This window comes from Lissotriton helveticus, chromosome 12 (assembly GCF_964261635.1).
Source record: "Lissotriton helveticus chromosome 12, aLisHel1.1, whole genome shotgun sequence".
Lineage (NCBI taxonomy): Eukaryota > Metazoa > Chordata > Amphibia > Caudata > Salamandridae > Lissotriton > Lissotriton helveticus.
Window position 1 is genome coordinate 4,629,442 of NC_136073.1, and position 72,089 is coordinate 4,701,530.

A 72,089-nucleotide genomic window follows, 5' to 3' on the forward strand; every position below is an offset into this window, starting at 1 on the left:
ACTCTCGGACCTACTCGACTCAACCTCCCCAGACGTCGCCTTCTGACGGAGACCTGGCTGAACCCCGCCTCGGCACCCGACATAGCCATAGCCGTCCCGGAAGGCTACAAGATCACTCGCAGGGACTATACCAATGGCATCAGAGGAGGAATCGCCATCATCCACAGGAACACTCTCAGAGTCTCGACCAACACCGACGACACCCTCAGCACCGCCGTACACCTGCACTTCCAGATCCACACCGACCCCAACACCACCCTCAGAGGAACCCTCATCTACAGACCCCCAAAACCCCGACCACAGTTCAGCGACTCCATCACCGACTTCGTCAGCACACATGCCCTCGCCTCCAGGGACTACACCCTCCTCCTGGACTTCCACCTCGAGAACAACAACGACACCAACTCCACCACCCTGATCGACAACCTAGCCAACCTCGGACTCAGACAACTCGGCACAACACCCACACACTCCGCCGGTCACACGCTTGACCCCATCTTCTCCGCAAGCCCCCACGTCTCCTTCAACCATACCACGAACTCCACTGGACCGACCACAGCTGCATCCACTTCACCTTCAAGAAACCCACCACGCACCACCGCACCCAACAGATGCCTCACCGCTGCTGGACCAAAGTCACCGAAGACCAGCTAACCACCACCCTCGCCCACAGCCCACCCGCCGACCATACCGACCCCGCTGCCCGCAACCTCAGACAGTGGATCAACGACTGCGCCAACACCCTCACCCCGATCAAGAAACCCTCCAACAATCATACCAACAAGAAGGCCAGCTGGTTTACCGAAGACCTCTGGGCCTCCAAGCAAACTTGCAGAAAGCTGGGGAAGATCTGGCTCCGTGAACAAACACAGGACAGCCACGCCGCCCACAAGCATGCCACCCGCAGACACCATCACCTCATCAGATCCGCCAAAAGGGCCTCCTTCAGAGACCGCCTAGACAAAATCGCGCACAACAGCAAAGAGCTCTTCAACATCGTGAAGGAACTCGCCAACCCCAGCTCCAACACCAACGACGTCCCACCCTCGCAAGACCTGTGCGACTCGCTGGCCACCTTCTTCCACGGCAAGATCACAGACATCCACGACATTTTCAACGCCATGACCGTCCTGACAACCACTGAGACCTCCGCCCCCACGACCACCATCCGCACCAACCGCCTGCTCTACTGGACCAACATCAACGACAATGACACCATCAAGATCATGAACATCATCCACTCCGGATCTCCGTCAGATCCATGCCCACAACACATCTTCAACAAAGCCAGCACATCCATCGAACCCCATCTCTGGAAAGTCATCAACACCTCCTTCGAGACAGCAACCTTCCCGGAGAGCTGGAAGCACGCCAAGATCAACGCCTTACTCAAGAAACCCAAGGCGGACCCTAAGGACCTCAAGAACTTCCGGCCCATCTTCCTGCTCCCGGCAAAGGTCATTGAGAAGACCGTCAACGTACAACTGACCCGCTACCTTGAGGAGAACAACATCCTGGACCCTTCCCAGTCCAGGTTCCACAGCAACCACAGCACCGAGACTGCCCTCATCGCCGCCACTGATGACATCAAGTCCCTGCTGGACAACGGAGAAACGGCGGCCCTCATCCTCCTGGACCGGTCAGCCGCCTTCGACACGGTCTGTCACCACACACTACGAACACGCCTCCACAACGCTGGGATCCAAGTGAAGGCCCTGGACTGGACCACCTTCTTCCTCTCCGGCAGAACACAGAGCATCCGCCTCCCCCCTTCCACTCCGAAGCCACCGAGATCATCTGCGACGTACCCCAGGGCTCATCCCTCAGCCCAACTCTGTTTAACATCTACATTGCACCGCTCGCCCACGTCGCCCGTCGGCATGACTTCAACATCCTCTCCTATGCCGATGACACCCAGCTGATACTCTCACTCATCAAGGAACCCCACACCGCCAACAACAACCTTCACCAAGGAATGAAGGCCGTTGCTGAATGGATGAGGAACAGCCGACTGAAGCTGAACTCCGACAAGACGGAAGTCCTCATCCTCTGATCCAACCCTTCGGCCTGGGCCGACTCCTGGTGGCCAACCGCACTGGGAAGCGCTCCAACACCCACCGACCACGCACGCAACCTAGGAGTCATCCTCGACTCAACCCTCTCCATGACTAAACAGGTCAACGCTGTCTCCTCCTCCTGCTTCAACACCCTCCGCATGCTCCGTAGGATCTACAAGTGGATCCCCACTGAAACGAGAAGAACAGTCACCGAAGGCCCTTGTCAGCAGCAGGTTGGACTATAGAAACGCACTCTACGCAGGAGCCTCGGCCAAACTCCTGAGATGGCTCCAACGCATCCAGAACATCTCTGCACGCCTGATCCTCGACATCCCTCGCCACAGCCACATCACACCCCACCTGAGAGACCTGCACTGGCTGCCGGTCAACAAGAGGATAACCTTTAAGCTCCTCACCCACGCACACAAGGCACTCCACAACACCGGACCAACGTACCTCAACAGATGACTCAGCTTCTACACCCCCACCCGCCAGCTCCGCTCCGCCAACCTCGCCCTCGCTACAGTCCCCCGCTTCCGAAGAGTGACCTCAGGCGGCAGATCGTTCTCCCACCTCGCCGCCAAGACCTGGAACACCCTCCCCATCCACCTACGGCAGACCCACGACCTGCTGACCTTCAGAAAACTCCTCAAGACCTGGCTTTTTGAGCAGTAGCAGCATTCCCCACCCCAGCACCTTGAGACCCTCACGGGTGAGTAGTGCGCTTTACAAATGATATGATTGATTGATTGATTGACAGAGTCAGTGGGTCTCGTGCACTTCTGTACCCTTAGATGTGTCTCTGCTGTGAAGGCCACTAACAATAGGTACTTTCTGATGAACAAGTACTTGAGCCCCTGTCCTCTGCATGCACATCTTACTGTACATCGAGATCATGATAAGTTAAACAGGAAACATCTGTCATCTAGAAGAACTTGATGGGTTAAGAGTAGAGGTGGGGGCTAACTACAACTTCTCACCTGGGGCCAGATGTAGGTCGGCAAATACCGGTCGGCAACGGCCGATTTCGGCCGTTACCGACCGGTATTTGCAAATGGAGATGTAGGGGGCATTTTATTTACAGAATCGGTATATTTACCGATTCGGTAAATTTACAGAATCGGTAAAATGCCGAATCGGTAAATATACCGATTCTGTAAATCAATATGTAGATGGCACTCCAAAGAGTGCCACAGGCCCTTTAGGAGTCGGTATTTACCACCCAATCCTATTGGGTGGTAAAATATCGAATTCCAGTGTACATGCACATCTGTGCATGTACACCATGCCATGTGACACACAGACATGCCCTTAGGGCATGTATGTGTGCCACATGGCACACAAGTCTGCAATTGGGGTGCTACAGGGTGTCAAAGTGACACCCCGTTCCCCCTGCCAGGATTCGGTATTTACCGATTCGGTAAATACCGAATCGGTATTTCCCATTGATTCCTAAGGGCTTCAAGGCCCATAGGAATCAATGGGAAATACCGATTCGGTATTTACCGAATCGGTAAATACCGAATCTTACAGAATCGGTAATTGTAAAAGAAAAATTACCTACATCTGCCTACTTCCAATTTACCTACTCTTAAATACCGAATCGGTATGATTCGGTATTTAAGAGTAGGTAAATCGGAATTACCTACATCTGGCCCCTGATGTTTTCCTAGCTTTCGAAACTATGACAGCAACATGGCTCAAAAATAAACTATAACCTTTTGATATACTTTGTACCCGTCTGTAAGTTCTGCTTTCTTAATTTTCCGAGAAGTGACGCAAATTGTTTACAATAAAATGTCCAGTTTTTGTCATGTTCTGCGATCAAACACCTGCTAATGTTTAGATTTTGCTCTCAGCAGTTCCTCATTAAAACTGTATAAAAGGACTGTCCACTGACCAGCTTACTGATCACCTCACACAGTGTAATTCACAAAGAGGTGCTCCCAGCTAGCTAGCTAACATTAGATAAGGCATAATTGTATTTTGGAATTCAATTATTTCTCTTCTCTTTGAATTGCCGTGATTTTAAACTTGCCAAGACTGCATGTTTTTTACCCTCGATTACTGATGTGTCTTTGACACTTGTTAATTGCTAGAGTGTGTGCTGTTATTTTTGATTAATGATCTTTGACACTTATCGTTTGCTTGTTTAAATGAAGTGCCACTCCTGACTCTATTCCTGCTTTTCAGAAGTGTATCTTGTTAATTCAGATAACACATTGTGTTCTTTCCTGTAGGTAAAAAAAACACTTTTTAACAGTAACCCCAAGTGGGACGGGGATGCCCAGACATTATATCCCGTGCTCGCCATTCCACTGGATTCAAGCTATCCTGGCTGATGACGGGTGATACCCCAAAACTGGTCCTGGGATGCTTGTTGTGGTCTAGGGGGAGCCTGGCATCACAGTTCGACCTGCACTGTTTCCATGGGAATCAGGGTCAAGACTGATTTGCATATGGCTGGGTCCAAACTGGAATGGCGTGATGAGCAAAAAATACAATGGATTAAGGAACAGATCTCTGTACTGGGGTTGCCTGTTTAGACATTGTTCAGCATTCCTTCCATCATTCTTCATTTTTTCATGCGTCGCCTAATTGGGATGGATATGCCCAGAGATGGGTCCTGTGCTCACCATGTCATTGGAGTCAAGCTATTCTGGCTGATGAGCAGTGGTACCCCAAATTTGGTCCTAGGATGCTTGTTTCTGGTCCACGGAGTACCTGACCTGGCAGTTCAGGCTGGACTGTTCCCAGTGAGCGCAGGCTCAAGACTGATTTGCATATGGTTGGGTCTAAACTGGGGTGGCATGGTGAGCAAAAACCAATGGATTTAGGCCCAAATCTCTGCACTGGGGTGATTGTATGACATTGTTTTGCATTTTGTCCATCAATTGTTCTTTTTGCATTTGTCACCCCAAGTGGGACGGGTATTCCCAGACGTGGGTCCCGTGCTCTCTATGCCACTGGAGTCTAGCTATCCTGGCTGATGAGGACTGAAAGCCCGAAACCGGTCCTAGGATGCTTGTTTCCAGTCCAGGGAGCGGAACAAGTGACCACTCTAAAGCTTCCAGTGTTCAGAGCATGCCTAACAGGCTCCTGTCCTGCAGCTAAACACAGAAGTAAGACATCATGATAAGTGAAGATGCCAAGAAGCAGAACACAGAATGTTAAAAAACACAAAACACACCACAAAGCAGAACGAGCCCATCCATTTAGAGTGTGTACTGCGTTCAGTCACAACATCACCTTTATGGCAGGGTCCTTTGCTGCTCGTAGTTGCCTGCATGTTGTGTATTTGGATCTGTGGCTTTGACACTAAATCACTGCTGCAGAGGTCACTGGGCTCTAAAGGCAGCATCACACATTGTGCTATACGCAATCCTAGAGCCACCCACCCACCCCAAACCTCTCACTCCAAACAGGCGCGATACGGATTGCTCACAAGCCCTTACTAGCTGGGTAGAGAAGCTAGTGCTAGCAGTTTCAGCTAGTGCACCAAGTTCGATGAACCCCAGTTGGGATCGCGGTTTCCAGTAGGATTTAAGCGTATGGAAAATGAAGGGTAAAGCAAACTTCCAGGATTGGCCTCTAAGAAGGGCGAATGCTAAACCGGTGTTGTAAGCAGCTTGACCGAGTCAAAGACATTAAGGCATCTGCCAAACCTTCCCAGTCAAGTACTTACTAAGTGCTTCCAGGCATGTTACTAGCAGTCAGTTACCCGCCAGAGGCAGGGCTGGTTAAGAATCCCCATGAAGATGGGCACATTAAACAAACAGCACAGTTTCAAAGTTAACAATAAAAAGTAAGGCATACAAGACTGCACACTGTGTCACCACCCGCAAACAAATCACATACTGAAGTCCAAAAAGCTGGTGAGGCTGAGCAACAAATGATACCAATGTTGCTGCCCTTAACCCCTCCCCTGCTGATGACGGAACCGCTCCGTCATCAGCCGCGGTCGCGCTGTGCTGATGACGGAGCGGTTCCGTCACGGCCCGCTCGGCACGCCTGCGCGGCGCGGATTCCGCGCCTGCGCTGAGCGTTCTATTGAGCGGGCGGGGCTGTGACGGAACCGCTCCGTCATAAGCACAGTGCAACCGACGCTGGTGACGGAGCGGTTCCGTCACCAGCATGCACCCGCCGCTCTTCCGCCCCGCCCCCTTAGCACTGCGGCGGAATAGCCGCCGCAGTGAAGGGGTTAAAGCTACCTGTCTGCATCTTGTTGAAATATATTACGCAACAACGGTTTGAAGGTGCGCTCCTGAGCTCCCCTAATCTTCATCGAAAAACCTTGCAGGTGATATGCAACAAAGCCGTCGAGCAGAGTTCATTTGAAACATATTTTAATGAGGCTTCAGAAAATTAAGCAATTTCTTTTTGAAAAATACAAAACAGTACAGGTTACTTTGATCACTTCCAATACAATTTGATAATTTGCACCTATTTAAAAAAAATGATATTGTGATAAACACTTCGGGGTGGCTATTTTAAAACAAAAATGAGCATTGAAAAATAAAAATCTGTTTAGATATACCAAGGAGGTTGTCCTTTCTTATGTAGAGGATTTCATCCTTTAAGTTTCTATTTTTGGTAAATTCTGGTAGGGGGTTTCCAGTGTTTTCAAGTGATTTCAATACCTTTAAAAAACAGTGGTTACACATTGTCACACCATTAAAAACAACAGAAACAGTGTTTTTCCAGTGTTTATGGAACATTTCGATTTTATTATTGCGTGCTTTCTGCTCTGATAGTGCATGGTATATAGACAGTGTATACGAGGTCCAAATACATATTTGCAAATCAAACTTATTGTAATACACCATAGAATACTTCTTCAGTGAGTCTTTGGTCAAACTTTTTTCTGTGAAAAGGCCCTCTCAACATTGGCACTTGAAACAGCAACGCCAGAACAGCCAGTACACACTCTGTTAACTCTGGCCACTGACCTAGCTTTCGATGACAATACTGGTGTACTTGAAGATTCGAATCTCTGGGCAAGTTCAGCAACATCTGCCTTAAAAATGAAGCAGCACTTTTGAAACTACAGAGAAGATTCCCTTTACGGAAGGGATCTAGAACTTGTGCAGAGTACCACAGTGAGATTTCATTAACTTCAAATGCCATGGTTGGCGAAGGGACATTTCTATGCATCATTACAAGCCATTTCTCATACATTGTAAAATAAAAGTTTGTGAATTTCTCTTCAACATTGCTTTGCTTACCAAGTGGCAAGCACTCTAACATGGAACATGTTACAGTGCCAAATTCACTAAATGTGTCACCCAGCCTACTCTCAATGAGATGTTTCACATCTACACCAATTATGCTGAACAATTGTCAGACAAGGGAGTTTTCAGTAGGGGTGAGCGGAATTTCCGAAGTTGCCTTACGCAAAATTCTGCGAAACGGCAAGAAATCTCTGCAAACACGCGGAATTTTGCATGCTCGCGGAGATTTTGTTGCGCCCGTTGTAATCTATGCAGGGTCACTCTCAGGGAGTTAGGGGCAGACGAGCATCGTGCCAGAATGAATCCTGCCCTGCATATTTATCAAAGAAGATGCCACCGTTTTGTGCAATACCTCTACTCAGCTGGAGTACTTTCTACTGGCTAATCAGTAAGTGCTACCTCGTTGGGTAGATGTATAGTGCTTTTTCCTACACTGCAGCTGTGTAAAGGGACAGAGGAGTTGTCTCCAGTGACCATGTGTGTCTGTAACTTTGCCACCACGCCGAATGGCGCCAAAGTCCCTTGAGTGAACTGTCCATCATAGTGGGGAAATGGCGGGAAGACGTTGCATACCGATAGTGTGTGTGGGGCGTTTCCAAACGGGCGGGGCTTCAATGCGAGTTCACATGCCTCTTGTTTATAAAGGGATGGAGGCCGATCAGAGCAACAGATGAGGAGAAAGCAGTCTCCTGGCCACAGGAACTACACAGGTATTGCGCTCGAGAAACTCATGGATACAAAAACCTACATCAAGGCTTGCAGCTAATTTTGGACTGTAGATATGTGGAGACAGCACACCTGCCCAGCCTCAACCGAGCTCACGATTTTTTGGGGCTGATTATTAATGCGATACGGAATTTGAGCTTCAACCCGGGCACTTGCTTTATTTATATCTGTAAGTGCTTCCTGTTGAGGTTGAATTTTTGTGACAGGAGCATCGTGCCAGAATGAATCTTGCCCTGCATAATATCCAAGAAGATGCCACCGTTTTGTGCAATACCTCTACTTAACTGAAGTACTTTCTACTGGCTAATCAGTAAGTGCTACCTCGTTGGGTAAATGTATAGTGCTTTTCCTACACTACAGCTGCGTAAAGGGACAAAAGAGGTGTCTCCAGGGACCATGTGTCTGTAACTTTATCACTGTACCGAATGGGGCCAAGGTCCCTTGATTGAGCTGTGGGGCGTTTCCAAAAGGACGGGGCTTCAATGCGAGTTCACATGCCTCTTGTTTATAAGGGTCAGAGGACGATCCGAGCAGCAGATGAGGAGTAAGCAGCCTCCTGGTCACACTTCCTGGTGAGGTTCAATTACCTCATGCCCCCGAATTCCGTTCTGCCGTGGATCGCAGAAGTTTCGACATTTCCGCGCAGAACGCGGAAATGCCGAAATTTTGCAAGTTCCGCGAGCGGAACGGAATTTGCCGCCCACCCTTAGTTATCAGACTCTAGTTGTTTTATTATGTCCACTACAGCAGTTATTTTGTTCCTGTAAATATCTAAGTATGCAGTAGAGGTTTTTTTTCATATCACTATCAATATGCGGCCAAAGATCATCACATTCTTGCCTTTGGCATCATCTCTCAGCAAAAATTCTGTAAACGGTTGCAACATGGATAATATAGCATTCACAGCCCCTTCCTTTGGAAAGAGAACCATCAACTAAGTGACACCGTTGGGATGACTCTTTGATGCCACACAAAGTACAAAATGACAAATATTTGCGTTTTAGTTCCCACGCATAACAAAACAGTGCATCAAAATGGACTAAAAAGTCGATAGTATTCTTCATTAAGTCATAAGATTGTAAAGATGCTTTCAGCATACCATCTAACAAGTCGCAAGGATCTCTTACAGGGAAGCACTTCAGCTAGGGTGCCAATTTTGACAGGTCATCGCAACCTTTTCATATACACAGCTGAATCACAGCAAATATAAACAATATCACTCCAATCTTTGTTGACCTTGGAAAGGACCTTTTTGCAGCAGCATTTCAAGTGACACTGCGTTCCATGTTTTCCAAAAGTCTGGTGTCATGTTTTCACCACTATCCCAGATGCTTGGTGATAGCGCTCTTTTCACATATACTTGTCACTCTACCTTGCATTGAATGTTTAAAGCCTGAGGTGTTGGCAATTCACCTTCCATCAATACTGACTCACTAGAAACTGAGAGCTGGTGTATCAAGGGTTTTTACCCATTCTCTGTGGGTAAATGTGATGGCACGTATTGGGAAAGATTGTTATGAAACCAGCCATTTTAAAAATCGTTGAAAGAATCAAACACCACCAAAATATCAAATATGATTTGATATTTCCTGATTCTTTACAGTTTACAAAATATAAACAAGACCTAAAACATGCTTCTATATCCTGCATCTTTAGACCAAAGGCCACAAATCTGAAAGAAGCAAAAGAAAGAAAATACAATTGTGAGAAGTTGGCCTGATAGGTGATATTTCCAATTCTGGAACCACCTATTATCAGACCAAACAATCCCTTGTGGTGTCTGGTTGTAAGTCAACCTTATTAGACAAGCTATCCTAGGGGTAGCATGGACTAAGCAGCCTAAAGGCTTAACTTAAGAGGTCGTGTTAAGCGAGCTGTTTTACCACATACAATCCTGTAATATCAAATGAAAGGACACCACACAAGTATATATTATAAAAAATATATGTATTTATTACTAAAAACAATCCCCAGTATTCTTTATGAATAAAGGGGCACAAGCGTTAAATCAAAAGCACTGTTTAAACATACAAGTTGCACAATTATGGATGAGGGCAGGGGGCCACTCAAACCATATACTAAACAAGTGGTATAAGAGATGCCACTGGAGCAGTGGTTAGGCCTAGGGCCAAGGGAATCGCTGGGAGCAGTCAGGACAAGCAATGCTGAAGTCGGGAATGGCCCTCGGGATTCGGGAGCAGTGCGGAAAGCGCACGCCTGCACCAATGTTAACCAATGGTGCGTAAAAAGTGTAAAGTTAGAGTTTAAGGACACTTCCGCTGAACCTAGAGGAACAAAACTTTAGACACAGACCCTAGAGATGTGCACCAGTGTGGGAACACCGGCGGAGCAAAGTTACCTCACCCACAGGAAGTGGGTGCACAGGGTCGAAGTGGCGTCGGGTTTTGACACGCAGGCTCTTGGTGCTTGAAGCTGAAAGGGCTGCAGGCGGGTTGAAGGTGAAGTGTCCGGTGGAGTCCAAGGGTGGACTCAAGTCAAAGGGTACCTGAAAGCAGAGGGGACAGAGTCTGGGTCACTCAGCAGTGACCAGGGTGGAACCAGGACGGAACCAGGCAATGTCGGGCGCAATCAGGTGGTCGTCGAGGAGCTTCTCTCCGCTGTCACGTGGGCTCTGGGGCATCTGCGACGTCCAGGAGCAGGTCACGATCTGTCTCACGCAGGCTCTCGCCGTCGGCGCTGTCGGCTTCAAGTTTGGAGCAAACAACACTTGGCAAGAGCAATCCACGCGGAACCGGGAGATTGCTTCTCACTCGAACCAGGAAGGTCAGAGTGGGGGCTCCTTTTCAGGGGAGCTGGTGTGGATCAGGAGCAACCAGATTCACGAGTCTTCTTCGTAGTTTCGTCGGCACAGGGACCACTAGCCGGCTGGCAAGTGACCGGGCCAACGCGTTGAGCCAAATGGAGCAGAAGGGCCCCACGCAGCACTCGTCGAGTGTGGAGGGCTGAACTTCGTTTCAAGAGTGCCTCAGGGTGGGGGCTTCTCAAACCCCGGTGCACAGCTTCGAGGGTCACTCGTGGGCTGCACGGTCAGCGTCTCGTGGTCAATTCAAGATGGCGTGGCCCACGCTTCCGGTCGCCTCCACGGGTCTCAGCTCTGCAGGGACTGTGGATCGGGCTGTTGGAAGGCAGGCAAGCTTGATCTCGTCGATCTCTGTCGCTCGAGTTCCGGCGGGAACTGCAACAAAGTAGACGTCGAGGGCTGGATGGTGCCTGCTGCTGCAGGGTGGTCACTCCTTGACCACAAGGGAGATTCTTCGGGCTTCCACGTTGAGTTGGAGGTCCAAGGGTCCAGAGTTTTGTTTCTAATGTTTCTTCCAGGAAATCTGATGTGCATTGGCACTGCTCCCACTCTTATTAGAATCTGGGGGGCGTGATTACCTGCTAGGTCCCCCCCTATGGGTGGGACCCAGGAAGTGGGTGGATACACCCCCTTCCTTTGATCCAGGCCGCCCTGGCACGAGGGCTGGAGTGCCCCAGAACCGGTTTGGCCGGATTATGCAAGGGGCAGCCTTGTGCGCCCCAAGCAGTGTCTGGTTTCTTTCAAACCTCCCTGCTACAATCCACTATCTCCTGTCTGGAGGGCGGTGACACCCTCCTGTGACAGGAAACCCTTTGTCCAGGCCCCATTTGGCTGAGTTTCGGTCAGCTACAGGGGTCCAGACATTTGTCTGTGGCAGAGGCATCCATTTTGTGGATCTAAGGTCTTTGGAGAAATTAACCGCATTTAAGCAAAGCAACATGTCCTACCCCTCTAGAGGGGTGGAATGCTATCCCCGTCGCCAGAACTGGCGAGGGGATAGTATTCCAAATCGTATGACACCTTACACGACATGTTTTGATAAAGCCAAACCAAAGTTGCTATATAACCGCGAGGATTATAAGGCACTTAAGAGTATATGGTATGGCATTATCCTGAAACAGCTTAGGGAGTTGTTCCCGACAGCTGCAGACAGGCTCAGCTCATGCTAGAGCTCCATCTCACATTAAACCACGCACTCTGCCTCCAGGATTGATGAGGCCTTCCATAGGAGTGGCTCACAGGTTTATATGTGTCCAGATATAGGTTTAGATATAGGTATACTATATCCAAGTAAGGGGTGATTACACCACCTTACCCCAGCTGAGTGATCAGCCAGTTGTGTCAATTTAAGACCCAGTCAGGGGTGGCAAAAGTTATGCTGCAGCCCCTGGTAGGCCTTGGTGGCCCCTATGCCCTGGGCACCTATAGTGCATTATACAGGGGCTGACAAGGAGTCCATTTCCAATTGTGGTATGTACCTAGGGTACATGGAATCCATTTTACAGAGAGAGCAGATGGCCTGGGGCCCTGATTAGCAGGGAACCAGGTCAACTAAGTCAAAAAACCAGCTAAACACAGGCAAAAAATCCGGGGTAACCATAGTCAGGTAGCCACCTTCCTACATAACCCCCCCCCAAACGAAAGGAGATAAGGCTATCCTTGGCCAGGTAAGCCTATATTGCCTGAGTGGCCATATAAGGAAGTACCTGCACTAGCATGGGTACCCCCTGTCTCATGGTCCACTAAGCAGTCCCTCACCCTTGGGGTATTAGAGGGTCTCCACCATAGGGAATCACTACCTTGGGTGTGTTTATGCAAAGTTAAAGGCTAGTTTGGATATGGAGTATTGAAGTGAGGCTCTACTAATTTAGGGCTTAGCTTCCTCCAATTATCTTCCACCATGTGTGCCTTTCTTTCTTTAACTGAGTTGCACTGTGCTCTCAGGGTCAACCTCTGGCTACCTAAAGCTGGAGGCTGGGTCCCTCTGTTTGGCTTGCTGGAGGGACAGTTCAGGTTTGGGCCCTTTGGGTCCCAGGTTTGGCTGTGCCCAACAGAATCCATCTGTGGGAGGTCCCTAACTGTTTTTAAGGGGGCTCCCTCAGGAGTTTTTAAAGTTTTCACCTCACTAGGGCTACTAGTTTTGGTGCCCCTAATCTGTTGATGGGGGTGCTTTATTTGACAGGGGGGCCTCTGGGTCTCACTGTCCTTCTTGTCCTCTGCAGCCCTGGGCTGGCTAAGGCAAGGTAGAGAGGGGCAGGTTACCTGCTCCAGACTGGGTCCCACCTGAGAAGGGTCCACTGACATCAGAGGTTCTGTCAGGCTAGGCCCAACCACCTCTGGGGCAGCTCCTTCATCAGGGGTAAGATCAGTTCCCTGAGGAGGCTGATCCTGTCCTAAAGTCTGGTGAGGGGGAGATGTCTCTTCCTCCTCCATGCTCTCAGTTTGTGTGGAGTTATCCATCATTTCAGGCTTCACAACACACATATCAGTTTGAGTTTGGGCTGTGGCCATCACAGCCCCACCAACCTTTTCAGGAGGAGACTCAGTTTGGGTTTCTGCTGTTATCATAACAGCTTTGCTATTCTGTTCAGGAAGAGCTTTTGCTAAAGATGGGGCAGAGAGTTTCTCAGCCCTACCAACCTTTTCAGGAAGGACATTTTGGATTGGGGCTGTAGCCATTACAGCCCCACCAACCTTTCCATTGGAATTTACCATTCTAGAATGGATTTCCTGTTCAACCTCAGCCCAGGCTGAGATTTCCAAATCATTACAAAGTAGGCAGTCTACAGGCAAGTTTGATGACACTGCCACTCTCTTTGGGCCAATGACACCTCCCCAGCTGAGACTTACTACTGCCATGGGATGATTTGTTTGGATGCCATCAATGTTTGTTACCTGGTATGTGGCACCAGGTAAAAGTTGCTTAGAGGGGACTATACAGTCAGCCACCATGGTGATGCTAGCCCCTGTGTCTCTAAAAGCTTCAACTTTCAAACCATTGATGGTGGGTTCTTGTCTATACTTGCTCAAAGTATTTGGGCAATCAGAGAAGTTGGCAAACCCCCTGCCAGTCTCATAAACAAGATCATTTGGGGAGGGGGACCTGGATAGGCCAGGGTCCTCCTGGGCTCCAAAAGTAAACCCACCCAGATTCCTGGGTGTGCTCCCACTTCCTGGGGGATTACTGCTGACAGTAACAGGAGGTGTTGGAGCTGGCTTTGGAGGTATATTTTCTTTATTGTTATTCTTGGGACAACAGTTGTCTGTTTTGTAATGCCCAACCTGTTTACAGGCATAACAATAAGGCTTTTTCTCTGTTGAAGAAGTGTCTTGGGACCCACCCCCATTCTTGGAGTTTTGGGGCCCTGGGGAAGTCTTTTCTTTATTTTTATCCCCACCCTTATCTTGAGGCTTGGTAGACTCCTTCTTCTGGTTACTGTCCTGATTCTTAGGCCTAATCCTGGTTCTGACCCACTTGTCTGCCTTCTTTCCCAATTCTTGGGGAGAGGTCAGATCAGAGTCCACCAGGTGCTGGTGTAAGAGCTGGTTCTGACAATTACTTAGGATCTGCTCCCTCATAATCAAATTATACAATCCTGTAAAGTCATGTACTTTGCTGCCATGTAGCCAACCCTCCAGAGCCTTAGTTGCACAATCAACAAAATCAGTCCAGTCCTGAGTCTGTGTCTTCTGGGTGTCTCTGAACTTCAACCTGTACTGTTCAGTGGTTAAGCCAAACCCATCTATTAGGACACTCTTCAGGACTTTGTAATTGTTTGCATCCTCATGTCTGACAGTGAGGAGCTTATCTCTCCCTTTCTCTGAAAAGGAGTACCATAAGATTGCTGCCCACTGTTCCTCAGGAACCTGCTGTACCATGCAGGCTCTCTCAAGAGCAGTTATCCACTTGTGGATGTCATCCCCTTCCTTGTAGGGGGGCACAATCTTTGTCTGGTTTCTACTATCATAGGACCTGGGTTTCTCTTTTTTTTTTTTTTTTTTTTTTTTGAGTTGTATATAGCGCGAACTAGAACCGAACCGAATCAGTTATCAGAGCGCTTTACATTGCACAAGTTACGTTTTTACATGAGGACACACACTTTCATGTTTTTTTTTTAGGCACGGGGGATTAAGTGATTTGCCCAGAATCACAGGAGGTTTTGGCGTCGTTACCGAGACTCGAACCCAGATCCCCAGGTCCGAAGTCGAGCGCCTTAGCCGTTAGGCCAACTCCCCTCTCTTTAGGAATATTGCTGCCACCAGTGGCATCTAAGCCACACAATTTTGGCTCTCTTGCCAAGGCAAGTCTAGCTTGAGCCAAGGCTACCTCCTCCCTCTCTATCTGGAGTTTGACCGCCCTCATTCTGGCCCTATGCTCTAGCTTTTGAGAAGCAGTCATTCCTCTCTGTGATTCTCTGGAGGCACTAGAAACATGAGAGTCCCCTGAGGGAGATCTCACTCTTCTGTTGCCTGGGAGAATGACATGGTGGGATCTGGGGAGGTGCTGGCCCTCTCCATTTCCCAGTAGGTCTAAGTTGACCTGGTTAAGCCTGGCAACTTGGACCTGGCTACCCCTCTGATCCTGATCTTCTGGGTCCTCTACTTCTGGGTCCTCCTCCTCCTCTTCTTCTTCCTCTTCTCCTTCCTCCTGAGGGGGATCAGTTACAGGGGGGTTCACTCCATCTCCTGACTCTAGGGAAGCTTCCTTCGCCCTCTCTAAGTCATCCTGTTCTAGGATGTCTATCAGGATTTGGCAGGTGGGACTTCTGCCCCTTTTTAACCCTCTTGAAATGCACAAGGCAACCAAGTCCTTTCGGGTTAACTTGTCATAGCTGGAAGTTGCCTTGGTAAGGTCAACTGTCACAGGAGCAGACCCTGAGGCTTTTCCTGTGTCAGACATGACTGCTAGTGAGGTGTAAGTGGTGCACTTACCTACACTAAGTGTTTTCCTACTGTACCTTGCTAGTGAGTTGTAGTCAGGGTGTGCTAATCCCTTTAATCTACAACTACTAAGTTCAGTAGAACTTAATATGCTAAGCTTTTGATTTATATGTACCTAGAGGTACTTGATGTGATCTTTCAATTTGATACAAAGATTGCAATGGTAAAACAACAGCAAGCTCAAATCCGCACCGCTGCTCACAAATGTGAGAAGTTGGCCTGATAGGTGATGTTTCCAATTCTGGAACCACCTATTATCAGACCAAACAATCCCTTATGGTGTCTGGTTGTAAGTCAACCTTATTAGACAAGCTATCCTAGGGGTAGCATGGACTAAGCAGCCTAAAGGCTTAACTTAAGAGGTCGTGTTAAGCGAGCTGTTTTACCACATACAATCCTGTAATATCAAATGAAAGGACACCACACAAGTATATATTATAAAAATATATGTATTTATTACTAAAAACAATCCCCAGTATTCTTTATGAATAAAGGGGCACAAGCGTTAAATCAAAAGCACTGTTTAAACATACAAGTTGCACAATTATGGATGAGGGCAGGGGGCCACTCAAACCATATACTAAACAAGTGGTATAAGAGATGCCACTCGAGCAGTGGTTAGGCCTAGGGCCTAGGGAATCGCTGGGAGCAGTCAGGACAAGCAATGCTGAAGTCGGGAATGGCCCTCGGGATTCGGGAGCAGTGCGGAAAGCGCACGCCTGCACCAATGTTAACCAATGGTGCGTAAAAAGTGTAAAGTTAGAGTTTAAGGACACTTCCGCTGAACCTAGAGGAACAAAACTTTAGACACAGACCCTAGAGATGTGCACCAGTGTGGGAACACCGGCGGAGCAAAGTTACCTCACCCACAGGAAGTGGGTGCACAGGGTCGAAGTGGCGTCGGGTTTTGACACGCAGGCTCTTGGTGCTTGAAGCTGAAAGGGCTGCAGGCGGGTTGAAGGTGAAGTGTCCGGTGGAGTCCAAGGGTGGACTCAAGTCGAAGGGTACCTGAAAGCAGAGGGGACAGAGTCTGGGTCACTCAGCAGTGACCAGGGTGGAACCAGGCAATGTCGGGCGCAATCAGGTGGTCGTCGAGGAGCTTCTCTCCGCTGTCACGTGGGCTCTGGGGCATCTGCGACGTCCAGGAGCAGGTCACGATCTGTCCCACGCAGGCTCTCGCCGTCGGCGCTGTCGGCTTCAAGTTTGGAGCAAACAACACTTGGCAAGAGCAATCCACGCGGAACCGGGAGATTGCTTCTCACTCGAACCAGGAAGGTCAGAGTGGGGGCTCCTTTTCAGGGGAGCTGGTGTGGATCTGGAGCAACCAGATTCACGAGTCTTCTTCGTAGTTTCGTCGGCACAGGGACCACTAGCCGGCTGGCAAGTGACCGGGCCAACGCGTTGAGCCAAATGGAGCAGAAGGGCCCCACGCAGCACTCGTCGAGTGTGGAGGGCTGAACTTCGTTTCAAGAGTGGCTCAGGGTGGGGGCTTCTCAAACCCCGGTGCACAGCTTCGAGGGTCACTCGTGGGCTGCACGGTCAGCGTCTCGTGGTCAATTCAAGATGGCGTGCCCCACGCTTCCGGTCGCCTCCACGGGTCTCAGCTCTGCAGGGACTGTGGATCGGGCTGTTGGAAGGCAGGCAAGCTTGATCTCGTCGATCTCTGTCGCTCGAGTTCCGGCGGGAACTGCAACAAAGTAGACGTCGAGGGCTGGATGGTGCCTGCTGCTGCAGGGTGGTCACTCCTTGACCACAAGGGAGATTCTTCGGGCTTCCACGTTGAGTTGGAGGTCCAAGGGTCCAGAGTTTCGTTTCTAATGTTTCTTCCAGGAAATCTGATGTGCATTGGCACTGCTCCCACTCTTATTCGAATCTGGGGGGCGCGATTACCTGCTAGGTCCCCCCCTATGGGTGGGACCCAGGAAGTGGGTGGATACACCCCCTTCCTTTGATCCAGGCCGCCCTGGCACGAAGGCTGGAGTGCCCCAGAACCGGTTTGGCCGGATTATGCAAGGGGCAGCCTTGTGCGCCCCAAGCAGTGTCTGGTTTCTTTCAAACCTCCCTGCTACAATCCACTATCTCCTGTCTGGAGGGCGGTGACACCCTCCTGTGACAGGAAACCCTTTGTCCAGGCCCCATTTGGCTGAGTTTCGGTCAGCTGCAGGGGTCCAGACATTTGTCTGTGGCAGAGGCATCCATTTTGTGGATCTAAGGTCTTTGGAGAAATTAACCGCATTTAAGCAAAGCAACATGTCCTACCCCTCTAGAGGGGTGGAATGCTATCCCCGTCGCCAGAACTGGCGAGGGGATAGTATTCCAAATCGTATGACACCTTACACGACATGTTTTGATAAAGCCAAACCAAAGTTGCTATATAACCGCGAGGATTATAAGGCACTTAAGAGTATATGGTATGGCATTATCCTGAAACAGCTTAGGGAGTTGTTCCCGACAGCTGCAGACAGGCTCAGCTCATGCTAGAGCTCCATCTCACATTAAACCACGCACTCTGCCTCCAGGATTGATGAGGCCTTCCATAGGAGTGGCTCACAGGTTTATATGTGTCCAGATATAGGTTTAGATATAGGTATACTATATCCAAGTAAGGGGTGATTACACCACCTTACCCCAGCTGAGTGATCAGCCAGTTGTGTCAATTTAAGAACCAGCCAGGGGTGGCAAAAGTTATGCTGCAGCCCCTGGTAGGCCTTGGTGGCCCCTATGCCCTGGGCACCTATAGTGCATTATACAGGGGCTGACAAGGAGTCCATTTCCAATTGTGGTATGTACCTAGGGTACATGGAATCCATTTTACAGAGAGAGCAGATGGCCTGGGGCCCTGATTAGCAGGGAACCAGGTCAACTAAGTCAAAAAACCAGCTAAACACAGGCAAAAAATCCGGGGTAACCATAGTCAGGTAGCCACCTTCCTATAACAATATTTTAGTGACATCCCTAAACAACAAAACTCGAGCAGAATAATGTTAGCCAGTATTTCTTGCTGCAAGCTTGTATAACAAAGTTACATTGTATTGGCCCCTTCAGGAAGAAAAAAATGACTCTTTCACTCTCCGTTTCCTTTCTTTGAAATGAGATTTAGTTTGTGGTTGTGCAGGTGTTTTTTCAGTGTTTATATATTAACACTGGTGAGGGCTATTTCCCGTTCACTGGGGTTTTTATCAGTTATCAGAAGTTTAAACCTAAAACCGGACAGCCTACTTATCTACAAGCACCCAGGACTCCCTCCTGCATTAGTACACTAAAGCATGGTTACAAAAAATATTTTCCACTGAAAAGGTAAAAAGGCAAAATGAATCTGGGAAACAGAGTGTTCATTAATAAACAAAGTTATACGCTACCTACTGCAAACAGGACAAATTCATATTAAAGGCCAGCCTGTTTTACAAGCTTTTACACAACCATGTTAAAAGTATTCGGTGGACTACTCGGCGCTGCTCCAAGAATCTTTCTAAATTCAGCCATTGAAAGGATGATCTTGAGTCGAGAAGGACTGCAACTCGTGAAGTGATCTGAGGACAAGAAGCAGGCAACATATTGTAAAGGCACTTGAGAAAACAGATCGGTCAAGTATTCAGTCCTAATATGTCGTTGGGAAGAATACCCCAGTGGGAAAGCCTTGCAGCGCAGCACTATCTAACAGCATTCACTCTTAGTAAGGTGTAAAACAGCGGGCTGTACGGTGCATCATTGTCCAATAGCATTCATTCCTATTAGGGTGTTGGGCAGGAGGCCCACAGGACATTAGGTGTTGGCTGCACCAATATCCAATAGCATTCACTCCTAGTAAGGCAAGAGTAGAAGGCCCCCAGTGCACTGGCAGAGAGGTGCACCAGTATCTTTCACTCTTAGTAAGGGGAGGGGCAATAGGCCACCAGTGCTCTGGTTGTACAGCGCACCATTCTCCGATATCATTCGCTTCAAGTAAGGCGTAGGTCAGAAAGCTCACAGCGCGCTGGCTGTATGGTGCACCAATATCATTCACTCCTAGTAAAGCGCAGGGCAGAGGGCCAAAGTGCTGTGGCTGTACGATGCACCAGTAATCAATAACATTTACTCCTAGTAAAGGGTAGTGTAGTAGGTCCACAGTGCGCTGGCTGTACGGTGCACCAATATCATTCACTCCTAGTAAGGCATGGGGCAGAAGGCCCAATGTGCGCTCGTTGTACCGTGTATAAATATCAATGGCTCCACGTAAAGCATAGGACAGAAGGCCCACAGTGCACCGTCTGTTCACCAGCATTCCCTCTTGGTAATGCTCAAGGCCCTCTATGAGCCAGGCTAAGTGAACCACTATCTATTAGCATTCAATCGTGGTAAAGTGTAAAGCAAAAGGCCTACTGTGCACTGCACAGTGCACCAGTACATAGCACTCACTTCCAGTAAGGTGTAGGGCAATAACTACAGCATGCAGGTCGTACGCTGGAAAAAGACCCCATTAGTGTTTAATGCTTGTAAGCTGAAGGGTAGAAAGTCAAGAGTGTGCAGGTTTTCGGGCCCACCAACAGCGTTTACCTATGGCATGGCCGTAGCATGCATATTTTAGGGTGCACTAAGGGTTGGAAGGTTTCACTTCTGGTTAGAGGAAGGTGGAAAGCACACAGTATGTGGGTTGTGCATAGCACCAAAACGATTCACACAGAGTACGGTGCAGGCAAGACCTACAGTACACCGGTTGTGAAAAGCCCCAAAACCAAATAATTTTTGGTTCAAGTGAGGGGCAAGGTAGGAGCTGGAGGCCCACTGTACCAGTTTGTGGGCAGCACTAACATCCATGAAGGTGTTCACTGCACAGGGCACCAGTACCCTTCTAATAAGGTATAGAGCAGAAAGGACGCGATGTGTAATGCATGTAATGCGTGTGAATAGCATTAATTCCTGGTGAGGTTTAGAGCAGGATGCCCACAATATGTGCATGGTACGGTGCACTAACTTCCAATGGATCAGGTCAGTGGGACAACAAGTTTTGCTGACAATAACATGTCCTATGCACACGCTTGAGTGTCCAAATGAGAGTTCATTCTAGAATCAGAGCACACGAAAAGAAATGTTTGAATATTGTTCCTTGTAGTCTTTTCTTTGTCTTTTATTCAAACAAAAAACATCCAGCAACACGTGTTTCTTCTCTCTGGGATTACCTCTTGACTTCTTCAGGGATGGAAATAACATGATAGGGATTGTATCATCATCAGCATAGTTACACAATAAACAAACATTTGCAATGCAATAGGTCTAACAGTTACACGAGCTTAAGCTATTGGCATTGTAAATGACAATGCTGTTTATTTATGTTTTTCAAAACGAAAACAAAAATAAAAGACATTGTTATTTGCAATGTCAATAGCTCAAACGCGTGTAAATGCGCGGCCTTCTGCATTTCAAATACTTGTTACACTTGCTAACACGGTCTGTGCTTAGGTTACACCTCATTAGAACCAATTAAACACCCAAATATGATAAAAAGCAACAGAAAGGTGACAAGGCAACCTTTGCCAAGGGCCTGCCACTACATAGCAACACATGTCGCTGTGATTTAGCAATCGTTGAACGGTTTGAGCTAGAAACAATATTTTTGGTGTTAGAATCTACATATTATGTAGCAGATGATGGATTATCTGGCAAATGCGGCAAAACCAAAAATACACAAAAAAACGCAGTGGCCTCACCATCGCATAATTCTAGTGGTCCTGATTATGGGACACGTAGTTTACCCTTTCCGGTTCAAAGTACGGGCTGAAGTCCCAGCATGCAAAGTGGGGTACGATACAGAGCTAGGGCTGACTGGGAGTGTGGCCCATAACACGGGCCTTCTCAGCTGTGACGGTGATCAAGCTTGTAACAAAACATGAGCAAGCCAGTGTTATTGTGCTGGGAATCTGACTGGCACAAAGCCAGGGATTGCAGTTCTTTCTGAAAACCGCAGGTTAAATCTGTCCTGGGTGAGTTGTCCTTTTGGTTGCAGCCGCAGCCTTTGCGCGCCGAGGGAGTGGCCTGCCAGCAGCTATGCATGGCATGTGAGGGCGTGCCTCTGTTTGCTTGCAGGGTGGGTTAATTACAGCCCACCCCTTTAACAGTTTCAATGCCTTGTTCTCACTGGGCCAGCTGGAATGGAGCAGTCTGTGCCTAGGGCCAAAACTCCACCTCCCAGCAGCGCTGTAAGAGGCACAGAGAGCACAGGTTACTAGGATCTACATCACGGTGCAGTAACTTTCCACAAACCAGCTACCTCTTAATCACTTAATCCAGCCCTCAGACCAGCTACATCTCAGTGACTTGTAACAGCCCACAAGCCAGAAACCCATCAGCCCCTTATAACCGCCCACTGACCAGCTACCGCTCAATCATTTGTTGCCAGTATCCTTGCCTATGACCTTGAACAGCTCTAAGCTAACCTTGGCTAGGTTTGCACTATACACATTCCGCAGACATACATGCCCCTGGTTGTTTCTTTTCTTAAGATATTCCAGGTAGCGCTGCTCGGATCGCAGAGCGCCTCCGAGCACTTTGCAAATACCACTAGTATTGTAGCTGGAGGCCCTCAAACACGAGGTGCTTTGTTTATGAACATATTGAATGATGTGCGCTGCTGAGACCAGGTGACTGATGCTGCTGGTGACTGGAAGAGTACTTGGTGGCACTGATGTCACTGGTGTGATCTGCAGCCAGCTCTGTGGTTTTAGCTAAGACCGCTAGACATGCTGGGACTTGTAGTTCCTCTGTTTTCAATATGTGTTTGGGTCTTGAGGTGCCAACACCGTCTGAAGCTCATCCTAGAGACATGGGGGCCAGATGACTGCTGTGATTTCCTGGGTTTTTTACAGTCCGCTTATTTTAAGTTTAAGCCACATGCAAAATTGGGTGACTGGCGCAGAGCGGGCGTTTGTTGGGTTAAACTCCAGTGCCCTTTCAGAAACAACAGGCCTCAGGGTGCCACGGTCGACCCAGTGGAGTAACGTTAAATGATGGGGCCCCCATACAGAATGTGAAAAGGGGCCCCTGAGTCTCCCATATTCCACAAATATACATTGGTTGTGAGGAATGGGGCCCTTCTGAGGGCCTTGGGCCCCCTGCGCCACGCCCCAGGGGCACGCAGAGAGTGGAGGGGCTGCTTGGACGCCAGCTCACATCTCTTCATTTTAAAGTGTCTGATTCATGGAGCTTGTCCGTCTCGACCCTTACCCAGCCTGCACCGAGGACTACTGTCAACCTTGGGCAGAGATGGGCTGTCTGTGCTCTACAGCCGGAGTGTGCACACCGTCCTGGTTTCGTCTGAGGACAGGGAAAAGACTGTAGGGCTGGGGCACAGCCCAGAAAAGGCACCCTTTATCAGACAAAAAAGCCATGAGTGATACAGCTTATTGTCCTTTCGGCAGGACCTGGGGCGACGGAACAGGTTTTCTATTTATTAATCAGTTTCTAAAAAGAATATACCAGTGTTATCTTAAAGTTCTTTTTAACCTCCGCCCTACTAATTTTTTGACATTAATGTATACATTTTACGACGTTTTATTTTATTTGACAGAAAACGCTGATAAGGAGAAGTTATCATTTTGAACAGCGCCTTAAAGCCCTTCCCGTGGTCACCTGCTGGGGCCATGCTCTCGGTGCACCGTGGATTTGCTTCTAAAACCATTATTTTGTAGTAGTTTACTCTCATTCTCACGTTGATCACTGATTTACGCCAGACCTTGACCAGGAGTCGATGCTTGAGTGTGTCTGTCCTGGAGTTTGGAGAAAGAAAATAATATGGGGAAAGCCACAAATTCACTGGTATGTAGATGGAACAAAACACCTTTCCAGGCCTTACCTGTCCCAAAACACCCGCCCCACACCCACTGGGAGAGGTCCTGAAACCTAAAGGCAACACGTTTAACTACTCAAATTTCAGAGTACATATGTTAATTTGTATATACTCCTGGTGCAACTTTTTCTAGCGATCCATGGCAGACGGGGATTACTGAGTCAATGTCAACTCACTGTTTTCTTTTAAAAATCAAAAGTAATTTACTTTCAAAACACAATACAATAGTGTGCATACAAACTCCGAGGGCTCAAACAGAGTGAGGCAGTCCCCGGGTACTAACTTTATCCTGCAGCGCAACCCAGTGGCCAAATGGCAAAGTAGCAGCAACGTCGTAAGAAGCATTCATCTCGGTTGCAGGTTCTCAGGCTAATAAAACAAGACACGTGGCCCCCAGAAAGATAAGAAATTGCTTCGCGACAGCCGTGAAGCAGACGAGCCAGTCTGGATGGGCCTGGATGGAAGGGAGAAAGGCCCAAAAGCATCATTTTCAATGGGAAGCCAGTGTTTAGCATAAACGATGTCGTAACCCAATGAAAATGATGGGCGGGGCTTCAAGTCCCCTTCTGAAATCTGCTCTCTCACAATATCTCTCGCTGAGCGAGCAGCGCTTCGCACTGCAACGCCAGGCGAGACCTAAAAACATTTATGGTGAGCACATATCACCACACTGCAGAGAGGTGAACAACTTTTCGCCCTAGAGTGGGAACGCTTAAAGCCACCTTCAATACAGTTTGTTATGTTTCAAAATTTAAATTTAAAACAACTTGTGCACAGATCTACTCTTTGAAGATGTAATGCAAATTAAAAGGAAGTTTGAGTAAATTGACCAGCCGGGTCGGAAATATAACCGGCAGAGAGGTGAGAAACACATTTAGTTTTCGTGGAGTTTTTGTTGGGAACTTATCAACGTACTTGACCTTAGGTTCTTACCACACCACCTTTTTAATTAATTTCAGGTGTTGAGAATTATACTTACAGAAAAGAACAGGTAGGACCCCGCCCCTCCACATGCTTATGAATGTCACAGTACACTGCGTTATTCTATGATCGCATATGACTTTTGGACATAGTGATCATGTACTAAGTGGACTTCAATGTGGGTTGCACAAGTTGTTTTATTTTTTAATTTTGAAACACAGCGCACTTCATGCCTCACCAGCATATGATGAATGTGGTCGACACTTATTATGCTTTCACTCCACTATACTGTGTTTTCTACAGTCAGGTAAACACTGTATTGAATGTGGCTTTAAGGGTTCCCACTCTAAGGTGAAAAGTTGTTCACCTTTCTGTAATGTGGTGATAAGTGCTCACCATAAATGTTTTTTATTATGTAACTTTGATGATGATACAATCCCTATCATGTTATTTCCAGCCCTGAAGAAGTCGAGGGGTAATCCCCGAGAGACGAAACACGTGTTGGCTGGATGTTTTTTGTTTGAATAAAAGACAAAGAAAAGACTACAAGGGGCAATATTCAAAAATTTATTTTTGTGTGTTCTGATTTTAGAATGAACTCTCATTTGGACACTTAAGCGTGTGTATAGGACATGTTATTGTTTACTTGACGGGCCTTTTCGCCCTGTGCAATTGAGGGTCCTAGGGTGTTTTCTCTCATCTTTTGCACTACATGACTCTAGGAAGTAGATCACAATACGCTAAATAGGACAGGCGCCAATTTCCCTGTAGAATTAACACCCCCACCATATAAGTAAACAAGTTTTGCTGGTGGAAGGGCCTTTGCATTACTCCAATAGTCACCATGACAAGTCCATCCCCCTCCCTTTTGTGGTCCAATCGTTATTACTTGAGTGGCTTTGGAAAAAAGATTAAAACAAACTTTTGAGTAAGGGAGTCACCCAGTTACTTTAAGGATGATCATATTTGCAGATTAAAAGAGATTCAATATGCTTTAAAAGCTACAACTTGGGAACAAAGGGATGAATGGGGTCTATTGAACACCAGAACAGGAGTGACAACAGTGTCGGAAGAAAACACAAGACACCACTGGAAGGCATTGAATCCACAAATAGGGTCCCCTCAGTCCCCCCAGAAGGGCCCTGTCTTCACTGATAAGCTCTATGTCCAGCATGGGGGCTCTCTCAGTTCGCTCCAGGGGGGACATACATACTATGAAGGAGACCACTTAATCTCCATGGGGAGCACCCTATGTACACGGGCCTGGGTCTTGGGGGCAACAGAGGGCGCTGCTTACATGAAAAGCACATGAGGGGGGCCTGCACATACATTTGGAAGAACGTATGGCCTTCATGTTAATAGGTCTGATCTCATCTTACATTCGCAATAAGCAGACAATAAAGATTTAATTTACCATTAGTTGTAAGTGTCTCTGTAGGATCCTCCCTACTGCCCGTAGCCCCCTCTCTGGCCACTGAAAAAAAGAAACACACAAGTCTTGTGATGAAGACAAGCAGAGCAATATCAGCCAGACCCCCTCTCAACCCCACCATCACCAACACGCAAGACCAGCTTCAACAAGAACGGTCTACCATGTGCATCGACACTTAGGGTCCCAGACAATGTTCCCTCTAATTGTTTCCTCTGTGTGCAGCAGTGAAGGGCCTCTGTGCCCTGCAGCCATGGCTTTGTGTCCAGCTCATCGTGCAAGCGAGTACTTTTCTCAAATGCATGATATTCAAAAGGGGCAAGGAGCCCCCAGAGAGTACAGCTGTAGGGAGGAAGGCACCTTGTTTCAGTGTGCTGTCAACTGAGGGGCGAATCCATTAAGATTTATATTAAAGAGCGACAAAGACACTTAAGCAAGTACTCTGAAGATTTTTAAATAGTTCAAGATGAACAACTAGAAAACTTGTGGCCAAGTAGCTCTCCATTCAGATCAACTCTGTGTGGTTATGCTGAACGTTCTGGATACAGTAAAAAACTGTCTTTGATATGTTAGTTACAACCAATGTTTTAGAATTTCATTGATCTGTTAATAGCACCTCTTAAAATTACCCAACGCAGTGGTGCTCATTCTATTAACCTTGAATGGATGAAGGTTTGAGGGGGTCTGGGCAGTATTTAACCCTCTTGTTTGTAGGTTAAATTCAGATTTCAGTAGAGGGACATACTTCTCCAGTCAACTGAAGGCAATAGAGTCTCAGGTGGTGCATCACATCCCTTCGGTGGACTGGTTTTCACCAGCCAAAGAGCTCTAATCTAAGTGAGCAGATGATGCAGTTGCTTGCCCTGTTAACAGAGGTCCCTTTCTTCCACCGCTCAGAAGTAGCTGAAGGAGAAAAGCCAGAAAGTCCCGGACAGGGTTCCGGTGTTCCTGCAGATCCTCATAGTCTGTTAGTCTTTCACATTAGATGGAAATTACAAGAGACACGTATTTGACCACTGCCCTGTGTGCTCTATAAAGAGGCATAGGATTGGATGATCAAGTCTTGTGGGCACCACGATCTACTCACATGCACAGTGAGACACTTGTATTGTATTCAGCCTTAACTACAGGTTGCGCACACCCAGACACGTAGAATGCACTATGCAGAGTATGCCCTATACAAGAGCTGCATAAAAAAAGTACAGAAACACATCTGGAATAACAGATTCTTTTTGTAGGTCTTCCTCCAGTACAAAAGGTTACAGATGAAAACCTTGTTACCCATTTCCCCTCCTCCTCACTTGTATTCAATATTATTTTTAATTCAACGATTACTCTTCTTGGGAAATTCTTGAACAATCTAAACAAATGACCAACTTGTGAATATGGAATTTGGTCTACTTCTCAGTATAGATTTCTGGGATCCTGCATGGTTTTAAATCTGTTTCTGTTACAAACTGCAAATCGGTACAAAAATAGGAAATGTCTGTTCGCGTTGTGGAAGGACAGAGCTGTGTGCATGTCCACCAGCAAGGAGCCAGATGCGATTTGGATTTTTATTAGGCTCAGAATAAAAGTCCAAACACCTTCCAGCCCCTTGCTGTTGACACACACTGTGTGCTGGAGCCCTTGAGAACACCTAGCTGCTGTTTGGAGTTATTCTCAGCCTAGAGAAAAATCCAAACAGTCTTTTTGCGTCAATTAAATTTTCCTAAGGGCTCCTTGCTGGCTCGAATTTCACTCCCAGTATAATATATGGCTAACTAACCATACATTATTTTGGCTTTTTGCCTCAAGTTGACGCTTGTTTTAGATGGCCACAGGGATTCTCCCAGAACCGACCCAAATCCTAGACGTGGAGACGGGCTTTTTGCCCGGCTACCATTCCCTTTTGTTGTATCTTGGCAATCGCCGTGGGGCCCCTCGTGATGGGTTTCCACCTTTTTCCCGCATTATTATTCTCCTTTATGCATCTTCCTCTGGGGCTGTTTATATTGTGTGAGTACTGATGATCCCTCAATTTAATGGCGCTGAAACACCTTCCACCTTGTAATTTTCGCAACCTTATTGCCAAGACATATTGGGCAGGGTCGTAATTAGCGTCACATTTATTAATACTTGTGGCACTTGTTTGAGCACCAGCCACGTTTTCTTCACTGACACTTACTATTTCTTTTTAAATTGTTTATGGCACTCGTATTATTTGTTTTTCTATTTTGATATTGAAACTTTATTACACTGATATTTCTTATGTTTTTGAACCACTGTTGTTTTGACTAAACATATTTTCTCCAAGGCCCATTCTGATTTCAGAGTTACCCTTGTGCTTTGACGGATGGTTTCTTCTTATCAGAAGCAGCACCCTCCAGAAAAGCACTGTGAGAAGATGGAACAGTCCACACAAAGAGAAAAAAATAACAAGTGGGTGAGTACTGCAAGGGGAAGATGTACCAAGAATAGGCCTACTCCCTCTCTTTGCAATCAGCACCCCCAGGATAATGTCTTTGATTGGTGGAGTGAGAGGGAAGGCAGGCAGAGCTCGGCTGCTCCTCCAGCTCAGCCACCTCCAGGAAAACTGATTTGTGCGGATGGTCGTTGCTTCAGAGGAGCTCGAGCAAACAATATCTGCCCAGAGTCTATTGCTTAGTCCTACTCACTGGGCCGGCCCTAGGAAAGGATCTTGGTTGTTCCAATATGCTTGTGAAGTCACCCTTCAAAAAAAAGTCACATATTAAGGCAGCACAGAAGTTAGCAATGGGCTGCTTCCTTAGAAGTTTGTCTGGGCCTAAAAGAGAAGGTGCACCAGCAAACCCCTGGCAACAAAAGGGGATTGCTCCCCACTGGGTTTTGGGACTGGGATGGGAATGAAGGTAAAATAACCTATGACAGATGGCACATGCCATAAGGACATCTTGGGAGACACATTTTCATCACTTTTATAAGTGTCCTACGGGCAGCCGAGGGGTTGTATGGATTTAGTGTTCATGATCGGAATGTTAAGATGTTGTATTATATGTAAATGTAAATGTTAATGTTTTTGAGCTTGTAAAGCGCACTGCTACCCGTCTATAGGTTTCCTGGCGCTGTATAACTCTGGGGAACCCGTCCTGGCTTTCCCTGTGGGATGGTCCCTTGCTGGGAGTCCCCAAGGTGGAGCCAGGCATCCCCGGAATTGGTGGGGCCATTGTGGAGATTAGGCAAGCTAATGCCCAGAGTTGCCGAGTGGAACCCCTGATTAGAGTAAGCACCGACGCGAGAATTATCGAGTCCGCTGACCAAGGTCCACGACCCTGCCGCGTCGGGAATTGAACCCTGGTCCCGGGCCAACTTCTGCTCTCTGGCCTGCCGCCTCAACCAGTGAGCCACACTACTCCACAGTGTTCATGATCGGAATGTTAAGATGTTGTATTATATCAGACAAATTGTTGCAAAATATACTTGATTAGTTACATTTCAAAGAAAGTATGCATAAGCTAGTGGATTGAAATAGTTAACACGTCTTGTCTTTATGAGGTGGTTGGCCGAATTAAAAACAAATCTGTATAAGACAAACATGCAAGATAATATAAATAAAATTCTATTTAGAAGGAAAACTGTAAGGAAATGCCTTTTTTTGCAAGTTCACCCCCACATGTGTGAACTGATGCTAACCAGACCTCAGTGCCAGTCTTCTAACCCATTACAGAGTGTATGTCGAATCAGCTATCCCCAAATGGCATAAGTTCACTTACTTAAATGTCCCTAGTATACGGTACCCAGGGTGCCATGGACATGTAAGGCAGTGTCCACCTAAGGCTGGAGCACTGATTCTGCAACCCTGTGTGTGAAAAGGTAAAAAATGTCTCCCAGCCTGCCGCTATAGACTGGGAGGGAAGTGTTTACACTGCCAGTTCAACTTTGCCACTGTGGAAAAGTAAATTTTGCCATGTTCTGTGTCCCTACGTGTTCCCCATCCTATGTTGTATGTGCATGATTAATATGCATATGTATTCCCCATGTTCGATTAAAGACGCAATTACAGTTGTGTCCATCTCTAGTATGCCAGTTTCCAGTTCTCGTGAAAGCTACGAGTATCAGGCCTATGTAAAGCTACGTTGCCACGTCTCTCAGTGTGCACGTTATTTCATTGAAAAGTCCCCGTTTCTAGGCCTCAAAAGGGCCCGGACACCAGATTCAGCTCCTGTCTCCTGAGCCCTCGCTGAGGAGCGATACAGCCCCCACCTGTATTCCTGACCCTTCACTTACTTCCTGCCTTACAGTGCCCGGCTTGGCCTGGCTCTGCCTCTGAGTCTGCCAAAAGTATGTTATGATTCTAGTTATCAGTCCAGCCCTCCTTCTCTGCATTCCTAAGCTACTGAATCGCATCAATAGTTTCAGTCATCGTCTAGCCTTTACGTCTCCATGTAAGAGAAATACTGTATTAATGGTCATTTAATATTCCTCATCACGCACTACATGTAGAATAATGCATGCACCAGTCTTAGAGTCTGTTAGCCTTTACCCCGATACCTTTTAGTTTATATCAACATGTTCTCTAAACATCAGATACTAGATAGTGTTTAGGTACATGTCGCCCTGACTCTCCAGACTTCAGTCTCTGCTCCTAGCGCAGAAGTCATAGCCCCCAGCTTCTCCTAGTAACACGTCATTGTCAGTTTGCGCGCACCACTAGGTTAGAGGTCCCGGCTCCTTAGGTCGCCCCCTCCATGTTACCGCCCCATTTATGACATATTCTGTTACGTTTACATCACATGTCCATGTATACGCCTCCTGTTACACCCACTTTCACCCTTATCTTTCGCGACTGCTATTGACCACACCTACTGCTCCGCCTATCGTATGTATTGTAATGCAATTGTTTTAGTATATATGCTTGTGCACTGTTATTAAATGTTACGCCGATTCCAATTCTGTCCCAGGCAGCGCTGCCATCCTATTCCTGTGCAGGTTGTCCTGTTCCTGTCCTTTATGCTGTATTAAACCTGCAAACTCCTACTACCTCGAATCTTGACTCTTATTTATTGAGCTATCTGTTATTATTATGTCCAGTCAAACCTAGATCCGGTATTATTTATTTATATACCACATAATGGCGCCCGAACAGGTACTTGCCCTTTCCCCACGCGCCGGTGAAGCCACGTATGCCCCCTGACCCTCTGCAGCCGTGACGGAACTCTTCTGCGCACCGGCAGATATTTCTGCTTCAAGTATCCCTCAGGCCCACGGAGGAGACGGAGGTTGCGGTCCAGCATCCAGACGAGGCGGTGGAGGAACGCGGCGAGTCCCGACCAGAGCCCAAGCCGAGAGTCCAAGGTCCGAGGTATCCGGAGGCCCACCCGTAACAGAAGTCCGAAGTTCGTCCGTCCGGCGTCGAAGCAGTCCAGTCCAGTCCGAGGCCTTCCGTTCTTGCTGCCCGGTGAGTACCGTTGCTGGGGTAGTATCTAGACAGGGTCAATCTAATTGACTCTGGTCCGTGGGTTTGGTGGTACACAGACCCAAAACGAAGTGTCCACTCCGGTGGATGCGGGTCCTGACGTGTCTCTTTATGAGACCGGTAAGTTTCGTACTGTTTCAGCAGTGCATCTAGTTTCTGTTCTAGTCAGTTCTGTTCTCGAGAAAATTCATGTATTCTGTTTTCAGTATTCCAGGTAGTATTCTGTTTAGACTGTTATTTTTAAAATGTTCTTCATGTATTTTAATGTCGTGGTATGAAAGTGGTGTAATTATCGTGTTCATTGTTTATTGTAATTGTGTCTAGATTACAGTCCAGTCATGCCGTTGTTTTCCAAACTACGTCAGTTAAGAACTAGAAAAGGTCTGTTAGAAGAAGCAGTTCCTGTCCCGCCTAGGGACAGTCCAGGTCATTTTATGTATCAGAAGCATGGCATAAGTGCCATATTATATCTAGATTAGTTAGAAGAAAAGTACAGATGGCCCGTATCGGGTACATGGGATGCCGAGTGCATCATGCGGGTAGAAGAAGCATTATGGAAAAAGAAAGCCAGACAGTCACAGAAAGATGCCATCGAGTTATGGCGCAAAGAATCTCATAAGAGAACCGAAAAAGAAATCAGAAAGTCAGAATTAAGTAGAGAATCCATAGAAAGAGCACAAGAAAGGGAATTAATCGAGATAGGTGAACGAGTTAAAACCGAACAGTCAGACAGACAGAGGCGTGCCCTTATAAAGGGTATGTATCCTCTTCTTGCCGAGGGCTTGCCAAAAGCAACCCCGGAGGCATCCAGTAATTTTCCGCCACCATTAGTTCCGACCAAGCTACGTCACAAACCGACCGCAGCTGATATTTTTCTCTCGTCCTATTTGGACGACACAGTCCCAGAATATGCAAATCCTGTTCCACCAGCTCCTGTAAATAATGTAAATCCTGCTCCTTCAGTCACCGGGGCACCTCTTGCAGTACCTGCTACGGTACCCCCGGTCCAGCCAGTAGTACAAATCCCCGCCACATCAGTCACTCTGCCAGCACGAAGAGTATCAGTCGATGATTCCAGTATAGGGGCCGCAGGAGGAGGTCCTCCTGGTACCCCGCCGCCAAGTAGACGTCTAGGAACAATCGAGTTACATGAACGTGCGTTACAGCGTACGCCCAAATATAAGTCCGTTGCAGAAATCAGGCGAGCTCTTACTGAATGTGGTTATGATCCAGTTCCAGGCGAGGATAGTATGGTTCTATATTCCATACGTATAAGACAGGTGTCCGAGTATTTGGTCACCCTACCGAACATGAAAGAAGATTTAGACAGAATGTATCGTTTCATTCGTACAGGACAAGATTCAGAAAGTATTGGTGAAGTCATGTCTCTCAGAAAAGCTGAGATCCAGCTCATGATATTAAAATTTCTGATTAATTGTTTAATCCGGGAACAAGATTCCCCGACTAAAGATCCGACCGAAATGAAAGTCCTGACAAGGTGGAGTGATAATATAGCCGAGGGTAAGCACAAGACACTCAATAGTATAGAGAGTATGTACAAGAAAATACGTAAAGAAATAATAAGGTTACACGAACAACGCAAAGAAGCACAAGTAAGCGAGAAAGAAAATGACTCTTCTACTGAAGAGGTAGACGACGAGAATACCGCCAGAATAGCGTATGTAGGAAAATCTAGATTTCCAGACCGCCATTTACGCCTAGAACACAAGAAAATCTTTCATCATCCAGCACCGGAACAAGGTTCTCTAGAACAAGTATTTCAAGCTACCGATCACATTCTGAAATCACGAATCGGTTATAGTGAATTAAGTACTATGCATGAACAAGAACTAGTCCGATCAGCAGTCCGATGGACTACTGATTCTACCACTTTTCCAGACGAAATAGTGGCACAAATGTTTCTGAAATTGCCCCCAGCCGATCAACGACTGGTGGGTATGTATATGATTCAGCACCTCATCACATTGTATGAGGGTCAACATTCTGATCCAGGTCCGTTACATGATGTCCTGAACGAGTTACTCCAGTATAGATGGAAAGGTTTAGGTACCGATTTAATTAGTGTCATTCTAGAACAGCGTCATAAATATAGTATGTTTTTGAACCCGCATTTTGTTCACGTCTCACCTCCAGAAAGTAAACCGTTTTACATAGATAGACAGAATCCGTTACGAGAAGTACACCCAGTCAGGACAGCAGATGGTGAAATGCAACGAGTATTTGTTTACACTCCGATTACAAAGATGGAACTCTTAGAGATGAAGAAATTAATTCCCTGTCACGACAAAGATCCAGCAGGGTTCCACCGAGAATTAAAGGACATGCTCCGTATGGGAGAATATACGTATCCAGATATTATTAAAATGTTAAAAGTCCTGTTGCCTGCGGGCATATACGAAAAACTCAAGGAAAAAGAATGGGAGGTGGGAGAGAAAAAGATCGATTGGGCAGTTCTAGAAGCTGAAGATAAGATACGAGTACCAGGTACCGGTCTTGGAGAGAAATGTAAAGAATTACCAGAACTGTTAATACAAGTTTTGCCCAGATTATTAGCCACTAAAAAGGAAGACTGGGATGCAATCTCAGCCTGTAAACAGAAACAGGATGAAGATACTAGTGATTTTTATTCTAGATTCGAGAAATGTTTCATTATAAACAGTGGCTTGAAGACGAGTAGCGAGTCATACCCTCATCTTTTTGTTACTAAATTAGTCGAGAATTCAAGTCCACAAGTTAAGAATCGAGTTTTAAAGGTCGAAAGTACATGGCAAGCTAGTACCCCGTCCCAGATGTTACAGATGCTCCAGTACCACCAGAATAGAATCAGAGAAGAGCAAGAACACGAGAGAAAACGTATGAAAGACACGAAAATGAAAGTACTAGTTGCACAATCTGTTCCACAAGACAGTCAGAAGAGGGGTCCGAATCAAGCCAGTCATCCTGCAGCTCCCGTTAAAGGGACATGCAATTATTGTAAACAGCCAGGTCATTTCATAAACGAGTGTGCAGTTCTGAAACACAATATAGCTACTGGTAAAACTAAAGAAAGACCACGTCCGCCGAGACAAGAACAAGTTTCACAGACTTCTCAGCCACAGAATGCACAACAGACAGTTCCAGCACCGCAGCCTATTGCTGCAACACAGCATGTTACACAGCAGATGTATCAGTATGCTCAGACAGAGTATCCAGAGTATCAACAGTACTCATGAAACAGCCTAGAGAGGGAGGTAGGCTTGCCTCTCATCGAGATTCCTGTAGATCAAGAAGGTCCCTATATTCATAGTCAAGTACTAGGGAAAGACAAAAAGTTTCTGATTGATACAGGGGCAAGTAGGACGACTATAAGTCACGCCGAAGTTCCAGGGGCTCCGCTCTCAGGCTCTAGAAATGTTTCCCTTGGATTTTCAGGAAAGCCTATTGTAAACGAGATATCTAAGCCAGTTACTCTAGAAGTAGGTCCATTGTCCCGTACTACTGATCTATTACTTACGAAGTCATGTCCAGAAAATTTGTTAGGCATTAAGACATTGAAAGAATTAGGTGCAGTCATATGTTGTTCCCCAGAGGGAATACGCTTGTTTTTACGTGACTTCAAGGGTCACTATGTATTACGAGATTTTGATCCGAGATTATCTAATGTTCCGCAGCATCTATGGGCGCAAGGTCCAACTGATGTAGGCTTCATGCAAATCACACCCCACCGTGTGACTCTCAAACCAGGTGTAGTGTTACCACGAATCAGACAGTACAGATTGCCCCCTGAGGCTGTAGCAGCCTTATCCAAAATTATTGACGAGCTCATGGCTCAAGGAGTAGTTGTAGAAACTTCCTGTCCTCTTGGCTACCCTCCCCCCTTCCTACGTCGCCTTGCGCGCAGATCGCTCGGCGGGCAGGGTTGGTGGTGGTGTGGCATTAATCGCCCGATCTGAATTGAATTTTCAAACCCTTCCCTTTTCCCCTATCCCCCCTACTGAATTCCTTGTAGCCCGCTCCCTCTCCTTCTCTCCCCCTATCACCTTACTCCTAATGTATCGTCCACCTCAGTCTTCGTCTCTGTTCTTACCGGCATTTCAAGACCTACTGGCGAATTTAGTGATCAACTACGCCTCAGTTTTGGTGTTAGGGGATTTTAATTACTGGCCCTCGGATCCCTCGGAGTGCACTGCTTCGAAACAGTTCACTGAATCTCTTTCCTCTCTGAACTTGGTCCCGCACATTACCATCCCCACTCATTCGCACGGTCACATACTGGACCAGGTTTGGTCCCTTAATCTTCCAGTCTCCTCGGTGACAATATCTCCTTGTCCCTGGTCTGACCATGCCCTTATTGCTTTTTCCATCTCGTCCAAACCTGTATCCAAAGCCCCACGCGCCAAAAACACCTGGGCGCGGAATTGGAACAGAGTTGATCTCCCCTCTTTGTTTTCTCTACTCCGAAACTCCACTCCCATCCTCTCTGACCTCTCATCCGACTCCCAAGCCAATGCCATTAATACCTGGCTGACTGGGGGTTGCGACTCAGTGGCTCCCCTGCGTCGCATCTCCATCCGGCGACCTAAGGATTCCAACAGGTGGTTTAACGACCACCTAAAAAAGTTAAAACTAGCCACCCGACAGGCAGAGAGGCAGTGGAGAAGAAGTTATCACCCCTCATTAAAAGCTCCTTACCTCACTGCTCTGGCCGAATACAAAACCGCAATTCTCTCCGCAAAAATTTCTCACTTTTCTACCAAAATAATGTCAGCCGAGAACAAATCCAAGGAAATATTCGGCGTAGTCAATGACCTGGCTTATTCCGACAGAGTTTCACCCCAGAACCCTCCATCTCAGTCACTATGTGATCAACTGAATGCTTATTTCTTAGAGAAGATCAATACCATCAAAGCCAACATCCCCCCTCCTTCGCCCGCATTTGTGGCTCCCTCCCCTCCTATTGTCCAAGGTCTCCTCACCTCTATTCCCCCCCTCACTGAGGCAGGATTCCGGGAGATGCTCCCTAAAGTAAAGTCGGGCTCTCCCGCAGACATCTGTCCGGCACGAATCCTGCAACAAATTTATTCTTCTTGCCCTGAGCCCCCTATCACCTTTCTCAACCACTCCCTTGCGCAGGGAGTAGTGACCCCTGCGCTCAAATCAGCCACCATAGTGCCCATCTTAAAAAAGCCTGGCGCGGACCCGTCCATCTCAGCCAATTATCGCCCCATTTCCCTGCTGCCCTATTTGGGCAAGGTGCTGGAACGCCATGTCACCGCAGTTTTCAGCACCCACGTAGAGGCTAATGGGGGATTGGCTCCTCGCCAGGCTGGCTTTCGCCCCAGGCACTCGACTGAATCAGTTGTGGTTGCGGTCCTGGACAACCTCAGGAAGGGTATGGACAATAACAAACATCAGGTGCTGGTACTCCTCGATCTCTCTGCCGCCTTTGACACGGTTGACCACACCATCCTATTGTCCCGTGTCAAGGCGGCTGGAATTGAGGGTTCAGCCCTGATCTGGCTGTCCTCCTTCCTGAGGGACCGCACCCAGGCGGTTCGGCTAGGAGATCTCACGACCACTTCACTCCCTGTCACTTGCGGTGTTCCCCAGGGTTCCTCTCTTTCCCCTCTACTCTTCAATCTCTACATCTCTCCTCTTATCTTTGCTCTTCAGCAGCTGGAGGTCACCGTGTACAATTACGCCGATGACCTCCAGCTCATCTTTGATCTGTCCTCTTCTTCCTTCTCTCTCTCTAATTTCCAGTCTTCTATGACATTTATCAGGGATTGGATGAACCACAACCATCTCAAATTGAACCCAGATAAAACCGAGTTGGTTCTCACCGGTGGTTCTTCCAGTCCCTGGAATTCTCTCTTTTGGCCCCCCACTCTTGGTCCCCCCCCCATCCCTTCAACTTCGGTTAAAACACTGGGTGTTAAAGTAAACAACCAGCTCACCCTTCATTCACAAATCTCCTCTGTAGTTTCTTCCTGCTTCCTCACTCTCCGCACCATCCGCACTGTCTCCCGTTTTTTTTCCCCTCAGGCACTCAAGCAGATCATGGCCGCACTGGTGATATCGCGGCTGGATTATGCCAATGCCCTTTACAACGGCATTCCGGCATACAGCATGCGGAGGCTCCAGATGGTCCAGAACCAGGCGGCCCGGCTGGTCTTTGGTCTCCCGCGATATCATCACTCTACACCGCTCCTTAGGGAGCTTCATTGGCTTCCCGTCAAGGAACGCTCCCTCTTTAAGACCGGCTGCATGGTCTTCCAGGCCCGCCAGGGCACTGCCCCTGCCTTTATTTCCTCGCTAATAAATGAATATGCTCCCACCAGAGAGCTCCGCTCTTCCTCCAAATCTCTCCTCCAAATCCCCCGCTTTAAACGGAAAAAATGGGGTGGAACCAACTTTTCTACCTTAGCCCCTACATTTTGGAACTCCCTTCCTGATCACCTTCGCTTTGCCACCCACTATCTCTCTTTTCGTAAAGATCTTAAAACGTTTCTTTTTAAACAGGCCTTCCCCGTGTAACCTTCCTTTTTTCCTGACAGGTTGATTTTACCTCTGTTGCCGACTCCCATACTAGCGCCAAGAAACCGTACGGTGCACGCTGCGCTTTATAAATGTTTTAAATTAAAATTAAATTAAACTGACTCCAATGTATGTAATTCTCCGATCATTCCAGTCATGAAACGTACTGATCCAAATACACCTCCAGTATATCGATTAGTGATTGACCTTCGAGAACTCAATAAATGTATTATTCCCCAGTACCCAGTTGTCCCAGATATCTCTTCCCTATTGACAGCCATTGATTCTGAAGCCTCATTTTTTACAGTCATAGACCTCAAGAACGCGTTTTTCAGTGTCCCCATTCATCCAGACAGCCAGTTTCTTTTCGGATTTTGTTTAAATGGAAGGAGCTATAAATTCACACGAGCTCCTCAAGGTTTCACAGAAAGTCCTAGTATTTACAGTCAAGCACTTAAGAGACAACTAGACAACATTCACATGCCAACAGACACTGCCCTGCTCCAGTATGTCGATGATCTACTGATCACAGCCCGTTCTGAACGTGCTTGCGAGCGAGCATCACTTACAGTCTTGTATTTCCTTGCCGAGATGGGGCACAAGGTGTCCCCTTCGAAGCTTCAATTCTGTGTCCAGCAAGTGATCTACTTAGGCCACTTGCTGTCCAAGTGGGGTAGGCAGTTGACACCCGACCGTATCCAGTTAATAGCGAGTCTTCCTCAGCCCAAGACACAGAAGGAGGTACGTGCTTTTATCGGCCTTACTTCTTATTGCAGACAATGGATTCCTCAGTATGCATTTCTAGCTAAGCCACTGATACAGTTAACGACACAGGAGGCAGCCGTATCGACTGTCCTCCCTTGGACATCTGAACATACACTTAGTTTCAATGAGTTAAAGAAAGCTTTATGCCAAGCTCCTGTTCTAGCTACACCGAACTACAGTAAGCCTTTTACACTTTTCGTCACAGAACGTGATGGTACAGCATTATCTGTTCTTACACAAGATCAAGCAGGACCATACAAGCCCTGTGCTTATTTTTCGAGCACATTAGATCCTGTAGCCCAGGCTTTGCCTGCGTGCCTCAAGTCAGTTGCAGCCACAGCACTAGCTATCAGACAAAGTGATTCCATAGTATTAGGACACTCTCTGACAGTACAAGTTCCACACTCCGTGGAAGTTCTTTTAAACCGAACACAGACTCAGCACTTGACAATTGCACGTTTGACAGGTTATGAACTGACACTGTTCCAGCCACACATAGAAATCAGACGCTGCAACGTTCTAAATCCTGCTACACTGTTACCGTCAGTTAATCCGAATCCTGCCACACACGACTGTGTGGAAGTAGTTAACACTATGACAAAGCCAAGACAAGATCTGACAGACATTCCATTACTAGATCCCGACCTGACACTTTATGTGGATGGTTCATGTATGAGAACAAGTACAGGTGAACTAGTAGCCGCGTATGCAGTGACTACTGACACTGAAGTTATAGAAACACACCGTATTGACACCCTGTCTGCTCAAGCAGCAGAGCTAGTTGCTCTGACACAAGCCTGCATACACGCCAAGAACCTGAAAGTTAACATATATACAGATTCACGCTACGCATTTGGAGTCGTACACGACTTTGGAGTGCTCTGGCAGGAGAGAGGTTTCATGACTTCTCATGGAACCAAGATTCAGCATGGTCTCCTTATTCAAGCTCTGTTAGATGCTATACACTTACCGGCATCTATTGCTATCATGAAATGCAAAGCACATACGAAAGTTACTGACATTATTTCCCAAGGTAATGATCTAGCAGATCGCACAGCCAAGCTTACAGCACAGACTCCAGATATGCCAGTTAATCCAACACAGACACATACTCCAGATCCGACTACCTGTATGACAGTTAAGGACCCTACTCAAGATGTCATAGATATCCAGTTACATGCTACCCCCGAGGAAATTAAGAAATGGTCCGAACAAGGAGGGGTCCAGACAGATCAGGGATGGTTGACGAAGGGTAGAGCCACATGGTTTCTCCCCGACTCTATGGTTCAAGTCATTATCAATACCGCACATAGTCCAGCACATTTAGGAGAAAAAGCTATGTTAGACAGTATCCAGAACATTTGGTTCAACAAGCATTTACGAGCTGCAGCCAAGCAGAAAATCCGTACCTGTATGATATGTTGCCAGTTTAATCCAGGTAAAAGTGTCCCGGTGGAACAAGGTGGTTTCCAGCCCCCTGACCACCCTTTTGAAGTCCTCCAGATGGATTATATTCAGATGGAGCGATGTCGAGATTTCAAGTATGTCCTTGTAGCTGTATGCGCTTTGTCCAGGTGGACAGAAGCATATCCAGTCCTAGATTACACAGCCGCGACCACTGCCAAGCAGTTGGTTCGTGAATTCTTCCCCCGCTATGGACTCCCAAGGGTCGTATATTCTGATAACGGCCAGCCATTCTCATCTGAGCTGATGAAACACGTTTCCCTGTTGTTAGGATACCAGTGGAAGTTCCATTGTGTACGCCATCCAGAAGCAGCCGGTCTAGTAGAGAGACATAACCAGACCCTAAAAATCCGTATCGCCAAAGTTTGTAAAGAGAAAGGTGTGGACTGGCTAGTAGCTCTGCCAGTCGCTCTGTTTTATATGCGCATGGTCGCACATTCCAGATCAGGTCTGTCCCCGTACGAGGTCGTATTCGGCCGCCCCCCTAATATGTGGGGTACACCTAGACCCCGAAGTATTACCGATGTTTCAAGTAATATGCTGACAGATTACCTAGCTTCCTTGATGTCTGCCCTGCACTCTTGTCGTTCACAGGTCTCCGCCGCATTTCCAGACAATACCGAGGTGGCACCGCATGACATCGTTCCCGGAAGTTTGGTTCTTGTAAGGAACTTTGATCGTTCAAGTCCGCTGGAGCCCCGCTGGAAGGAGCCAAAACAAGTACTCCTGGCCACCCGTACTGCCGTCAAGCTGGAAGGCAGGAAGGGCTGGGTCCATCTGTCGCATGTAAAGAAGTTTTATGGACTAAAGACTGTTTCCAAGAACATTTCCCAGGATTTTAAAGACTGTCAAAGTACTATTCTCAAGGACTGTCCCGCAAATGACAATGATACAAATCCCTCCCTGTTAGAGAAAACTCCGCAGCAGGAGTATAAGAAGAAATTAAGGTCTAGTAAAATAAGTCAGCCAGTTTGATTGTCTAAGTCCTCCCCTAGGTGAAACGGTTAGACCGGTTTCTGACATGTATAAAATAGACCCCCATAGTGAGAGAGTTAGTCAAAACTCAATCCGATATATCGTTTTTCTAAGTTTCATGTTGTTTTTCAGCCTTATGATTACCTGCACGAGTTATGCATTTTATTTATGTTTTCCAATTTCTCATGTAAATAAGTCTTCTAATACTACAGTAGAACACACGTTTAGTGATCTGCCTCCTCATGAACTATCTTATCGTCTTGCTATGCGAAATAATTCCTTTATCCGCATGTTACATTATTCACACCAGACCAGCAATGCCACTAATTGTTGGGTGTGTGGTCGACTCCCCCCTTTCCAGACACCGAAGGGAGTTTTGCCACTCTTTCCTTATCCATTTTCACATACTGGTTCGTGTGGAGCATGGTCCACGTTAACATTATCCTCAAATGATATGTCCTTTCTTAACAGTACATGTTTTCCAGACAAGCAAGGTCTTCCCCACAGAACAGGGTTAGATCTAGAAAATGAAGTTTATAATTTAGGTAATTATTCTTCGAATTTTATGGTCTTGAATGTTCAGTCTGATTCTACTCCAGACTTACCTGCTATTTCAGTATTACCAGTCAAAGGCGAATTATGTGTCCGAAAGAATGGTTCCGTACATGTGGGACATAGTGATTGTACTACTATTGTCAAGTATAGTGACAGCAGGAAATCTATTTTCAAAGCTTCACGTCATTCTTATTTTGTTTGTGGTCAGACCGCATATGTTCGTCTGCCCCTCGATTGGGAGGGAACCTGTTACATTGCCTTCCTACTGCCACCAGTTTTCCTAGCCCCACCTGACTATCATAGGAATTCCCACTTAGTACATACTAGACACAAGAGGGACCTCCCGATTGTCGATTATACTGAAACTGCTCTAGAACAATACATAGATATCAATAAAGGTGTCTTCCCCTACTTAGGTACTGTCGTGAACAGTAAACTGATACGTAGATTAACCAGAACACTTGAAGCAGTAGTGATTGAGACTACCTCCGCTCTAGGTAACTTAACCGAAGAGCAATCCTTTATGAGAATTGTCGTGCTCCAGAATCGTCTCGTCCTTGACGTCATACTGGCCGATAGGGGCGGGGCATGTAGAGTCATCGGATCTAGTTGCTGCATTTTCATTCCTAATAACGCGCCGTCTGTTTATTCAGCTATAACCAGACTCCATAAAATTGCCCATCTGTTACACCAAAATCCAGGCACCTGGACATGGTCCGGTTGGTTCTGGAATATAATTTCCGCCTGGGGATGGAAAGTGTTGTCCTTTCTAGGTATTGCAGTAGCGATCATATTCAGTTGCTGCCTCTGTATACAATGTGGCCCTGCGATTTGCGGCATGTGTGCTACCTCTTGTATTCCTAGTCCCGAGTCCCGTTCTAAATCCCGTTCCAAGAAAATTCGAGACGAGCAAATGATACTGTATGAAATGATAGATGGTATCATGAATATTGATGTTTCCTGATGGAAACGTAGTGACAAGGAGGGAATGTGGAAAAGTAAATTTTGCCATGTTCTGTGTCCCTACGTGTTCCCCATCCTATGTTGTATGTGCATGATTAATATGCATATGTATTCCCCATGTTCGATTAAAGACGCAATTACAGTTGTGTCCATCTCTAGTATGCCAGTTTCCAGTTCTCGTGAAAGCTACGAGTATCAGGCCTATGTAAAACTACGTTGCCACGTCTCTCAGTGTGCACGTTATTTCATTGAAAAGTCCCCGTTTCTAGTCCTCAAAAGGGCCCGGACACCAGATTCAGCTCCTGTCTCCTGAGCCCTCGCTGAGGAGCGATACAGCCCCCACCTGTATTCCTGACCCTTCACTTACTTCCTGCCTTACAGTGCCCGGCTTGGCCTGGCTCTGCCTCTGAGTCTGCCAAAAGTATGTTATGATTCTAGTTATCAGTCCAGCCCTCCTTCTCTGCATTCCTAAGCTACTGAATCGCATCAATAGTTTCAGTCATCGTCTAGCCTTTACGTCTCCATGTAAGAGAAATACTGTATTAATGGTCATTTAATATTCCTCATCACGCACTACATGTAGAATAATGCATGCACCAGTCTTAGAGTCTGTTAGCCTTTACCCCGATACCTTTTAGTTTATATCAACATGTTCTCTAAACATCAGATACTAGATAGTGTTTAGGTACATGTCGCCCTGACTCTCCAGACTTCAGTCTCTGCTCCTAGCGCAGAAGTCATAGCCCCCAGCTTCTCCTAGTAACACGTCATTGTCAGTTTGCGCGCACCACTAGGTTAGAGGTCCCGGCTCCTTAGGTCGCCCCCTCCATGTTACCGCCCCATTTATGACATATTCTGTTACGTTTACATCACATGTCCATGTATACGCCTCCTGTTACACCCACTTTCACCCTTATCTTTCGCGACTGCTATTGACCACACCTACTGCTCCGCCTATCGTATGTATTGTAATGCAATTGTTTTAGTATATATGCTTGTGCACTGTTATTAAATGTTACGCCGATTCCAATTCTGTCCCAGGCAGCGCTGCCATCCTATTCCTGTGCAGGTTGCCCTGTTCCTGTCCTTTATGCTGTATTAAACCTGCAAACTCCTACTACCTCGAATCTTGACTCTTATTTATTGAGCTATCTGTTATTATTATGTCCAGTCAAACCTAGATCCGGTATTATTTATTTATATACCACACCAAACCGACGGCAAAGGCACCACTTCCCTTAACAATATATGTACGTCTCCCCTACGGAAGGCCCACAGAGCCCGAAGGCAGGGAGCTGTATATTATTACGAGGGGCATGTGTGTCTATGTATGTCCTTTCAGCAAAACCCTTCAAGCTGTTGTTTTGTTGATTAAAAGTTAGTAGCCCCATTGGCTAACACAGGGTTACAGGCTAGCACCCCAGCCTGGCTAACATCTGAATTGGACTACCTAACTGTAGGTATCAAATTAATCGTAGCATTAGACCAGACCTGACACCCAGGTCGCATTTAATGTCACTATTAAAGTAAATCAACTTTTAGAAAGTTGCCACTCTGTGACCCAGCTGTTCTAATAGCCTCAAACAGGCAGCATTCTGCCCGCCTGGGGAGTGGTGTGAACGACTTCCAGGCTTGAAAACAAAAGAACGCTGAAGGGAGAGGTGTCTCCTCCCCCTTGCAGAAAATCACTCTGGATGTTAGCCAAAAAGGCGAGCTTGAAAGGCGAAGCAGCCTTTGGTGGGCAAATGACGATAACACTCCTGAGTGGCTGCCCTTTGTTTAGGCAGACAAGCTGGAAACAGAACTATAGAGCGAAGACCAGTGCCCAAACCGGTTTCCCGTGGGAGTGTAGCCCACAGATAGCCACGTGTCTAGGGTGGGCTACCAACCTCCTAACAGCCGAGGAAGGGTTCAGACACCTTAGGAGTGGGAAGAATAGTGCACTCTGAGATTGTTGGGACGTTGTCACCAGAAGGGAAGGCACCAGTGGCTAGTGACTGAGTGGCTCCTTGGGGCACTTTCCTGGCATAAATATGACACCCCTGGCACCCTGACCCTCAGATCACATTGGAATTGGAACAAGGACTGAAGAAGAACTGCCCTGCTACCCCGGACTGGACAAAGAAAGTCTGCACCGTCTGCTGGACTGCACCTACTCCACTTTAGGGCTTGCAAAGTTGGGAGCTGTGGCTCTTGGAGAGGGGTAAAGTTGTGCCCCAGACCAAAGAAGTGGCTTCAACAAGTAGTTGGCTGATCCCCAAAAACCAGATCTATGGACAAAAGAGCGAAGAAGCCCAAACCGTTAAGTTGGTAGCCAAATCCACGAACTTGCCGATGATTGCTGCTGGGAGCCCCTGAGACCAATCCTTGAAGGGCAAAAGTTGCACCTGAGTCGGCCAGGCCTGGGATGGTTGTCAAAGTCCGGATTGATCGTCCAAGAGGGACACTAGCCTCCACTAAATGATTCTGCTCCAACCTTTGTACTCGGAGACTGGTAGCCCCGCCGCAGCTGGCCTTCCATTGTCTTGAAGGGGACGTTGTGGGACCCCGACCTCTGTGGCCAAAGTTGCCCCACATCACCCGTGACTGAGAAATCGTTGAATGCACAGCAACTGGAGCATCTTTTCATCCGGTACCCCTAGCATCGGGACCACTAAAGTAGATGGCGTTTGTGCTGTAAAGTTTGGAACTGGACTAGAAAATGCTTTGGTGGTCAGGTACTTGTCCAAATCTACCCCATTGGCCCAACAGACCTTTATCCTGTCGAATTTGGTAGCCCAAGCCGTAGCCAGAGTAGCCAAACTAACTTTGACAAATGTTTCAAAAGTTTCCAAACTTTATGCTGACCAATACTTGTTTGCGGTTGAAATTAAAAGTCAAAAAGCCTATAAAAATCTGCATTGCCGGAAAGCTATGATGGATTTTGCTCATCAAGGACTCTAAAAAATACTAAAAATATATTCTATTTTTATACACTGGGGCCTTGTTTCATTCATGTAGTGTGACGTTCTTCTTTCATTGTTTGGTACTGTTAAATGCTTTGCACTAAGTTTCTTTGGTCAGGCCTTGCTGCTCAAAAGTCATAGGTACCCGGGGTTAAGCTTCAGGTTGTTCAAAGGAGCCTGACTAAACCCAAGATAGTTTGCGTGACTGTATTCCACAGTAAGACCCCAGAGCCATTCCATATAATATACCCAAATCATAACAAAAACATAACCTAATTTGGCTGCTGTTGGGTAGCGTGGTGCAGAGCGGGTGGGCCAAACTCCGGAGGAAATGTGTAAAGCATCCAAGCAGTACACACAGACAACACACAAGGCACACTCCAAAAAGAGACGCTACACAAGGTTGTGTAAGAATAACTTTTGTATTGTGTAAACCACAGGATAATAATCACCGTAATCTCTACACTGCGCCAACCGGCGCCAAGGCAATATTTACAGGGGGATTATATACATGGCAGGGCCAATCGGGCCGCTGCCAGAACCATTGCGAAGGACAAAGGAAAAAAAGATATGTCCATCAGTCTCAGTCCTGCAATAAAAACATCAGGGCGTGACAGTAGGCATTAGGCCAGAATCCCTGCAACGGAAACATCATGGCATCACCATAAGGGTAAAAGCAGAAACCTCTGAGAGCAGGCGTAATCTAAAGCATCCTATTACGCCTCTCAACATGCATAAACAACAGGAATACCCCCTGCGGTAGGAAAGCTGTAAGGGGACAACATTAGCATGAACATTCGCGTGAGGCATAAAATCAACAACATAAATCAAGGTGCGAGTCCACCCTAAGCATATAACATGTTATGCATCACATTAGTAGAAAGTACATTGGGCATAATCACAGTAGGTGCTCTCAGTATGACTCGACATGTGCATGTGGCACCCCACAAGACCTAGAAATGTAAGAGGTATAATCAGGTTAGCATAGGCGCATCATTACCATGAGCCTACTCCAATACATCTGGGCATCCAAATAGGCCTAGAACCCTGAGCATCACACCATGCATAACATTAGGTATAACTTTATGCATGGCCTTAGGCATTATCACATGCATAGATCACACATGCAGTACATGGGGCCTAAACACCTGCGGCAAGAAACATTCTCATCAGTGTAACAACACTGTAAGCATACGTCAGGATACATCGCTAGGCAACATCACATTAGGCATAATCATCACTATCACCATGGGCCTACGCCTGGGAGCATGGAAATAATATCCGTAGTGTAACCACACGTTATGCCTACATCCTAGCAGGTCATCACTAACTATATGCCCCAATCATTGCAGCTGCCGCACTGTCCAGCGGGGCAGTTGTATCCAACCAAAGTCCTGCACTGTTGGCGTGTGGGAATCCCTCTTCTGAGGCTCTCTAATTACACAATTGTCCCCAACGTAGAGTCCTCTCCCGGGACTCGGTAATGGAAGCAATGTGGCCCCCAGCGTAGCAGCTCCCTTCGCTCTAGCAGGGCAGCGGCAAAATCCCTGGCACGGGGGCAGACACCGGCAATGTGCCCCGACTCACCCCCCCAGCTCCGCACATGCAGCCCCACTCACCGGCAGTCCGGGGCCTCTGGCCGCAACCGGCTCCCCTCTTCCGCTGCTCCTCTTCGTGCGGGTGGGGCTCTCCTGGTGTCTTCGTGGGCAGGGAAGGCAACGACAATGTGCCTCGACAGTCCCTGCCCGCCTCTCTCCCACTTACGCTGCACACGCGGGGCTCGGCTGGTCTTCACCCAGGCCCCGTCCTAGAAGGTGGGACTTCCGGGCGGTGCGGCAGCCGACGCCAAATGCTGCGCGGCTCCCCTGACCCGGACGGACCTCGGGGAAGCTCCGCCCCCATCCCGGCTGGGCTCACTGACTTCTGCGTCGCGTCTGTGGCGTGGACTCCTCCGGGGCCGCAGCGGTGATCCTGGCAGTAGTACGCGGGGTGGGCTCCCGCTCAGTTGAAACGTAGACGATTCTCCCGGGCCGCGGCGGTGACTCCAGGCGGCAATGAGGGATAGGCTCCATCTTACTGTGAAGTGGACGGCGGGGTGGGCACCCGCTGTAGTTTAGAAATAGACAGTTCTCCCGGGCTGCGGCGGTGATTTGCGGCCAGATCAAAGTGCGGGGTAGGCTCCCGCCGGGTTTCAAACCGTCAAAAGGGCGGCAATATGCGGGGTGGGCACCCGCTTACTTCAAAGGCATACAAAGCGCCGCCACTACGCGGGGTGGGCACCCGCTTCCATTTAAATCAGCACAAGGGCGCAATCACGCAGGGTTGGCTCCCGCAGCGCTTTTAAATAAAGGCGTTCTTCCTGGGGTCATGAAGAATTGAGCTTAACAGGCGTAAGGTAGCACCACCAGATTCCGGGGGCAGAAGACAGGGCTCCCCTTCTCCTGGGCACTCGGTAGCTAGCGCGGCCCTCACCAAGCACTAGATGGCAGGCAGGGGGGGTACAGGCAATCCAAACATAGTTAGCGCTTCTCTTCCCCTGGCACTCCGCATGTAGCGCTCACGAAGCGCAAGGTCCCACCAGCAGCCTCAGGGACCAAAGGTAGCGCTCCTCACCTCCTGGGGGGTACAGTCCAGCCCAATATAACGCTCCTCCTCTTCAGGGGCCAGGTAGCAGAGCAGCAGGCACTACTGGGCAAGGTCAGCAGTCAGCGGGCACTCATCAGGACAGGGCGGAAGGTCCTAGAAACCATCCCCCTCTGTAACGTGGCACTCCTCCTGTTACAACAGCCTTGACTCCGGCAGTGGGGCTCTCACTAGCCCTGTGGACAGCAGGGGGGTTACAGTTGGGCACAGGGTCCAGCACACAGGCCCATGTGGCGGTACTTCCTGGCAGCAGGTCCCCTCACGTTCATGTCCACGCTCTGTCTGAGCACATGGTGGCACAGCCCCCTTACTTATACGCCTCCCCACCCCACATACCAGACAGTGCCAGAAGCTTCTAGAAGCGTCTGGGGAAACTGGTTCTAACCGGCTCAGGGGGAGGAGTAGAGCTCCTGGGTGCCAGGCTTTCCCTCCAAAAGCTGGGATGGCTGGGAACCGAACAACTAGACTGCTAACCCACCACAGTCAGGCGGCACCCATTTTAAAAGCGACATTTCACCAAGGTGCATTTTCACAATGGAGAAATTAGAGGTGCGCACACCATTGCATCACATTTACTATGGCATCTCACACCACACATGGCCTATACATTTCTCTACCATGGGGGAGACATCCTCACATAGGGGGGTGAAAACTGAAACATTTTGGGGAAAAAGGGCCAAGTCCAACAGCTGCAATTCCACAACCAATAAAAATCCCATCCCTGCGTACCTGCCGTAGGATTGCACGGATCCATATCCGCTGCCACCATATCCACCGCCACCATATCCTCCATATCCTCCACCTCCGAGGTCACCTGAAAGAAAGTTATAGCACATGTAGGTCTGCAATTAAGCAAGAGCGTGCAGAGACTCAGTGAGTAGAATGTCAACACTTAGAGGTAATGCACTGCATGTTAAACCCTAAGACGGTAACAGCAGTTACCGCAAGTCCTGCACTTGTGCTTCCAAGCAATAAGAAGCACTATTCAGCCGCTGTCGAGGGCCACCATGACATCTGCCTGTCGGAGTACACAGGCATCCCAAATGTAAAATACTTGCCTCGTCCTCTGCCGCGACCAGATTCTTCACTGCCGGCCCCATCGCTTCTGCCTGAAGGTGTGCCTTCGTAGGAAACTCGGATCTGGCGCCCAGCAATACTCTGTGGAAGATCAAACGCAGAGTCTACATGAGAACAGCAGCAGCATTCATAACCCTCCAATGAGGCCTCTGCACACCGCAAACATTAAGCATCCAGGGGAGGAACCATTGCAGACAAGCCTCAGCTTGGTCCACAATTAGGTCAAGCTTCACTGAGAATGGAGCAGTTCATCTATTCGTCAAACCTTTAGACTTTCATTTTACAACTAGACTTTGCTGATCCATGCTATCATTTGCAAGCACAATCAGAACATTACAACCTTTTCGCTTCATTCAAAAGAGTGTAAGAAGCACTCACCTGCCCATTCATGGCCTGTAAGGCGGCCTTGGCATCTTCTTCGCTCTCAAAGGTGACAAAACCAAACCCTCTGGACCTCTGGGTGTCTTGCTCCCTTACTACCACAACTACAGGGTGGAAAACAAGGGGCATTAATGGAACACTTGCTACTCCCAGTCACTGTCTAATGAAATGCTGTTCACTTTAAAGGAGGATAAAAAGGATGAATCACCCACTCTTCAGGATTCATACTTGTGACAATTTTACATACAGCACCCATGTTTTCCTGCAGCAAAGTCCTACAGTGAGTCCTAAACACCTCTTGCACATGAAGTTCAGTCTAGTCGTGTATGACATTAAGCAGAACATTAAGCAGGCCTGGAATACACACCTGATTCGATCTTCCCATACTGGCAAAATGCGCCTTCCAAGATCTCCTCTGTTGTGCTGTTTGCGAGGCCGCCAATAAAAAGTTTCCTGTCATGGGAAGACATGATGAACACTGAAAAAAAAAGCCAAATCTCAGTTAGATCAGGAACCATCCCAACCAAGTGGCAGTAAAACAGGCAGACAGCAATGGTGAACACTCACAACACCTCCATGCAGAGACAACCCCAACATGCCAACAAACAACCTGCAGCAACAGCGATCAGCCATGGTCGCAAAGCATGGGAAGGCCATTCAAAGGTTTTTCTTGGAGTCTTGGACCAATTAACAGTTACAGGGCAGTATCTGAGGTGGGTTCTATTATGTATTACTTATAATAAGAACAGATATGGACTAGCGGGCAGTTAAAATGACACCTCCTAAAAAACACTAAGTCCTAGCACCTTTGGGACCTGAGTTTCGGGTCTAAATACCATTATAGCACTTACGTGTTAATGGACCATAAAGGAAATAACAGACTCCTATTGGTGGGGGAATCAGAAGGCTTTGGGTGCTCCTGGCAACACATGCAAAAATCACAGGGAACCACATATTTCTGAATCTGCTGCTGGCAAAACCCACAGGGCAGAACAGAAAAGGAACAATGGTGTGGTGGCAGTTCTTTTTCAGTCCTTAACCTCACATCAGGCATCAATCAATGGACAAACCCCAAGCCATGAAATACCAAACATGACTTTGGATTCCACACACCGGCAACCCTATAAGACCACTCCATAAAAAGAAAAGAAAAAACAGTTATTCCTCTCTGAGATCTGGTCCAAGCTGTTTACTGTGCTAATGTTCAATGTTTGTTATTTGTGAGATACTCGATTATACATTTGGCTCTACACAGATATGTTTAATAAATACATTCCTTCACCCAATAAATTAGCGGCAGGCCTATCTCCCCCAGGGTTCCGTGACGAATGGTTGCTTTCTATGATCACCCGGGATTGTGACTGGATCCTCCTCAACCTGTTCTTTATATTGTTCATCTGGAGACCACGTAGTCATACGTAATAGTTTAGTGTTGAAATGGCCTGTCACAGGTAGGGCGCACTTCATAGGTGTCAGGCAGGCCTTCTGTTGTCAGCCAGCAGACCTTTACCACCATCAAGAGGAGGCAGGGCCAGAGCCTGGATGGCTATCCTGCAATCCATTTCTGGTAGGAAGGAATTCACTCCACAGTCAGCGGGTGTCACTCACAGTCTGTTTTCTGAGATCTTCGTCTTTGAGCAAGAGCTGTCCATCTAGAAGCCCCAATTGCTGCCATTATTCAGTAATGGGATAACGTTCATCTCACAAGAGCCTTTCTTGATCTGCTGTTCGCCTCTTCTGGAAATCAGTACAGACTCTGTCTTAGTAGGGTTCAGCCTGAGTTAGCTAAAGGGACATCCATGCTTAAATGGCAAAGAGCTAATTCTTCAGATAGTCAATGCTGAGGATGAACCAGCCTTTGATGTAGAGCTTCAGGTCATTGGTGTCCAATAAATAACTGATGCCCATGCTGAGCAGCAGAACTTCCCAGAGATCCAAATAAAGACTGAGGCTCATTGATAAACAAATTGAGCCTTGGCGTCCTGCAGGCGACAGATTCTCTGACCTGAAAGAACACAACTGGAACATATGAACTCTGGTGAATCGCTCCAGTTCAATCCCTCATAGTTCCTCCTGACTACGAGAGAGTCAAATGAACACCAGTATCAAATGATTTTCCCTAGCAAAGGCAGAGGACTGAGCCAGCTGCAGTTTCATCTCAGTAACTGAGGAGCAGAATTCGAGCGGCATTTACATCATGCTCAATTGCCCTGAAGAGCAATTGGTGTCTGCGGGAAGCTCTTTTGATGGTCTTATGGATGTGGGGTCAGTGTTCCTTGATCTACAACTCCACTTTTACTTGTCTGATTGCACACTTACGGGTCACACCGTGGAGAGTTTGGCTTACATAGAGAAGATTGAGGGAGTACAGACATCTGCTGTCCCCTGAAAGGAAGTTTTAGGTAGTGTCTCAACATCAGTGCTGGGGTTTCTGCGCAGTTATTTCCATGTGGCGTGCACCCATTGGGAAGCTTTTGAAACATCTCACTTGTTTATGTAGATGCGTATCCTTCTATAGCACCATTGCACCTGAAGGTATTTGAGCAATTTACAAAGAACTGTAGTTAAACAGGCAAGATATGTTTACAGAAAGTAATTTAAATTAGGTAGCAGCCAAAGAGGGGGTTAAAGCAGGGGGCTAGAAAAGGACGAAACAAGTGGCAAGATAGGTGAATCAATAAGTATAAGGGAAAGCGGATGAATTAGCGTGAGAAGCACAGAGATGGTAGGAAGAACACGAGATTTACAACAAAGAGACAAGAAACAAAGGGGGCGGACAAATGGCTAAACAGCAGATGATCAAAAAAAGTTAAAGTCAGGCATCCCTAAGGAGGAGGAGGATTTGATTCAGGCAAATTATTGTTTAGATGTCTTCTGAACAGGAATGTCTTTCTGGAAGGTCGGGATGTCAGAAGCCAACCTTAGTTTGGCTGATAGCGAGTTACATAAAGAGAGTACAGAATCCGGAGAAGGTGTGCTGTTGGCCATCTTAAATAAAAGTGTATGACTGGATATTTGGTCCTTATGAGATGAGTACACATAGTTTGAAGACCTTTTTACAGGGGTGTGAGACGTCTCTGTACAGAAGTATTTAAACATGTTGCATTTCATGGTACACTGCCTGGGATAGGTGACCCTATATGAATGTTTAATATTCATGTTATCGTTATCAGTTAGCCTCCTTTAACAGTTATCCTTCTTGGTTCTCCATATTCCAGTGTGCGTTGTAACTTAAACCTCCCTTAACAAGTAGTCTAAGGATAGTGAACAACTGCACACCCAAACTTAAGGGAATTTCTTTCCAACTGTGTCAGATGTGAAATTTCTAATAAGAATCCGAGCACATAGCTGTGGATGGCCTCTGGAGACAGGGTTACCACCTACCACGTTGACATAAGAGGGAAAAGATATATGTGATTATGGATATCAGCCTCTCACTCCAAACCCAACTCAAAGAGACAGTGCCTCTTACTATATGATGAGCACTTTAACAAATACTTTTCTATTCTTACAAGTTGTCTAAAGGATGTAAGTATCAACATGTCTAGGTCTGCCACATCTTGATTACACCAATCGATTCTAATCCCAGACTCTTGAAACCAAGTTAACAAGGTATAATAAATCCAGAATGCTGGGGCCAGACTTCCTAAACCTGAGCAGACATCAACACATTACCCCTTCCCCGGTTACTAGTAGCAGGAAAAACTAATACGATTAACGTTTCAATTAACCAAGTGTCTAGCAGCAGCAACCTATGTACTGTTTCTCTCCTAAAACATTTACTAACATCTCTGTACCTGCTTAACATGCAGTGGCTCAAAAATGTCCACTTGTAACTTTTGCGCTAGATATGGAAATTGTTCCTTATAAACATGACAACTTCTTGGCTTTCGTTGCTGAACTTGATACCATTTTGAGACTTTGTACCGTGCACATCTTTTTAGTCAAGCATGTTCTCAAAATGCATAAAAATAGACTTCAGGTTGGGACCAAACACTGTCAGAGCTCATTTTTCAAGCAATGACTACTAACTGTAGTCTGCACACCCAGATTTGAAATGGTTACAGCCCTCTTGCAGGCTATGCTACCAATAAGAGGATTGTTTTTCCATAACCGACTGCAAGCTGCAAGTACATCATCCTACAAGCAAACACTGCAACAAATCCTTGTGTGAGTGATTTGCACTGGTCTGGTAACAGCACTGTCACATTTCCCAGCCTTTCACTTCTAATCTAGCACTCTGTGCTCACCAGGCAACTGCTCTCCATATGTACGCTCTGCATAGGGGCGTTCCAGGTCAAGGCAGCTGACTACAAAAGACTGTGTGGTTCTATTCGACTTATTGCCTTAGCAAATGACACCCTCTACCTCCCAGTCCCACTCTAGCATTCCCAGACACGCTGACTGTATTTCTCTCTTGAAGACACAATCTCCCTTGAACACAGAGAGGGGGACCCTCTGCATCTGACCGGACACGAACATACCTGGCAGCATATTAAATATCTATAAAGGATGCATCCCATGGGATTGGGGGCGAGTCCACTGAAGTCAGCGCACATTAACTATTTTTTGGCATGGGTTCCCAATGCATGCATGATAATAGACCCGATTCAGGAGGGAGCATCCCGAATTGCCAAGCCCCCCCCCCCCCCCCCCAAAATATATATTTATTTTAAAATCTCTCACTTCCCTGCCCTAAAATAATGTTGGCAGACATGACTGAACCCGCATAGAGGGCGAAGCCCATGCATGCCAACCCTCCCGTCTCAAATTGAGCGCTCTGAACCGTTAAACTGCCTCCACTCCCATCAAAATCACGCCATAGGTAAATAAACCCTGATTTTTTTTTTTTTTTTAAAGCGACGGGTAAATAAACCCTGATTTATTTGAATCCTCTCCCCTGTTCCTGATTCCTCAGGCTGCTGTGGGCGGCGCCCTCCACCTGAGGGAGAGGTGACAGGTCATGAGCGCCATTCTCCTTCAGGTGGTGGGAGTAACAGCCATACGACGTCACTAGGTACGCGACAACGCCTCGCTCCCTCTGATGTCATAAAAGCGCGCCCACCGCGGCACACGCGTCGAACCTTCTGGAGCGTCGGCGGCGACCCTTACCTGCCAGCAGACGGCACGGCCTCGCGATTCCCGAGCACCCATCGCGCGCTCTAGTTTATACCGTGTTTCTTCTCATAAATATTTATGGCGTGACCTCACAATGAGACCGCGTGCTCACGACGTCCGTGTCAGAGTCAGGCAAGCTGCAATGCTTCCACCACGGTCTGTGCAGGCGCGGCGACGATGCCTGACCCTAAGATGGCGGCAAGTGAGCTCCTGGGATGCGGCAGTAGGGGGCGCTGCGCCCCAGCATTATAGGAGGCCACGAAATGTGTATTTAATGCAGTTTAGACAAAACACGCCATCAAGTTTTATTTTTGCAGATTTACACAACTCGCCCCGAAGGAATTGGAGCACTTTACATGAGCACCAGTTAGGTTACATAAGGACACAGAGTTAGGTTACATAAGGACACAGAGTTAGGTTACATAAGGACACAGAGTTAGGTTACATAAGGACACATTTTTTTTGTAGGCAAGTGGATATTAAATATGAGCACCAGTTAGGTTACATAAGGACACATTCATTAGGTCGAGCCTGTCCCATTCCGCAGGAATGGATAGGATCGAATTCAAGTGCTCGATCGGCTAGTGAAACCACTGGCGTTTCTTCACAGTGCATGTGAGGTCACGTGACCACACAAGCACGAGCATCTCCGTAATCCGCCTGCCCCCACCAGGCTCGCATTCCCGCCCCCTCACCAGGCCGCACATCTGCCTGCCACACTTCTCCTCCCCTAATTATGTGGCCGGCCGTACTTAGTTTCCTGGCCGCTTCCCGGCCGCTCTTGTTTTTAGCTCCCCTTACCATTTGCTCCTGCCTCCGAGAGCTTCAAAGGGATCTGCTTCACATTTCACGGCCGCCGTGACTCACATTTCTCCTTCCTTCGTGCCCAGCCCCCCTCCCAGCGCTGCCTTGTTTTTCATGCTCGAATCCTTCACCCTGCTTTGGCCTGTCTTTCGTTCTTGTTCTCTCCTGTCCTCTATCTCCCACCTTTATGTTTAATCCTTTTTGCCTCTTTCTCTGTCATACAGATTTACATGCACTTCCCAGAGCAATGGAGAAAGCCAAAGCACCCCTCCCCACGCCCCTTTATGTTTCTCTTACTCCACCTATCTCTCCTTCCTCTCGCTCGCTTTTTTCCCCTCCCTCCCTCCCCTTTCTTTCTTCCTTCCTTTCTTTCTTTCGTTCTTTCTTCCTTCCTTGCTTTCTTTCTTTCATTCTTCCCTTCTTTCTTTCATTCTTCCTTCCTTTGTTCGTTTCTTCCTTCATTTCTTTCTTCCTTTCTCTCTTCTTACTTTCTTTCTTCCTTTTTCTTTTTCTTTCATTCTCTCTTTCTTCCTTTCTCTCGTTTTCTTTCTTCCTTCCTGCCTTCCTTTTTTCTTTCTGTCTTCTTTCTTTCTTCCCCCTTTATTTCTTTCTTTCTCTTCTTTCTTTCTTCCTTTCTCTTTTTCTTTCATTCTTTCTTTCTCTTCTTTCTCTCGTTTTCTTTCTTCCTTTCTTTTTTATTTCTTTCCATCCTTCTTTCCTTCCTCTTTCTTTCTTTCCTTCTTTCTTTCTTTCTTTCCTTCTTTCTTTCTTTCTTTCCTCTTACCCCCCTATCTCCCCCTCTGCTTCTTTCTCTCCACCTTTCCCTTCCCGTGTCTCTCTTTCACCCCCTCTCTCTACCCCCCTCCCGCACACACACATTTCCATCCACTCCACAGTACAATGAAGAACAGTCAATTCCCCATTTCTCACAGATTGAGGCTGCAATCATTTCATTATAAAGTGCAAAATGTCTAATTATCTTGGTGATTGCGAGGGGGAAAAACCGAGAAAGCACATAATATTGAAATGAATAGTTCAGATTCTTGAATACGGAAATAACTTGATTAGTGCTGGGGATCCGGTGTGCGTTGTCTGGCAGAGAACGAAAGACCCACAAGCGAGACCTATTGGCAATGCCAATGCTTGTTTTTTTTTTTGTTTTGTTACATAAGATCACTTTATTTTTAGGTCTCGCGACCCATCAATGCGCGCAAGCGCATTGAGCGGAGCGAGAATTCATGTCCTCAAAACGCTCGTGAAACCAAGGGCTTCTTGCGCTGCGGTTTTCATTAAGTTCACGTGAATCACGTGACCAAACAAGCACGCGCATTCACGGCTGCACAGCATATCAAAGGGCTTCGCCCAGCGTGCACTCTGCGGCTTCTCCTCCCCTAACACGCTTCTCCTCCCCTAATTAATCATTGCTGGCCGGCCGGCCGGCCGTACTTTCAGTTTCCTATCTACTCTGTTCCTTTGTCCGCCGTTCATGTTCACTACCTAACTACGCTACAAGATTTGTTTAAATGTTGACGCCCACATCGTCATTAAACCTTTGAAGACGGAGTTCATCAACACAGGACACGGATTCACCGTTTCATTCACGGTAAATGCAGGGTCATTGGTCCATCATTTAGACATTTTACGAGTGACACTCCAACCCTCTCACCACTCTCACTTAACTATCTACTCTGTTCCTTTGTCCGCCGTTCATGTTCACTACCTAACTACGCTACGAGATTTGTTTAAATGTTGACGCCCACATCGTCATTAAACCTTTGAAGACGGAGTTCATCAACACAGGACACGGATTCACCGTTTCATTCACAGTAAAGGCAGGGTCATTGGCCCATCATTTAGACATTTTACAAGTGACACTCCAACCCTCTCACCACTCTCACTTAACTATCTACTCTGTTCCTTTGTCCGCCGTTCATGTTCACTACCTAACTACGCTACGAGATTTGTTTAAATGTTGACGCCCACATCGTCATTAAACCTTTGAAGACGGAGTTCATCAACACAGGACACGGATTCACCGTTTCATTCACGGTAAATGCAGGGTCATTGGTCCATCATTTAGACATTTTACGAGTGACACTCCAACCCTCTCACCACTCTCACTTAACTATCTACTCTGTTCCTTTGTCCGCCGTTCATGTTCACTACCTAACTACGCTACGAGATTTGTTTAAATGTTGACGCCCACATCGTCATTAAACCTTTGAAGACGGAGTTCATCAACACAGGACACGGATTCACCGTTTCATTCACGGTAAAGGCAGGGTCATTGGTCCATCATTTAGACATTTTACGAGTGACACTCCAACCCTCTCACCACTCTCACTTAATTATCCCAGTCTCATCCGCTGTCCTTCCTCCGCACTTCATCTTGTACTCACCTCCCGCCACCCCTCCCCCCTTTTCCGTCGCCACCATTTCTTCCACTTCATTCATTTCCAGATTTTTCCCCCGTATAATTTCGGTCTGCCGCTCTGCATTAGCTACTCTACTTAATTATCCCAGTCTCATCCGCTGTCCTTCCCCCGCACTTCATCTTGTACTCACCTCCCGCCACCCCTCCCCCCTTTTCCGTCGCCACCATTTCTACCACTTCATTCATTTCCAGCTTTTTCCCCCGTATAATTTCGGTCACCTTCATCATTCATGCTGTTAAACAACAGCTACATCAAAATATAAAACGTCAAAAAGGTCGCTCTTTCTGTTGCTCACGAAGTTTGCTATGCAAACAAGCACTGGCGTTGCCAATAGGTTTCGCATTTGGAAAGTTGGAGCTATTGGTTTTGTAAATGACATTTTATATTTATAGATTGTTATTGACAATGCCAATAACGATATATAAATATAAAATGTCATTTACAAAACCAATATCTCCAACTTTTCTACTGCGAGACCTATTGGCAACGCCAGTGCTTGTTTTTGTAGGCATGGGGAGATTAACAACTTGGCTGAGGCGCGAATTCCGCCGCAGTGCTGGACATTCCAATCGCAGGCGTGGCTAGGGGGTTAACATGAGCACCAGTTAGGTTACATAAGGACACATTCTTTTTATTTTTGGTAGGCAGGGGGAGATTAAGCGATTTGCCCAGAATCACAGGATGTGGAGTCGACCCGAGGCTCGAACCTTGGTTTCCCAGTTTCAAAATCGGCAGTCAGACCACATCCTCTTGCCAAAGTTACTTATATACAGTTACAAAGGTACACAATATAGAATACACGCTAATAAGTTACATATATACATATAGTTACAACGCTAACAAGTTGTAACTACAACACTATTGTAAAAAAATAAAATAAAAAGGCGTCAGCTTAAAATAGGAGTAAAGTCCATATTTACAGGTTGGTTAAACTAGGAGTAAAGTACATATTTACAAGTTGACCTCATGTGAGTGCAAGGTGGCCGTAAGGGTCAAGAAATGGGTTGAATTATTCCAGGAAGTGCCTTTGGAGGAGAAGACTTTTAAAATCTGTTTTGAAAGTCCAGATAGAGTCTGTGGTTTGGAGGGATGGAGGAAGGAAGTTCCAGATTTTGTCTGCATTACCTGAGGATTGAGCCATTACTCTTTCCCTTTTGAAGGTAGGCGGTTCGAGCAGTAAGTTGTCCGCATTGTACGAAGGTCTAGAGTCGGTTGAGATTTTGAGTTTATTCGCCAGATAGTGAGGGGTGGAAGTGTGCAAGGCTTTGTGGGAGATACAGGCAGTCTTGTAAATTGGAGGAGAACACAAGGAAGCTCAGGTTGTGACCAGAGGAGGGAACAAGAGGCAATAGGGCGCTAGAAGATGGTCAGCCTCCAGTCAAACCATATATCACAAATAGAGACCACTTCTAGAATATGACCAAGTCAATGTGAAGTGCCGAGTGGTGACAAGGGCATCTCACAAAAAGTGATAGACTGGCATCACACACCACCAGGTGTCATGCTTCATCATCTGCCAGTCCTCGCCCTCCAGAAACCCAGTTTGGTGGAGGGCGGGCATACACCTGACTACAGTGATGCACTTTCTAAAGTGAGTGGGGGCCCAAAGAAAATAGTGAGTTTAAAAAGCCATTACAGTTCCCCCATGCAACTTTATTCAGTAAGGAAACTGTGTGGAGTCTTAAAAACAAAGGCGCGGTGAATAAGAAAGCAATCATCCCGTCACCGCATTGTGAATATTGAGAAATAGGTCAACATGTTTCAGCCAAAGGTCCCTGTGGGTACGTGGCTTTCATCAGGACCGAACTGAGGGGCTCCAATCTTACCATACAATACTGGTAGTGCCACTCTGTGGATGTGACCTATAGTCGGCGTCCACTCAGGGGGTCCATTGACCCATTAGGAAGGAATGACTTGCCCCATGGGAGGCGAGGACTAGGGAGTACCCCGTGATCACACTCAGTGGCTGTTGGGTTGTTCCCCATAGGATCACCTATGGTATGCGTCTCTCCTCCTCCCCCCCAGCGACCTTGTAAATTGACCTTGCTTCGATAGGAAGCCAGTGAAGACACAACAGTAAGGGTGTGATGTGGTCATTTCTTTTAGCCCCATATACGAAGCGAGCTGCTGGGTGGAGGATGGATTCTAGAGGGTAAAGGTGGGATTTGGGGATGCCAGCAAGGAAAGGATTGCAGTAGTCTAATATAAAAGAACCAATGTTTGGACGAAGGTTTTTAGGTCTTGCTCAGGAAAGAAGCGTCTACACTCCAGAGAAGGCACAGTTTATAATGTGCATTATTGGCTATGGAATTGATGTGGGACTGTGTAAGTTGAGCCTTATGTCTAGGATGACGCCTAGAGATTTGGCACTGTCAACAATGGTAGGCTTGTTGTTGAGAATGTTCAGATTGTTCATCCAAGTTTGGATAGGAGGAGGAGACAGTGAGGTCGTGAGGTGAAGGAATTCAGTCTTGGAAGGATTCAGTATTAGCTGATGAGTTGACAGCCAGTGGTGGGTGGAGTTGAGAGTGGTGTTGAGGATTGAAATTTCATGAATGGAAGATACCTTTAGGTAGATGTGGGTGTCATCCGCATATAGGTGATAATGGATGCCAGATTTTTTTAGAAGATTCTCCAGCGGTTCAATGTAAAAGTTGAACAGTGTGGGCACGAGGATCAAGCCTTGAGGGACGCCTTGTTCAATAGCTATTGAAGTGGAGAGACAATTTGCTATTTTGATCATCTGGGATCTGCTCGAGAGGAATGATTCAAACCATTGGAGCACTGTGCCTTCAAAACCCATCCTTAGCTTTAAAGTGTTCAAAAGAGTGTTGTGATTAACAGTGTCGAAGGCTGCGGATAGGTCACGAAGGATCATGAGACAAGATTCGCCAGAGTCGAGTACTCGCAGGGTATCATCGATCACTTGAAGTAGGGCTGTTTCGGTACTGCATCCTTGAGTAAAACCAGATTGGAATTAGTCAAGGAGGAAGGCGTCCTTGATATGTTGGGAAAGTTGCTACGCCACACAACTTTCTGTAATTTTAGCAAGAAAAGGGAGATTGGTGATAGGGCGGAAGTTGTTGAGATCTTTCACGTCAGCAGACGGTTTCTTAAGAAGTGGGGTAACCTGTCCTGTTTTAATGGCAGCAGGAAGGGAGCCTTGGTTGAGGAAGAGGTTTATCAGACCGGTTCAGTAGGAGAGTATGTGGGTGTAAAAGTCAATGGCAATGTCGATGGGGACGATGGAACGGTCAGAGTTTTTTTTTCCTATAATGCTTTCGAGGAGGGCCGTTTCAGTGATGATGTCAGAGTTCTGTCACAGGACTAAGGATTTAAGGTCCTCAGGGGGGTCGGATGGGTAACCTGATCCACAAGTGATTTTACTTTTTCATCAAAGAATACCGCCAAATCTGCTGCAATCTTGTGGTCGTCAAATATGGTGAAAGAGGAAGAGATGTTGGTGCTTTTGATAAGGTCAAATAACTTTTTAGGTCTGTTTCTGGCGGAATCAAGGAGCGTTCGGAAGTGCATCGCTTTTTCATGGAAGATGTGTTTGTGGTAATGAGATCTTGCGAGGCGGAGATTGGATAGATTGCTGGAGGAAGGAAAATGTCTACATAGTTTCTCAAGGTTTCTCACATTTTTTCTTTCTTTGTAGAGGGCTTTATTGAACCATGGAGCAGAATGAGTGGGTCTTTTCTGTTTACTTTGCAGTGGAGCAACATTATCAATTACAGCTGATAGACTGGTGCGGCATTGGGTGGTCAGATCGTTGACATCAGAGTAGGGGTCTAAGATTGGAAGTGCACTCATAACTGTGTTGCACAAAATGTCCAGGGCAATGTTTTTGGTGTTGCAGAAAAAAGTAGTAGTTCTTTTAGGTTGTCCAAGAGTAACAGAGTGAGAAAGGTGCAGCGAGAATGGGATAAGGATGTGGTCGGACCAGTCTACTGGTACAGGATCAACAGCAGTTAGCGTATCTGCTTTGTCGATAACAAGGTCAAGAACGGAGCCCTTAGAGCAGAGGTCTTCAAACTTTTGAAGGTTGAGCCCCCAAGATGATTTTTTTTTAAATGTCGGGTCCCCCCCCCCCCCACCTCCTGACTGAAATTTCTGTTATCTGGTACACTACATAATCGACCGCCACCCACATATCACGGGCCTTATCCGACAAATAATGTTCAAAACAATGAGTGTTTCCTCCTCCATGAATTCCCTCACTACCACTCACCAACAATGCTCCTCATCTCTCTATAGCGCCTTCCTGGCAAACATATAATTTTCTTTATAGTGCTACTCATAGTTTCATCATACTCTGGGGCATATTTACAAGCCCCTATAGACACCACACCGTCACTTTTTACGACGTTGTGGTGGCGATAGGGGCATTGCCATATTTACAAGGCAGAGTTAAGCCACTTAACTTGGCTTAACGCTGCCTTGTAAATAAGGCCCCCTTTCATGCTATGCTTAGCGTGAAAGGGTGGGCAGTGGGTGTTGCGGTGGGCGTTCCACTGCAACAGGCACTGGTTTTGATGTTGCGCCCTATTTACAAGGGCAGCGTAAAAGTGAGGCAGCGTTAAAATTAAGAACAGGGAAAACCTGGTCTTAAGCTGGCGAAACTAGGAGAAATGCATTATTTCTCCTAATTTTTGCTTCATCCATGTGCGCTGCCTTGTGCAGCACACATGGAAAAAGCAAAATGCCTTGTATTTGTAATGTTTAAAAAAAAAATCAATTTTGTGAAATCTGTGTGTGCTGCATTAAGCAGCACACATGGAAGTGGGACAAATGGCATTTAAAAATTGTTTATGTACAGGAAGGTCCCCCTCCTGTACATAAACAATCTTTCCCCTGCACCCAGACACCCTTGCACTATGGTGCAATGGTGTCTACGTTGGCGCTACACTGCTAAGTGTAGCGCCAGCGCAGGGGAGACGCAAGGCTGCACCATATTGTTGTAAATATGGTGCAGCCTTCTATATCTGAAGTGATGGAGAGAGGCCTTAATCCATGAATGCTAACGCCTCACTCCGCAACTTCCTTGAACATATGCCCCTCAGTTCTTTGATCTGCATGGTACACCTTCTTTGTAGCAGGCACATTCACCCTCTGTGCTGTGAGGGTGGCAAGAGTGCTCATGCGAGTGCACAGTGAGGTATGCGACAGTGTGAGAGTAGGGTAAGTGGAGTGACTGCAGGGTGAGTGAGGTGACCATATGAATTTGGGTGTGCATGTTAGTGCAGAGTGGGACTAATGAATGGATGGCTAGTGATGGCCTTGTTTAAGTGAGATTGCAGATTGAGCAGTGAGGGGGACAGGTGAGTGAAGTGTCACATGAGTTCAGGGTTGGTAGTGTGCTTGTGTGGCTGCAGGTTGGGGTTCAGGGAAAACCGTGCAAGTGCATTATGAGAGCAGAGCGATCACTGAGTGCAGGGTGAATGGTGTAAGAGCACGGGGGTCAGTGTGAGGGAATTGTGATCGCTGTGAGTGCAGGGCGAGCATGAAAGTGAAGGGCGAGAATGAGGAGCAAGTTGTCTGAATGCAGGGTGCATTCTCAGACACTTGCAGTAATTCAGCACGCTATTGAAGGCAGCGCTGGGTTTCAGATATGTTAAACTATTGCTATTGAAATTATGGCATTAACCAGCGATCACGGGTGGAGGAAATAAATACTGGGCTGATCTTGCAACAAACTTCCAGTTTTATGATTAGAGTTGCCAGCAAATTAATTTGATATCCCACGTGGTACAAAAAAAAACCCTCTATTTTCAGCACTTATCTGTGCATACTCTGAACAGCAAATATAAATAGAAAGCACTTTAAATTGTGTTTTAGGGTTGCTTGAATGATATGACTGATAATAAAAGGGAATAACGACAGAAAAGTCACATCATGAATGAATACATACTTCTTTATAACCCATATTTAGTGTCAAGAGAAGCAATATGCAGGCTGTTTAAACACCTGACTGGGATTTGTCTTTTGGCAACTTAAAACCCTTTTAGCCCTGTGATCATTGCGCTCCTGTCAGTGTAATTTAAAAACCAACATTGTCGCCTTTCTGGGAAGAGCTGTCCCTCCCTCGACGGGGTTACAGTCTGAGAGCTGAAATGCTTCAGCTGCAGTGGGAGGCAGGAAGCCTTCCCTGCTAAAACTGAAAGCAAGTAACAGACATTCATTTCATCTGCAGTGTAAGGCAAGGAGTCTCCTCTGCTATGAAATCGTGGCTTTCAGTTTTAGCAAAGGGGGCTCCTAGCTTCCCAGTGCAGCTAAAGCATTTCAGCTGTAGGAATTAACCAGGATAGCCCCCCCCCTAAACCCCCGTGCGTGGCAGCCTGGATAAGACAGCTTCCCGGGCGTGCACACAGCCGCACCTGAGTACTTCACAGGTCTTTAAAAGTCCTTTTTCTTGTTAATGAGGCTTTGATGGTTTTCACTCCTTCTTAGGGCCCCTGCAGCTCAACTCTGCATCAGTAGAGGACAAAGGTGAGATTTTAGAGTGGAGTGGGCGCCCCCCCTGAGACGGCGTCGCGCCAGATTGAAGAACTCTGCCTTAGAGTGAGTCATTTTTGTGTTATGTTGAATAAGATCATTTCCTGAGAGAAAAGTGGCAAGCCTGTTGGCCGCTGAATCTTCAAGATTGCCCCAGTGAAGATTAAAGTCTCCAATAAAGATCTGTTTGTCGGTTTAGGAGTATTGGTAGCTAGCAAAGTCAGTAAATTCCTCTGTGAATGCGGAGCTGTCACCAGGTGGGTGATAGATGTTATGAAAACTGACAGGGGAGTTTTGCTGTATTTGAAGCTCCTGAGAAAGGCATTCGAAGGTGCGGAAAGAGCTTCTGGGAAAAGCTCTGAGATGAATGGAGTTCCCGAAGATAACTGCTACACCTCCCCCGACTTTATCTTCTCTATCGTACCTGAGAATGGAATAGTCAGCGGGGAGCAGAAGATCAAAAGAAGTATGAGAAGTGTCGTTGAGCCAGGCCTCAGTGAGGGGAAGTATATCCAGGCTGTAGAGATGAATGATGTCGGAGATCTCCAGCTTGTGTCTGTTAGAAGATCTACAATTGTATAGCAGACAACGAACCTCTGAGATGGCTGTTTTGGTGAAGGGAGAGTCAGGGATTTTAGGGGTGATAGGGAAATTGTTCCTGAGAATAGGTTGTTACATTTACATTTGTTTAGCTTGATGTAATAAGATTCGGGGGTTGTATTACCAATAAACTAATTTATGAAGATATATTTCGATGATTCATTTTTACAAAATAGGTGACTCGATTGAAGATGGTTGATGTTTAGTGCGGGGGAGGGAGATGGTTGGTATAGTGCAGTGTTTAACGTTAGCTGGAGAGGAGAGGGTGTGGGGGTTGGAGTTGGAAGAATTGTAGCTAGCCAATACGTTGGAAATGTCAGTTGGTGACAGATTGAGTGAGGCTTTTTTGGGGCACGGGAGCAGGGTACTTCTCGGGAGTTTGGGGAAATAATTGCTCGCCATGGGAAGTAGGGAGTTGGGAAGAGAGGATATTTTAGTGCTTAGGTGGGAGATGGTAGTTTCAAGCTGGGAGATAGAAGAGATGAGAACTTCTAGTTTCTTTTCTAAGGAGAGCAGAGCTGGACGCTGAATGTTGGGCTGTTCGATGGGTTCAGGGAGGTTCAACTTGAGAGTGAGAGCATATAGAGGGGACGGATGTTAGAATATAGAATGGGGTAGACTTGTCAAGAGATGTTGATTGGAAATAATTGTCAGAGTAGCTGAGGAGGAGAGAGAGTTATCTGGGGAAACATTGAATAAAGAAGAAGTATTGGCTTCTAGCTGAGGCAGAGAAGGGTGAGGACTGTAGTTGGAGGATAGGGGGAGGAGATAGAAGAGAGGTAAAAGAAGACAGAAAGTCTGGGAGAGAAGAGGAAGAGGTAGGGAAGGTGGTCAGGCTCGGTGCAGAGGGTGTATAGGGACTGGAAACAGGTACAAAAAGGATGGCAGCCCCAGTTGGTGGTTATAGAAAGTTAAAAGTTCTGCTAAGTTAGGGGAAAAGGGGGGTTGTCATAAGGCGATAGTGGTTCAAGCGGCTGTTCTGGAGTGTTGAGGGGTGGAAAGAAATGAAAGGGGACTACATAGGATTAATAGTCATATTCTTTTATTCGATTGCCACATATTATTGCAACCATAAAAAGTACAGAGAAAAAAGCATTACAGTTATACATGTTAAAAAAGCCATATAAAAAGTTAAAAGATCACATTGAAAAGAGAATAAAACATTGGCTAAAAGTGAGAATTACTCATAGTGACCTCGATATTTGATACAGGATTTAAAAAAATTTGCTACATACTTTGCTATAGTAGGAGAATTCAGACATTGCAAGTTTGAAAAAGCAAGACGACAAGTTCTTAAGCCGCTTGATCTTAATAGGGGCATGATCCAGACCTTCCTTGGGAGAGCATAAAATTTACAAAAAAATAAAATGTGAATTGTTGATTGGGAAGAGACGTGATCGCAAGGACAAGGAATAATGATAGGGGACCAGTTTTGGACATTGGGGAAGGTTACAAGCCGGAAAAAAGAATTAAAACGGAATCTTGTTAGGAGGTACTTTTCATAGTTATTCAGAGGGAAGGTCAGATAGAGTTGTATGCCCAAATGAGTCTGTATGGCGATAACTTGTGAGTTTGTGGGTTTTGCCAATTCTATTGCACTTCGTAGGGCTCTGAAGTGGGACAAGCACAGTTTTTTTAGATCTTTTCTAGAGATATCACTCATGCTCGTTGGGTCGTTGAAGAAGTTAGTGCGATCCATATCCCGGCAAAGGTTCCTGATGTAATCTAGCCAAGGTATTTTTTCCCAATTGACAAGGGCTAAACAGTCTAAGATTATAGAACGCGTTAGGTGGCACTCCTCTTTTGTCCAAATACGGTGCCACAGAAGCATGGGTTGGCAGCGGATGGTGTCTGTAATAAAATCCATGCCTAGTTCAGTTAACGAGGCATAAGTTGGGGCACTTTGGGATAGGGCCAACAGATATTTGGCAAACTCATTTTCAATCGTTTGGAGTGCATTTATCGGACCATGTCCCCAAACCCCAGCACCATACGTTGCCACACTGTGGCATTTGGCATAATATATATTGAGAGAAGTTCAGGTGGTGCAGGTTTCCCTAGTTTCCTTGAAAAGGAGACTAGGGCCGCTTTTGCTCTCGTGAAAAGCAATTTTTTGGTTGTCACTGCCTGCCGCCAACTCAGTGAATCGTCCACCGGGATGCCCAGATAGGGATAGACACGGGTTCTTTCGAGTTTGGTTTTGTCAACAAAGATAGGCTTAGAGTTTCTTACTTTCGGGCCAAAGTGCATGACAAATGTCTTTTTTATGTTGATCTTAAGACCAAGAGAGTCCATGTAAAGACAATATTTGTTAAGCTGTGCTTGTAGTTGGATCAGTGTCCTAGCAAAAATGACTGAGTCGTCGGCATATAGCAACGTGGGTATAGGGCGTTGTTTGATTTGTGGGAGGTCCTGGCTCCCTTCTAACATGGCTGCCTCCAAGCCGTTTGTGTACAGATTGAACAGGAAGGGAGCCAGTACACAGCCCTGCCTGACTCCTTTCGTGATTTTGAACGAGGAGGTGAGTTCTCCGCTAGTTCCATATCTGACTTTTGCGGTCGCGTCAGAGTAAAGTTCTCGCAAAAAGGCTATCAGGGGAGGGTCGACGCCCATTTCTTCCAGAAGGGCCCAGAGTTTAGAGTGCTGAACGCAATCAAATGCCGCACTAAGATCGACATATACTAGAAATAAGTGGCCTTTTTTAGCTTTCACATACTTCCCTACCAGGAGAACAAGGTTCAGGGCCTGTTCGACGGTCCCAAGACCCTCCTGAAACCCGTATTGGAGATCGGTCATGGTATTGTTCGTATGGGCCCACTCTTGAAGACGTTCCAACAGCAGACGACCCGCTACCTTGCCCAGGGAATCCAGAAGGGAAATGGGTCTGTAACAGACCGGGTCATTCCTATCACCTTTTTTGAAGATGGGAAGGAGGATGGATGTAGACCAGGAATCGATAAGGCCCAAAGTTGTTGTCGCATTCAATACCTGGGTGAGTAGCGGGGACCATAGGTCGATGTTGTGAGTAAAAATATCCACCGGGACCCCGTCTGGACCGGGGGCCTTACCTGATTTTGACTTTTTTAGGGCCCTAATCACCTCTCCATGTTCAAATTGGATTTTTAGAGGAAAGGTTTTTAAGTTTATTATAGGAGCGTTGGTAGGACTATCCTCAATTGGATTGTTTGTGGGTTCTCCAAAAATTCTTGAGAAGTGGGATACCCATTCTTCTGCTGTTATTGCAACGTCGAGATGTTGGGTAGACGATGAGTTTGACAGAAAGGGACCACAGATTGGCTTTAATATCTTTTGTACGCTTGACTCTTTCTGCCTTGTAGAGTTTTCTTAGTCTTGCTATCTCTGGGCGATCTCTCGGGATGGTCTGGAGAGCTATCTTGAGGTTAGAGAGAGCTTTCCGACACTCGGTGTTAAACCAGCCCTCGCTCGTTGGTTTCCGGGCGGTTGTACGTGTTAGTTCCTCTTTTATCGCTCCCAGAATTCTACCAAAGCCGGCCAACACCGTTTGAAGGGATGAGCAGGGATCTAGGCAATCGTTGACAGAGCCGATAGCTTTTTTAAGAACTTTCTGAGTGACTGAATCAGGATCTATTTTGGCCCATTTCACAGTAAACCCGTTCAGTTTGTCCATACTTAGCAGTTCCTGAGTTAAAAGGTTTCTAGGATTTGTGTGAAGTGATACTGTTTGTAATTGCAGTGTGATTCTGTTTGGGTAGTGATCGCTGGAGCTATCTGTTCCTGTAGAGAATTTTACCAATTGGCCCTTTAGGTTCTGTGAGCAAAGGATGAAGTCGATTATACTAGACAGACCCCTACCATGGAATGTTGTGGAGAAGTCGACTTGAGGATGGACCAGCTGATTAGCATATTCTAGTTCCAGTGTGGCAAGACTCTCATTGAGAGAGCTTCCATTGGAGCTGTGAACAAAATGGGCCAAGGGAAAATCAAACTCGTCGTTCAGTCCACAGTTTCCATTTCTATAGTTCGGGCAGAGTGGGATATTAAAATCGCCTCCCCATATGATGTAGTGGGGGAGAGACGAAGGTTTATTCTGTTGTAGCTTTAAGCAGGTGGTAATTTCATTTATTGTCTGCTCACAGTCTGTGGGTGCGAGGTTGTTGTAGAAGTTTACCAAGAGGAAAGTAAATCTATAGTCAATTTGGATGCTTAAGATTTGGTAGCAGATTTCTTCTTTAAGGATAGTGATTCGAATAGAGGGTAAGATATTTGTTATATAAACCGTTAAACCGCCTTTGGGTCTTCCAAGCGGACCCTGGGAAGCTGCAACAAAAAAAGTTTTGAACCCAGCTAGGTGCACAGGGACCGTTGCCCAGGTTTCCTGGAGACAAAGGATATGATTCTGGTTAGTCATATCTGCCCAAGATTGTAAGCTTGTCTTAGAACGAAGGCCAGCAATATTCCAATAAAGGACAGATAGGAACAGGTCATTGGATGAAGGGGGATCACCCGCTTGGTTTTGTGGTGGGACTATAATTATGTTATCAGACGAGGTTGATAAGTTAGGATAAGTCCGGGTCACTGTAGGTGAGAGAGACCTAAAGCCCTCATTCGAGAGGGGGATCTGGCCAGAAGGAGTTTCAGAGTCCACCGAAACAGGATCTGTGCAGACAGTAAGACTAGGTACAGGTAGTGAGGGTTGGGGACTGTTAATATTTGGAAGTGAGAGGGTTCTATACGGTAGTGGATTTGTCAACAGTGGCGTTGTGGGCGGTGGGGGAATAGAAAATCTCCAGGGCTGAATCTTGAGCTTTGGGATGGTTAGCGGTCAATCGACCATTTCCAGACAGTCATACCTATTTCTTATGGGGAAACCTTGCCAGCCCACCAGAGGAGCCTGTTCTCTGTTAGAAAGCCATGGGCGAGACAGCCATTCTCTGCTAGTGTTTCTCTGAGGAAGCCAGGGTCCCTCCTGATCCCAGGGCCTCTCCAGTGAATGCTCCCAATTTAAGGCCATTGGATTTGGGTTGTTATATTGATTGATGTGTTTCGGAGGGTAGAAAAAGGAAAGACGACAAGCATCAATCCCCCCACTCTTTGCTAGAGCTGGCCATGAGCAGATATGGTCGACAGTAATTGGGTCTTCACAGTTCACTATTATGCAATCTCCCTGTAGGGTCTTGGGTTCTGTACCTATCCACGATACCCTGCGCACTGTGGATATTCTACTAGTATAGGCGGATTGTGTAGGCCTATTGATGTTAAGCCATTGTAAGACCTTGTTTTGGAGGGACCAAGATGGTTCCTTCACCGCTTCTGGGAGTTCCGGGACCCCTGTGAGAAAAACGGTAAAGGGGGACGCTTCTCGTGGAAGATGGAACGGGCGTCTGGACTTATAACCCCTTTTTCCGTCGCCTAGTGCATTTATCGTGGCGGGCCGGGGAAATAGGGATGGAATTGGTCTCTGGGGTTGTGGCTGAACAGGGCCTTTATCAGAAGTATGCTGGGTTATTGCAGATTGGGAGGGAACTGGTTGTGCTAGGGAATTAGTCAAGGCTGTATCTGTTAAGGCACTGCCAGGGTTAGGATTGGGAGGGGCAGACGTGTTAGGCTTCTTGGGGTTTCTTTGTGTAGTTTGTGGTGTTTGAGCGTTTGTAGTTTTGGGTTCAAGAGTGTTTTTCGAACCACCTTGTGGATTAAAGCTTAAAGGGATTGCCTTGATAGCCCCTACATTAGGTTGGTTTATGCTAAGCTGGCTAGATGGTTTTTGAGTCAGCTTTGCCAGTTCTTTTTCAATAGCCATAATGCTACGTTCTAGGGGTTGGAGATGGTGTTTTAGGATTTCCCTAAAGCTTGCCAGAAGATGTGAATTTGTAATGCAGTGACGACATGGTTCCTCGACGTTATCTCTGGTCATATGAGGTAAGTTTGTATTTGGGGGATTTGATCTAGTTGAGTTGGTAGGTGGAGTCTTGGTGTTTCTTTGTTTGTCTTTATTGTGCTTAGGAACGGCACCCTCCTTAGCCCCCGTGTGTTGAGGACCTGTATTTGGTTCCTGGGACTGCAGTAACTGGAGATCAGGAGTCATTTCTAAATTCCCTAAGGTATCTGTGTCTAGAGAAAGGTTAGAGACAGAAAGGTCTATTGATCTTGGGATGGAGTTGATCTCGGCTGAGACAGTTGGCTGTTGTTGCAGTGATTGTGTTAATACTGGTGATTGTGTTAACGGAGGTAAATCTTGCGGCTGATTGAGGGGGGATCGAGCTAGAGCTATGGGTCCCAATGACGACCTTCTAGCAATAGCGAGGTCATATGAGACTCTTCGCTCTAGAAGGGATATGCTTTGGTCAATGACTTCATTAGTCCGAGTGATGAACCGATCAATGGGGCCAGTAGGGAGAGCGTTGGCCTTAGCTGTCTTGCTTCTAGTCTCTCTTGTCATGATGAAAGTATCTGGGACTCTGGCTGGAGGAATACACGGAGTCTACCATCAACTGTAACAGTACCTGATCCGTCGAGGTGAGTAGTGCTTAATGCAGGAACCAAGGGGAATGGCCCAGCCCAGCCTAGCTCGGTCTAGAACGGGCTAAAACGGGCCCGCCCTTGGCCCGGGCTTTGCCCGGCGCGCTCCCGCGACGCGGGCGATGACGGCAATTTCAAGCGCCTCCTGGCGCGTGCCTGCCGTGTCCGCCGCTAAGCCCTCTGGGAAGAGTAGTCCCCCGCTCGGCGGCCGCTTAGTTGGATTCGCGGCTGCTGGGGGACTACAGGGCAGGACCAGCGTCAAGGTTGGACACAGCGAGTGATTTCACAGCGGAGCACCCGCTCCAACGCTGCAACAGACGAAAATGGGAAGAACAGAGCACCCGCTCCACCGGCGATGACGGCAATTTCAAGCGCCTCCTGGCGCGTGCCTGCCGTGTCCGCCGCTAAGCCTTCTGGGAAGAGTAGTCCCCCGCTCGGCGGCCGCTTAGTTG

At 47.0% G+C, this 72,089-nt stretch overlaps 1 protein-coding gene across 1 annotated transcript; it reads right to left on the reverse strand.

Annotated features, from left to right (window-relative positions):
* Positions 1-18,454: 18,454 nt before the first annotated feature.
* LOC144799925 (RNA-binding protein 3-like) lies at positions 18,455-54,582 on the reverse strand. Its single transcript, XM_078671552.1, has 7 exons — positions 54,561-54,582; positions 50,052-50,162; positions 49,682-49,788; positions 49,285-49,384; positions 48,956-49,040; positions 25,931-25,990; positions 18,455-19,306 (listed from the first exon to the last, which is right to left on the reverse strand). The coding sequence occupies exons 2-6, from the start codon at positions 50,152-50,154 to the stop codon at positions 25,963-25,965; spliced, it is 423 nt and encodes a 140-aa protein (XP_078527678.1). The 5' UTR covers positions 50,155-50,162; positions 54,561-54,582; the 3' UTR covers positions 18,455-19,306; positions 25,931-25,962.
* Positions 54,583-72,089: the final 17,507 nt, after the last annotated feature.

What these genes read in the sequence shown, in the direction of transcription:
- LOC144799925 (XM_078671552.1), bottom strand. Translation starts at nt 50,154, where the DNA reads ATGTCTTCCCATGACAGGAAACTTTTTATTGGCGGCCTCGCAAACAGC. An exon ending in GTATGGGAAGATCGAATCAG is followed by an intron (nt 49,789 to 50,051) that starts GTGTGTATTCCA and finishes TCCACCCTGTAG; the next exon opens with TTGTGGTAGTAAGGGAGCAA. An exon ending in TACAGGCCATGAATGGGCAG is followed by an intron (nt 49,385 to 49,681) that starts GTGAGTGCTTCT and finishes GATCTTCCACAG; the next exon opens with AGTATTGCTGGGCGCCAGAT.